General features: G+C 37.7%; 1 protein-coding gene and 1 long non-coding RNA gene across 3 annotated transcripts; both read right to left on the minus strand.

Moving 5' to 3' along the window:
• Positions 1-30335: 30335 nt before the first annotated feature.
• On the minus strand, positions 30336-42838 carry LOC110131879 (uncharacterized). 2 transcript variants are annotated; one of them, XR_011484528.1, is made up of 4 exons: positions 42681-42838; positions 35961-36083; positions 32047-32103; positions 30336-30475 (listed from the first exon to the last, which is right to left on the minus strand). It is a non-coding gene; the product is annotated as an uncharacterized lncRNA (long non-coding RNA). The 2 variants fall into 2 exon arrangements; XR_002312294.2 differs by lacking the exon at positions 35961-36083.
• Positions 42839-67223: 24385 nt separating this feature from the next.
• Positions 67224-70680, minus strand: CXCL8 (C-X-C motif chemokine ligand 8). Its single transcript, XM_020884851.2, has 4 exons — positions 70522-70680; positions 69132-69267; positions 68762-68845; positions 67224-68353 (listed from the first exon to the last, which is right to left on the minus strand). The coding sequence occupies exons 1-4, from the start codon at positions 70583-70585 to the stop codon at positions 68332-68334; spliced, it is 306 nt and encodes a 101-aa protein (XP_020740510.1). The 5' UTR covers positions 70586-70680; the 3' UTR covers positions 67224-68331.
• Between the last annotated feature and the right edge of the window lie 1409 nt (positions 70681-72089).

Genomic DNA, 72089 nt, shown 5'->3' on the forward strand with positions numbered 1-72089 from the left:
ATATACAGCAGCTTTATTTGTGATTGCCAAAACTTGGAACCAACCAAGATGTCCTTCAATAGGCAAATGGATATATAAAGTATGATATATAAAGACAATGGAATATTATTCAGTGCTTAAAGGAAATTATCTATCAACCTACAAAAATAAGGAAACTTAAATGCCTATTACATGAAAGAAGCTAATCTGAAAAACCATACATACTGTATATTCCAACTATAAGACATTCTCACTGGAGAAGAAGAAGGCAAACCATCACTTCATGGCAAATTGCTGTTGTTCAGTTGCTCAGTTGTGTCTGACTCTTTGTGACCCCATGGACTGAAGCACACCAGGTTTCCCTGTCCTTCACCATCTCCCAGAATTTGCTCAAACTCATGTCCATTAAGTTGGTGGTTCCACCCAACCATCTCATCTTCTTTCACCCCCTTCTCCTCCTTTCCTCAATCTTTCTCAGTGTAAGGGTCTTTTCCAATGAGTTGGCTCTTTGCATCAGGTGGCCAAAGTAGTGGAGCTTCAGCTTCAGCATCATCCCCTCTAAGGGGTTGATTTCCTTGAGGATTGACTTGTTTGATCTCCTTGCAGTCCAAGGGACTCTCAAGAGTCTTCTCCAGCACCACAGTTCAAAGGCATTGATTCTTCTGCACTCAGCTCAGTCTTTTTTGTTGTCCAGATCTCATATCCATACATGACTACTGGAGAAACCATAGCTTTGACTATATGGACCTTTGTTAGCAATGCTTTTTAGTAATGTCTCTGCTTTTTAATATGTTGTCTAGGTTTGTCATAGCTGTTCTTCCAAGGAGCAAGCATCTTTTAATTTCATGGCTGCAGTCACCATCTGCAGTGATTTTGGAGCCAAAGAAAATTAAGTCTATCACTATTTCCATTGTTTCCCCATTTATTTGCCATGAAGTGTTGGGACTGGATGCCAGATCTTCATTTTTTGGATGTTGAGTTTTAAGCCAGCTTTTTCACTCTCCACTTTCACCTTCATCAAGAGGCTCTTTGCCTTGCAATAAGGGTGGTGTCATCTGCATATCTGAGGTTATTGATATTTCTCCTGGAAATCTTGATTTCAGCTTGTGATTCATCCAGCCCAGCATTTCTCATGATCTACTCTGCATATAAGTTAAATAAGCAGGGTGACAACACACAGTCTTGATGCATTCCTTTCCCAGTTTGGAACCAGTCTGTTGTTCCATGTCCGGTTCTAACTGTTGCTTCTTGACTTGCATACAGGTTCGCAGGAGGCAGGTAAGATGGTCTGGTATTCCCATCTCTAAGAATTTTCCACAATATTTTCATGGCAAATTGATGGAGGAAGTGGAAATAGTGACAGATTTTATTTTCTTGGGCTCTGCAGCTTTTAAATCACTGTGAATGATGACTGCAGCAATGAAATTAAAAGACATTTGCTTCTTGGAAGGAAAGGTATGACAAACCTAAACAGCATATTAAAAATCAGAGACATCACTTTGCCAGCAAAGGTTCATAATAGTCAAAACTATTGTTTTTCCAGTAGTCACGTATGGCTGTGAGAGCTGGACCATAAAGCAGGCTGAGGCTGAAGAACTGATGCTTTCAAATTGTGGTGCTGGAGAAGACTCTTGAGAGTCCCTTGGACTGCAAGGAGATCAAACCAGTCAAACCTAAAGAAAATTAACCCTGAATGTTCATTGGAAAGACTGATGCTGAATCTGAAACTCCATTATTTTGGCCATCTGATGCGAAGAGCCAATTCATTGGAAAAGACCCTGATGCTTGAAAAGATTGAGGGCAGGAAGAGCAGGGGCAACAGAAGATGAGATGGTCAGATGGCATCACCAACTCAATGGATGTGGGTTTGAGAAAACTCTGGGAGATGGTAATGGACAGGGAAGCCTGGCATGCTGCAGTCCATGGGGTTGCAAAGAATCAGACATGACTTAGCAACTGAATAACAACAATATTACATTCTGGAAAAGACATAACTATGGAGACAGTAAAAAGACCAGTGGTTGGCAGAGGTTGAGGGGCTGGATAGGGATAAATAGGTATAGCATAGAGGATTTTCAGGGCAATACTTTGCATGACATTGTAGTGATGGATACTTGTCATTATGCATTAGTCTGTACCATAAAATGTATAATACCAAGAGTGAATTTTATTGTAGATCAAGGATTCTGAGTGATAATGATGTGCCAATGTAGGTTCATCAGTTGTAAAAAATGCACCACTCTGGTGGGAGAATTTGTTAATGGGGAAAGCTATGCTTTTGTAGAAGGGGAAATTTCTATACTTTTCTCTCAATTTTCTGTGAACCTGAAACTATTAAAAAAATAAGCTTTTTTTAAATTAGAAAAAAATTTTGAACAGGAAAAAAAGTGTTTTTTAACCATGACTGTTGCCCTATGTAGATTCTACTTATATATCAATGCCACTAATTTTCTGTGATATCTTATTACTTCTTTAAGTGAAAATACCAAGACCATCTTCTTCTTCATATGACTGTTGAGAAGAAGAAAGAGGATAGCTATGAACTTTTTATTTTTTATGTTGCAAATTGAGATAAAATTTACATGTGAAATGCATACATCTTAAGTGTGCAGTTCAATGAGTTTTGAAATATGCAGACAAGTAATCAAGATATAGAACATTTCATCACCTCAGAAAATCTGTGCTCTTTTTCATTCAGTCTCTCTTCTCCAGAGGAAACCATTACTCTTATTTTTAGTCTGGCTGTACTTGAAGTTCATATGAATAAAATCACTCAATATGTAATCTTTTGTGCCTTGTTTCTTTTGCTCAACTTAATGTTTGCGATATACATCTGTGTTATTGTCAATATTAGTAGTTTATTCCTTTTCATTCAGTTGAATATTCCTTAAATAATTCAAATGAGATTAAGGTGTACAAATATACCAACATTTGTTCACCCATTCATCTGTGAATGGACAACTGGGTCATTTTCAGTTTGGAGTTAACAATTTGGCTTTATGAGTAAAGTGTCCATAAGCATTGTATAAATATTTTTGTGTGTTCTCAGAATAAAGATGGCCATAAATTATTGCTGCTTCTCTCATTTTAATATGGCACCTATTTTTCATACCCTTGAATCTGAACTGTTTATGTGAATGCTTTGGATCAATATAATTTGGCAGAAGTGCTCCTGTGTAACTTGTGTTTATCTGCTGTGTCCACTATTGTCTTCTGGAATGTTCCCTCTAGGAGCACAACCACCCTGCTGTGAGAGGCTCAAACTATGTGCAGAAACCACAGGGAAAAGAATCTAGGCACTCCAGCTGAGTTTCCAGCTAAAACAAGCACCAGTTGACATCCATGTAAATGATTATCTTGAGCATTTCACCACAATCAAGTTTCAAAAGACTGCAACTCCAGCTATATGGAGCAAAGAACCACCTGAATGAGTTCAATCAGCTCAGATAATCCTGAGACAAAAAGCAGTTATTGTTTGAAGTCATTAGATTTTGAGATTTTTTTTTTAAAACACAGGAACAGATGAATAAAATAAATATTTTTATTTTTTGGATTAGTATCTAGGAGTGGATTGCTAAGTCATAGGATATGTATATAGTCAGTTTCATAAAAAACTTCTAAATTGTTTTTATATTCCTACCCGTAAAGTAAGAATGTTCTGGTTATTCCACATCCATATATATATTTCTTAATATTAGCTTCTGGTGGAGACATTAATTAATTGATTTTTATTTTTTAGTAAAAAATTATTTTGATGGTGCCACAAGGCTTGTAAGATCCTAATTTCCCAATCAGGGATTAAACCTGTGCCCTTGAAAGTGAAAGCACTAAATCCCAACGGCTGGACTGCCAGGGAATTTCCTGGGAGAGACATTTAATGGAAAATCATTGTACTGTTAATTACTATTTCATGATTATTAGTGATGCCAAACACTTTTCCAGGTGTCTTGCTGCTTGTAAGTTTTCATTTGTGCAATATATTTTCAAATATTTTGACTATTTTGTTTTAAATTAGTGTCTTTTTATTATTGATTTGTAAAAGTTAATTATATATTCTAGTACAAGTCCTTTGATTGATAGGTCAATATAATGTGACAATTTCACCCAGTCTACAGTTTAAGTTTTTATTTTCTTAAGAATGTCTTTGAGGGACAGAAATTTTAAATTCTGATGAAATTCAATTTAACCACATTTTTCTTTGTGTTTGCCTGCTCAGTCACGTCTGACTCTTTGCGACCCCATGGACTATAGTCCACCAGAGTCCTCTGTCCATGGATTTTCCAGGCCAAAGTACTGGAGTGGGTTGCCATGCCCTTCCCCAGGGAATTTTCAATTCCCAATAATTGAACCCATGTTTCCTGCATCTCAGTTGCAGATGGATTCTTTACCACTGTGCCACCATTTTTCTTCAATGATTAATAATTCTTTGTATGACCTCTCTAAGAAATCATTGTCACTCCAAGGTTGAAATATATTCTCCTGTGTTTTCTTCTAGAAGCTTTACCCTTCTAGCATTTTTTTGAGGATAACTGATTTATAATGTTGTGTTACTTTCTGCTGTACAAAGTGAATCCATTATACATATGCATATATCCACTCTTTCTTAAGATTCTTTTCCAGTATAGGTAATTACAGAGTACTGAGTAGAGTCCCCTATGCTCTACAATAGGTCCTTCTTAGTTATCTGTTCTATATATATTCATGTGCATATGTCAATCCCAATCTCCCAGTTTTCCCTCCCTCCTTTCCATCTTGGTAACCATAAGATTGTTTCCTATGTCTGGTACTCTATTTCTATTTTGTAAATCAGTTCATTGTACTATTTTTTAAACATTCCACCTATCAGTTCAGTTCAGTTGCTCAATTGTGTCCGACTCTTTGTGACACCATGAACCACAGCACGCCAGGCCTCCCTGTCCATCACCAACTCCCGGAGTCCACCCAAACTCATGTCCATTGAGTTGGTGGTGTCATCCAACCACTTCATCCTCTGTCGTCCCCTTCTCCTCCTGCCTTCAATCTTTCCCAGCATCAGGGTCTTTTCAAATGAATCAGCTCTTTGCATCAGGTGGCCAAAGTATTGGAGTTTCAGCTTCAGCATCAGTCCTTCCAATGAACACCCAGGACTGATGTCCTTAGGATGGACTGGTTGGATTTCCTTGCAGTCCAAGGGACTCTCAAGAGTCTTCTCCAACACCACAGTTCAGAAGCATCAATTCTTCAGCACTCAGCTTTCTTTATAGTCCAACTCTGACTTCCACACATGACTACTGGAAAAACCGTAGCCTTGACTAGATGGACCTTTGTTGATAAAGTCATGTCTCTGCTTTTTAACATGCTGTCTAATTTGGTCATAACTTTCCTTCCAAGGAGTAAGCATCTTTTAATTCCACCTGTAAATGATATCATAAGATATTTGTCCTTTTCTGTCTGATTTACTTCACTCAGTATGACCATCTCATTGCCCATCCATATTGCTGAAAATGGCATTTTCTCATTCTTTCTTGTGAGTTTTTATGTTTACGTATATAGACCAAGTCAAATTAAATTTTTATGAATTGTTCAAAGTAGTGGTTGAAATTTATTGCTTCAGTTTTGCTCCCATGTAGATATCCAGTTATTTCAGCAAAAGTTTTTAAATTTTTTCCCATTGAATTTCCTAGGAACCTTTATAAAAATTCAGTTAGTGGTATGTATTTGTGTCTATTTTTATATTTATTTGATTTCATGGACCTACTCTTCTTTCCTTATACCAAAGTGTCCTCATTAATGTACCTTTGTAAGTCTTGAAATCAAATAGTGTGATTCCTTCAACTCTGTTCTTTTTCATAATTGTATGGACAGTGATAATTCCTTTACTTACCTACATAAATATTATAAAGGATATGTCATTTTTTCAATAAAGAGCTTGTCAAAATTCTTGTTTGATATTACATTGAATATATGTGTCAATTTTGGGATAATTTTTATGTCCACAACATTTAGTCTCCAGATCTGTGAACATAATATTGACATCTTTTCACTTTTTAGATCTTTCCTTCTATGTTTTATAATTTACAGTACAGAATTCTTACATATATATATTGGTAAATTTATTAAATATTTTATTGTAAATCATATTTAAATTTTAAATTTATAATTATCTGCTACTGGAATACAGGAAAATAGATTTAAATACATTGACTTTGTATCCTGAAATCTTACTGAATTCACTCATTAGCTCTGGTAAATTTTGTAGTTTTCTATTTCTCTTTTTTTTTTCTTTTTTCTGTATATTAGATCTCTCATATTTATCTTGTAACTGGAAATTTGTACCCTTTACCAGCATCTCCCCACTTCCTCCACCCACCCACTGAAACCGTGAAAACCACCATTCTCCTCTCCGTTTCTGTGAGTTTGGCTTTTTGTAGATTCCGTAGAATAAGTGATATTATACAGTATTTGCCTTTTTTTGGCTGACTTATTCCACTTAGCATAATGTTCTCAAGTCCTATGTCACAAATGGCAGAATTTCCTTCCTTTCTTATGGCTGTGTAATACTGCAGTGTCTGTGTATATGTACATATGTATCACATTATATATCACATTTTTTTATCCATTCTTCTGTCAGTGAACACAAACTTAGGCTGTTTCTGTATCTTGGCTATTATGAATAATGCTGCAATATACAGGGGTTACACAGATATTTCTTTGAGATAGTGATTCCACCTCCTTTGGCAGAACTAGGATAGCTGGATCATATGGTAGTTGTATTTTTAACTTTTTGAGGAGGCTTCAAACAGTTTTACATAGTGGTTGCATCAATTTACATTCCCACTAATAGTACAAAAGAGTTCCATTTTCCCAGATCCTCACTAATACCTGTTATCTTTTGTCTTTTTGTAATAACCATTATAGCAGGTGTGAAGTGATAGCTCCTTGTAGTTCTGATTTGCATTTCCTTGATGATAAGTGTTGTTGACCATCTTTTCATGCATATTTTGGCTATTTGTATCTCTTCTTTGAAAAAAAAAATATTTATTCAAGTTCCCTGCCCATTTTAACATCAAATTATTTGGTTTTTTGCTATTAAGTTGTATGAGTTCCCTGGATATTTTAAACATAATAAATTGTGTTTCATTTTTAACTGTTTTTGGCAGAAGAGTCACTCCATCATGGCTAGGAAAGGAAAACCTGGAAAGCTTTTTATAAAGAGCTAAGCAGTGTAAACTATTATCTCTAAGATTACTTTGTGTTAGTAAAGTTACATAAGATAATATTTAAGGAAGAGTCTTCCAGGGTAACTTCATGGGTTCAGAAAGTTAATATGTTCATTCATCTGGGAGTGTACCTATTAACTATTTTTTTCTCTCTGTCCTTTTCAGCCTTTTTAGCTCTCAAATCTGTTTGCCAGATTCTAGGTGGACTGTCTCATTTCCTTAACTTAAAGCTTGTTAACTTTATTTCTGTCAGTGGCAAGAGATTTTCATTATATGTATAATTATGCTCATTTCATTTTTTTCTTCTTGTACATTGTATATTGATAATATGCCACACTATGTCATGACTAAGGGTGAAGTTTTTCCATAGTCAGCTCTTTTATGCCCTGAACTCTATAACTGTCCAGAGTACAAATATTGAGTTTTACTGAGGAAAGAAAAATTACTGTTCATTTTGTAACAGTGTTGGATTCTGTTGGAATCATCTTTAGATCTTCAGAAACAAAACCACAGTGGATGGCCTTGTAAATGTGTGGATGTAGAAAAGCAGACAGTTACAAGAAAAGGAAAAAACACATTTCTGAAAGGAAGTTGGAAAGAGATAATCTCTAAGTTTAAAGGCAATCTCTAAGTGAAAAGGCAATAATAAAAATTTGAGAATTCAGAGATTCAAAAGCTTGCTTATTCAGTAAAGTTTTTCGAAGACATCTCCATCTAACCTGAACATCCGCTTGGAGAGTGATTTTTTTTTTTGGTCTATGGTGATAATAGAATAAAAAATGTCTAGATTTCTTAAGCTGTCCTTAACACTCTCTGTGATCCAAGACTAGCTGTAGGGCAAGTTTATACATAAAAATGAAAGTCTTCTTTGTGGAAGAGTATCCTATGGAAAAGAATTGAGGGCCAAGTTGTAACTTTTTCTTCTGTATTGCATCTCTGAGTATGTTATATCATTTGTTGTTATGTTAGCCTCATAAATAATCAGAGAAGCTGTTTGGGATATAAAACTTTGATATAGCATATTTGAATATAAATGAATGTACTATAGAATTTTCTATTGATTCAAATCTTATCCGATTTTAATAAAACATTGTAAACAAAGTTTTTTTTTTAAACCTTTCAAGTAATTTGCCTAGAAAACAAATATTTTGTGCCTTGTCAAAATAATTTTCTGTGTTTATATTTTTAAAGGTAAGAAATGGATTCCTTTAGAGACACATCCATTTTATACACAGAGTGTGGTCCATTTCAAAAGGTGAGACTGGCCCTGGGAAAAACACACTCCACAGATAGATACCGGTCATCTCAGAAGGTGAGAGGCCTAATTTCCTATGTTTCATATTAAGTCTTTGATTACTTAAACAGGCTCGGTCTTACAATTATGTAACTGTCCATATTTGCCTACAAAGTCTTCATTGTCATTTTGGTTAAATGAATGACAAGGTGTTATTTGTACAGTGACTTATGATCCTATATGACCAGATGTCTTAATATTTTTGACAAAATTCATAAAATCAATTTTTCCTTATACAAATGGAGATATTAAACCAATTAGACTGATTCAAGAAATTACCTGAGAAGTATTGTCAAATAAGAAGTCATACTAAGCATTCTGATGTCTTGTATGGGTTTATAAGTGCTCCAGAAATTATGTAAAATTCCTGGAGAATCTGATGTGTCTTAATATAATGTTAACTTTGACAAGTACAGTTTCCCTGATAACTTTAAGATCATAAAACTGAACTGGGTGAGGATTTTGTGAACTGATAGAAAAATTGAATTCAAGCAGAACAACAATAATACAGGACTGAATAAACTAAGGACCTAAAGATAAGTGCTAAGACTGTATAATTCTAGAAGAAAACTGAGATTCCCAAGGTGTTAGTCTTTATGTTCTTGGATTAGGCATTGGCTCCTTAGATAAGACACCAAAAGGACTAACAGCCAAAGAAAACAGACAAACTGAACTTCATTAAAATGAAAGCCTTTCGTGTTTCAAGGGATATATTAATAGATAAAATGAAAAGGCAATCTACATAATGGGAGAAAATATTTGCAAATTGTATATATGATAAGCATCTAGTATACAGAATATTCAAATAGCTCTTACAACTTAATGATAAAGAGACAAATAATCCATTTAAAAATGGACAAAGTATTCAAAAACACATTTCTTTAAAGATATACAAATGGCCAATAAGCACATGAAAAAATGTTCAACATTATTATTGTTTTAAGGAAATGCACACTAAAAACTACAATCAGTCAGTTCAGTTGCTCAGTCGGGTCTGACTTTTTGTGACCCCACAGACTGTGGCATTCCAGGCTTCCCTGTCCATCACCAACTCCTGGAGTTTGCTCATACTCAAGTCCATTGAGTCGGTGATGCCATCCAATCATCTCATCCTCTCGCCCACTTCTTCTGCCTTCAATCTTTCCCAGCATCAGAATCTTTTCCAATGAGTCAGTTCTTCACATCATGTGCCAAAGGACCTTCAACTTCAGCATCAGCCTTTCCAATGAATATTCAGGACTGATTTCCTTTAGGACTGACTGGTTTGATCTCCTCGAAGTCCAAGGGACTCTCAAGAGTCTTCTCCAATATCACAGTTCAAAAGCATCAATTCTTCGGCACTCAGCTTTCTTTATGGTCCAGCTCTCACATCCATACATGACTACTGGAAAAACCATAGCTTGACTAGACAGACCTTTGTCGGCAAAGTAGTCCCTGCCTTTTAATATATTGTCTAGATTGGTCATAACTTTTCTTCCAAGGAGCAAGCGTCTTTTAATTTCATGACTGCAGTCACCATCTGCAGTGATTTTGGAACCCCCCAAGATAAAGTCTCTCACTGTTTCCATTCTTTCCCCATCTATTTGCCATGAAGTGATGGGACCAGATTCCATGGTCTTCGTTTTTTTAATGTTGAGAGTTTTAAGCCAGCTTTTTCACTCTGCTCTCTCACTTTCATCAAGAGGCTTTTCAGTTCCTCTTCACTTTCTGCCATAAGAGTGGTGTCATCTGCATATCTGAGGTTATTGATATTTCCCCCGGTAATCTTGATTCCAGCTTGTGCTTCATCCAGTCCAGCATTTTTCATGATGTACTCTGCATATAAGTTAAATAAGCAGGGTGGCAATATATAGCCTTGACATACTCCTTCCCCGATTTGGAACCAGTCTGTTGTTCCATGTACAGTTCTAACTGTTGCTTCTTGACCTGCATATAAGATTTCTCAGGAGGCAGGTCAGGTGGTCTGGTATTCCCATCTATTTAAGAATTTTCCACAGTTTGTTGTGATCCACACAGTCAAAACCTTTGGCATAGTCAATGGAGCAGAAGTAGACGCTTTTCTGGAATTCTCTTGCTTTTTTGATACCACAGATGTTGGCAATTTGATCTCTGGTTCCTCTGCCTTTTCTAAATCCAGAATAGGCAAATCCAAAAGACAGAAATACTAGTGGTTTCCAGGGACTAGGCAAACGGAGAAAGGAAGAGTGACTTCAAGTGTGGATGGAGTTTCTTTTGGAGGTAATGAAAATATTTTGGAATTAGTGATTATGGTTGCACAACTTTGTGAACATATTAAAAACCACCAAAGTGTACACTTTAAATGGATGAATTTTACAGCACAAGAATTTTCTGAAGTATATCCCAATGAAACAGTAAAATTCTCAGGCCCTGCCCTAGAACTATTAAATCAAAATGGGGCACGTGATGGGAGAAGGAGTTGCTACGAATCTGTATTTAACAAACTCTCCAGAAGATTTCTGTGCACACTGTTTAAAAAGTATTTTTTAAAAATACCAGATAACAAAAAGAGACTCTAGCTGACTCGTGTTTGGAATGGCCTTTCTAGCTTCTTTCACCAAGGATACAGAGAATAGAGCTCTTTATAGAGTTTCATAATAATAAAGTATCAGTCAAGAACAATAATAAAAGTAATGGCTACTATATGTGCTGATGGTTTTCTTGATGGCTCAGTGGGTAAAGAATCATCTGCAGTGCAGGAGACGTAGGAGACAAAGGTTCAATTCTCAAGAAGATCCCCCAGAGGAGGAAATGGCAACCCACTGCAGTTTTCTTGCCTGGAGAATTCCATGGACAGAGGAGCATGGTGAGCTACAGTGCAAAGGGTCACAAAGAGTTGGACATGACTGACTAAGCACACACACACACCATATGTGCTATGCAGATAAAAAAAAATCATATAGCCATTCAGATGGCAGCACCCCACATTCTCCAAGTTCTTTCTGCTGACTAAATGCCATGTAAAAGCTTTTATTTGTTTATTTATTTATTTATTTATTTATTTATTTATTTTTGGTCAGTTCTTTCTCCTGCTCCCTTCAACAATAGTTTGAAATTTCCTTGGTTTGGTCTCTTTGAGTGTTCTTTCTCTCTTTTTCTCCCTGGTAGAAATTCTCTCAATTCAGAGCTCCCTGTTTTCAGATACTTAACATTTGTGGCTGACTTTGTTTACTTCCAATTCGTCCATCCATATACTGAATTTGTATTTGTTGCAAACCTTCACTGGACTAGGAATTTAACATATAGTGATGAATAGGGCTGGTCAGTTTATAATCTAGGAAGAGAGGTTAAAATAAAACAGGCAAAAAAAACAAGATAGAGTTTGTGATAGATGCTGTGAAGAAGGTAGAGTAAATTTCATAACTTGATAAAAAAAGTGTAGACTGGGAATACTTCCATTAGAATAGTGTGCATCAAAGTGTTAACATTCAAGTTGACACCAAAAGCATAAGAGTGACACAGTCCTGCAACCAATCAAGAGACGAGGACTCCAAGCAGAAAGAGCAATAAGGTCAGAGGTAAGAAAGACCTTGCTGTTTTTTTTTAAAAAGGGGACGCTTGTATGTCTATGGCTGACTCATGTTGATGTATGGCAAAAACCATCACAATACTATAAAGGAATTATCCTTCAATTAAAATAAATAAATAAAAATTTTAAAAAAGGTTGGTGATGGCTGGAGTTTAGTGATAAAGGGGAAGATCACTATGAGTGAGGTCAGATAGATAAGCAAGAGTCAGGTCATGCAGGAATTTCTAGGCCAAGGTAAAGAGTTTATATTTTATTTCACTTGCACTGAAAGGTCTTTCAAGGATTTTATGTGGCAAGAAGATATGATCTGCTTTATGTTTTTACAAACTTTTGGTTCCTGCATGGAACCATAGTAGCCTAAAATTTGGACACAGAACACAATTTGAAGGCAATTATAACAGTTTATGCAAAAGGTAGGCAAATTATCATCCATGGGCCTGCCTCCTATTTTTTTAAAGAAAGTTTTATTGAAACACAGTCAACAGTGACTTTTTGCATATTATCTACATCTATTTTTCAACTACGATGGCAATATTTGAATAATTATGACCTGCAAAGCAAAAACATGTACTACTTTGTCCTTTATAGAAAAAGTTTGTCAATGCCTGGTCTAGGTGAGCAATCTTGATGGGTGGACTAGGACGTTATCAGTGGAAATGTAGACACGTCAGAAGATAATGAATATATGCTTCATGTATATACTTCATGAGTTGGATACAGCCAACTAAAGTGAAGAAGAACTAAAGAACCTCTTGATAAAGGTGAAAGAGGAGAGTGAAGAAACTGTCCTAAAACTCAACATTCAGAAAACAAAGATCATAGCATCTGGTCCTATCACTTCATGGCAAATAAATGGGGAAAACATGAAAACAGAATTAGATTTTATTCTCTTGGGCTTTAAAATCAATGCAGATCGTGACTTCAGTCATGAGATTAAAAGATGCTTGCTCCTTGGAAGAATAGCTATGACAAACCTAGACAGTGTATTAAAAAACAGAGACATCACTTTGCCTACAAAGGTCTTAGTCGAAGCTATGGTTTTTCCACAACTCATGTATGAATGTGAGAATTGGGTCATAAAGAAGGCTGAGAGCTGAAGAATCGATGCTTATAAATTGTGGCAATGGAGGAGACTCTTGAGGGTCCCTTGGACTGCAAGGAGATCCAACCAGTCCATCCCAAAGGAGATCAGTCCTGGATGTTCATTGGAAGGACTGATGCTGAAGCTGAAGCTCCAATACTTTGGCCACCTGATGCGAAGAGATGACTCATTGGAAAAGCCCCTGATGCTGGGAAACGAGAAGAGGACAAGAGAAGATGAGACGATTGGGTGGCACCACTGAGTCAATGAACATGAGTTTGAGCAAACTCAGGGAGATAGTGAAGGACAGGGAAGCTTGGCATTCTGCAGTCCATGGGGTCACAAAGAGTTAAACATGACTTAGTGAAAGAACAAACAAAAATTCAAGAATTATTCCTAGTTATTTAATGAAAATAATTGAGTGTATGGAGATGCCATTTATTGTTATGTAAAAGACTGGGGAAAGAACATGTTTAGATGGTTGTAGAATTAAGAATTCTCTCTTAAGCAGAAAAAAATTGAAATACCTGTGAAATATCCAAGTGGAATTGTCAAGGAGGTAGTTGTATATCAGTGTGGAACTTGGGGAAGTTGTCTTGGCTGTAACTATTGTGTGGGAGACATCAGCACAGAGAACTACATATGGAATCTACCTGGTGAGAGATCTGGAAGGAAATCATGGACTAGAACAGTGCCTTGAGGACCCCAATATACAGTGGTCTCTGGTGTCAAAGTACTGGATTTATCCTCATGTTTTTTGTCTTGTTTTTTAACTTTAAACACTTTTTATTTATTTATTTTTTGCTGCACCACCTGGTTTGTGGGATTTTTAGTCCCCTGACCAGGGATCGAACCTGGGCCCCTCGGCAGTGAAAGCATGGTGTCCTAAATGCTGGACCCTTATCCTGGGAATTCCCTTATCCTCATGTTTAAGTCATTTCCTTCTTTCTGCATTACCCAACCTTTCTCATCTTCTCTAGGATCTGGCACATTAGTTCATATCACTTTTAAAGTGATTTTTATGATATCCTGCAAAACAAATGCTACTATTCTCTGTACACATAGAAGGCAAAAAAAAAAAAAAAAAAAAAAATCCCAGAGTGATCCTAACATCTTGCTGAAGATAATAATGTCATTAGTTACAAAGAACAAATCACAATATAAGCAAAAAATAAATGTGTTAAAAAGATACTGGGAGGTAACAAAATTTCTAGCAGGATCAGAAGATGTTCGTCAAGAAGAATATCTGAAACACACAGCAGCATGGGGCTGGTGAAGGCAACCCAAGCTTCCTCTCTGGTCACAGACACCGTGGCTTTCATCGCTGCCACCCACTTGCCATGCTGAGCAGTGAATGCTTTTGTGAAAACTGCTGCAGCTGAAGCAAGATATGTCTGCTTTCACTGCCCCTACATGTTACTTGGGTTACAGTGCCTCCTCTAGCTGGATTTCACCACAAAGCACCTAGTTCATGAGGTGCTGAAACCTACTGAGGACTTCTGATAACATTTCCTGAAGCGTTTATTTAAATGCCAAAGAAATTCCATTGAAAAGACAAAGTGGGTTTCCCCTGTTTCTTAACCACCTGTTGACACATGCATGGTAATAGTATTAGTATGAACGTTAATTTTGCAGCAAGCCAAAAAACTCGTCTTGCTTGACATGGGGGACAGCTTTTTACTCAGCCTTAGATAGACAATTAAGAGAGTCAGACTCAAACTTCCCTAGTGGTCCAATGGCTAAGACCCCACTCTCCCAATGTAGGGGGCCCATGTTTGAAATCTACTCAGGGAACTAGTTTCCACATGCCACAACTAACAGTTCCCACAGAACACCTGAAAAAAAAAATCCTACATGCCATGAGCTTCCCAGGTGGTGCTAGTGGCAAAGAATCTTCCTGTCAATGCAAGAGACATAAGATACACGAGTTTGAGTTTGATCCCTGGGTTGGGAAGATCCCCTGGAAGAGGGCATGGAAACCCACTCCAGTATTCTTGCCTGGAGAATCCCATGGACAGAGGAGCCTGGTGCGTTACAGCGCATAGGGTCACAAAGAGTCAGGCACGACGGAAGCAACTGAGCATGCATACACCCACATACCCACAACAAAGATTGAAGATTACCTGTGTCACAACTAAGGCCTGGGGCAGTTAAATAAATAAACATTTTTAAGAGGATCATACTTAACAGACACCCATGTGACTTTTTCCAGACTTCTTTTTCAGTTAGTGAGGCATTGGGATCATGGGATCTTATAACTCTTCTAGCTGCCTGATGGGCTACAGTCCATAGGGTCACAAAGAGTCAGGCATGACTTAGAAACTCAATAGCCACAGCAGCCAGGCAACTGTTAGCCAGCAACTTTAGACCAGATGTTTTAAATCATTCATCTCTAACTAAGCAGCTATCCAAGATTTCTATTAACACTTCCATGAGTCATTTAACATTTTGATGTCTTATTTGCCTTGTGAATAGCCAACATTTATTTCATGTCCTGAAAGTACAGTAACCTTTGTCATGAATTTCCCTTCAATATACCCTACTATCCACAGGTAATGAAGCTTCCTTAATTAAAAATTATTTAGACTCAATTTGAGGGGCCTTCTATAAAGATACTCAAAATAAAATGGAATTATTAATACTTTTCCCTTCTCCTCACCTCTAACTTCTAGCAGCCAATGTGATTAATTTTTCCTTAGACTACTCTGGTGATATGGTATCAGGATCTTAGAGAAGATAAAAATAGTCTTGTCAATGTCATTACAGTTCAGGTTGAATGCCCTTGCAATGAGGTACCCATAGCCATCTCTTTCTTTAATGTTACAATTTTACAATTTCTTCAAAGAATTACAGTCTCTCTATAATGCACCCTCCATTGAAAAACACCAGAACTCAAACCACAAAGGTCTATTGTTGCTAATTCATTAATACATTTATTATACAAACATTTTTTATCACTATCTTTGTATGAAAAGCAAGACTGTTCCCTCATAATTTTAATGATAGGAGGGGAAAAAATCAGGAAAGGTCCTTCTATCCTCTGTTTTGTTTTTTAACTGATAGAGGCATATCAGTTACAGAAAAGACTTTAGTAGTTCAGAATCTAGTTTGTCATTAGGAGACTAAACCTTTTCTATCCCTAAGGCATCTTTCTAACCGTTTCTGAGAGGCCATGTTCTTAGGTCTAAACAGTGGTTCCTCAGATAGATAACCAAGTTGCTTTGTGGAGTTAGCAGAGACACAAGTATGTCACTGAATTTTTGTCTTTCAAGGACTGAGTATATGTAGACTCCACTTGGGCAAGGAACCCTGGCTACCCACAACCCTCAAAGCTTTTAATGTGGAAGGCATGCCTTCAACATGCTGTCATGACATCAGAACCTATAACCAAGGTATGAGCTGAGATCCAGGACTGACTTCGTGGTCTTCTTTAGTCCCTATTTTAAGGGTCTACTACTACTTCCCTCTCTTGCTTCTCCCAAATTCTAATTACTCCGACCGATGAACAGAGTGATGGGATTGTCACTCACATTCTCAATTCATGTTTGTCTCCACAGAAGCACTTAGCTGCTGCTAACATCTGATCTCATATTTTCTTAGTGAACTTTATCTACCAGAATCTGCTTTGTTGCGCCTATCTCCACTATCCTCAGAAATAGCTTTTCAGTATCCACTCCTAAGAGGTTTCTATTTCTTCTCCCTGCCATTTGGTGGGTATTTTAAGAATTAAGTATCCATATCCCTTCTTTTGTTCACTTTCTTTCCCTTCCATTTTCTTTCCTTCTCTTCTCCAAATTCTAAATATCCATTCAATAATCTTTAATACACAGGCCAGAGTCTCAGAGATAATCTTTGATCACTGAAAAACTTCTGTCAGTTGAGTCACTCAGTCGTGTCCAACTCTTTGCAACCCCATGGACAGCAGCCAGCCAGAAAATCTTCGGTCACTGAACGACTTCTATAGGAGGGCATTTTCAACAGAATTGCGTCAGTGTCCTTCTTGTTTTATTAGTCTGCCTGTATTTCTCTAGGATGACTGAACCAGTGAAGTTGCTCAGTCATGTCTGTCTCTTTGCGACCCCATGGTCTATAGCCTACCAGGCTTCTCCATCCATAGAATTTTCCAGGCAAGAGTACTGGACTGGATTGCCATTTCCTTCTCCAGGGGATCTTCCCGACCCAGGGATCGACCACAGGTCTCCCACATTACAGTCAGACGCTTTACCATCTAAGATACCAGGGAAGATTGAGCCCCTACCAGAAAGATATAATTCTGTAACTACAAGCACCATTTTTGATACTTCAGCAATTCTTCCATGAATGTTAAGACTTATCCAATCACCGAGCCTGAACTATGGCCCAAACTTCATAGAAGCCTACCTAAAAGCTAAGAAAAACTGAGGCTTCTAGCTAGAGAAAAATTTCCTCTTTTGGGTTTGTTTTAAAATTTGGTGATAGCTAGTCCTGACTTATAGGTTAGCCTAGGGATCTTCCTCCTGTGACATGTTGGACAGTTCCCACAAAGCCTAGTCTCCTCTTTCAAATATATATATATATTCCTCTAAGGGCTCTGATGCAGGAAGAAAGGTGGTTTAAGAGCTGCCCCATCATCTCTAGGTGGTACAGTCAAGACCAGCAGATACAGGATGGGTCTATATGACCTTTTTGCTTCTCTCAGTTCGTAGAACCTCTTATGTCATAGTGTGGCAGCCATGGGAAGGATGCTCCCACTAATGCTACCAACATAGTAATATCTGAAATGGGGAAAAGCAACTCCTCTCTTATGCCTGAGACATCATGTGAGCCCCTGTAATACACAATGTTGAAAACCCTAAACATAAGCATCAAGGCTATACTAAGTTACGTAGACATTTGGTGTGTTAGTTGCTATTAAGTTACAAAATCTGCTATTCCCTAGAAATGACTGATGAATTTATATCATCCTTCACCCCTAAACCGTTTTCAGGTGTGTTTGTCTCCAGGCAGTTGAGAAGCTGCCCTGGTTCTATTTGATTTAAAAGAATTCAGAACAGCACTGTATAAAGATAATGTGCGGTGGCAGTGTGTTTCATGTTCGCCTTTTGTCTTGTTTTTCCTCAATGTCTAGGCCAACAGTTTGCCTTGTGCAAGGAGTCAAAAAGCACCAGAAGATGTCCTCCTTATTTATCATTAAGACAGCCTCATTCACTTCTTTCTTTGTCCCTTCTTATTGAAAGGTTGTTGCTGAACGATTAGACGCGGGATTCTTGGCCTCCGGAGGAGACGAATTCAATCCGGGGCCAGAGACGAGGCTGGATCGCTCAGAGCTTTTGTGTAATAAAGTTTTATTAAAGTATAAAGGAGATAGGGAAAGCTTCTGACATAGGCATCAGAAGGGGGCAAAAGAATACCCTTTTGCTAGTGTTAGCAATGGAGTTATATACTCTCCAATGAATCCAAAGAATGTCTGGATGTTGCAAAGACCTCACCAGACCCACTCCCATATTTACATTTTAAGATAACAGAGTTGGCTAGAAGGTTTAATCCAAAGATTGTCCTCAGGCAGGATACATCCTTGTAAAGACCAGACCTACTCCCATAATTTATGTTTTAAGATAACAGAATTAGCCAGAGACTGTCCTCAGGCAGGATACATTATTGTTATATAATCCTAAGGAATGTAGAGTAAAAAAAGTTTGTCCTTTCTTCCTCCTTGAATATTCCATACTTCTCTCTCCTTGGGGACCCCTAGACTTCTTATCAACCTGCCTAGGAACTGACTCTCTCATTATCACAGAAAGACCTTCCTGAGGTTCTGGTCCACTTAGCTCTAAGGCTGGTACCAGACTTCATCCTGGCCCAGCGTCTGTTGGTTGATGGCTCTTTCCTGTAAACTACAGTGGCCCATCTCAAGAGGGGTTGTAAAAGCCCTCTTCCTCTATGATGGACATGCTTAGAGGGAGGCTTTCCATGAACTTCATTCCAGCCATCTTCAGAGGGGAGACATTTCCCTGGAGTCTCATAGCTGATGTGATTTAAATGTTGAATTTTACAATGAAAAAATTGTTTCATGTCCAACAATGAGTATTTTTGGCTTCAATGTCTGACTTAAGCATTCACTTGTTACTCATCAACATATCCAGTATTGGGGTTTGTAGAAAACCCCTGACACTTAATGACAGACGTAAGAATGACCTGTCTGTTGACTTTGTAGTCTGAGATGTTGCAGTGCCAAATCATAGAGCCCCAACTAAAAATAACACTAATGCCCAACTGCACATTTCCATGTCTCTGATCAGTCATTTCTGAGAGAGTTTTCACCAGTCTGATTGCCTTGATGATTTTGATACCTGTGATATATATTTTAGCATTTAATGTTTTGGTACATATTAAAATTGTGAATTGACTCCAAATCTATTCAAGCATTCTTTTGAATCATGAAACCTTAAATGATACCACTGGATATGAGCTAATAGGAGTTTTGCATGTTTAGTCTCTCAGACTCTTTGTGACCCCATGGAGTGTAACCTGTCAGGTTCCTCCATTCATATAATTTCCAAGGCAAGAACACTGGAGTGGGTTGCCATTTCCTACTCCAAATATAGGAGTTTTACAAATCTATTAAAGGTGCATAGTATATTGGGGAAATGAGAAAAGATAGACATAGCAGAGTTAGTATATAAAAACATCTTACAGAATTTTTGATCTTTTTATTATTGTGATTGAATGTAGAAATAAAGTTCTATCTCTACATGATGCTATAATTTATCTATCATTAACCCTATATGCAAAACAGAAAAAGAGACTCAGATGTATAGAACAGACTTGTGGACTCTGGGAGAAGGCGAGGGTGGGATGTTTCAAGAGAACAGCATCGAAACATGTATATTATCTAGGGTGAAACAGATCACCAGCCCAGGTTGGGGGCATGAGACAAGTGCTCGGGCCTGGTGCACTGGGAAGACCCAGAGGGATCGGGTGGAGAGGGAGGTGGGAGGGGGGACCGGGATGGGGAATACATGTAAATCCATGGCTAATTCATTTCAATGTATGACAAAAACTACTGTAATGATGTAAAGTAATTAGCCTCCAACTAATAAAAATAAATGGAAAAAAAATCATTGTAAGTAAAAAAAAAAAAAATTTATCTATCATTTCTCTGAATGCTGGTTATAAAGAGATTCCTTGCTTGTATTTTTATAGTTCTTTTGATGGCCATATCAACTAAAGCAGAAGGTGTTTGTCCCTGGCAATGGTTGCTGATGTCGAGTAAAATTAGTCTTTGCTGCTGGGATACATGACACTGGTTAACAGCCTACAAAAATAACAGGATGTGGTGTAACATGACACACTAAATCCTCTGCTAAATCAGTTTTTTTGTTTTTCTCAACTACCTTCCTCTTTTCATCTGACCTTTGACCTGATTATGCCTTCCTTACCTCTATTCATGAAATCTAAAGTTCTTACTAGGTCAATACTAGAAAGATTGTGACAACTGGTGTTCTATTCAAAACCTCTTGCTCTAAATAAGCATTTTAACAGGTGAGGAAGACCTTTGTTATCTAAATATCTGCTGCAGAGTAAGCCCAACGTCTTGGATCTTCTGATCCTCTTTGCTCTTTTTCATTCTCCCGCCACTAACTAGTCCCGTTCTACCCTTTTACTATATGATAATGAACAACAGTTAATATTTGATGATAACTTCTTTGTGCCAATACAATGTATGAATTATCTTCATTTAATCCTCTCCTCAAGAATTCATTTAGTTCCTTTAGGGGTAAGTGGCTACAAGTTTGGAGAGGTTGGGTGACTTGGCTAAAGTCACAGAGGAATGTGGTAGAACTGGAGTTCAAAATCAGACTGTCTAAGAGCAGAGTGAATACAGGTAACACTGCCTGACAATCTTCCTTGTCTCTCCTAAGGCTCAGTTTGCATATACACAACCTTGCCTGCCAAGGAGGATGGGAGTTGGCCATTTCCAATGGCAGAGAGGTGTGCCAGAGATGCCACTGTGAACATTTCATGCTCTCGAAACCAATCCCCATCCACTTCTCCATGTCTGTCTCACCATCTCTTCTTTTTCTATGCCATTCATTCATTCCTCAAATGTTTATTGAGATTCTACCAAGAAATTCTCCTATTACTGAAGATACAGCAATAGGCCAAAGTTTCTCTCTCAAGGAACAGTCACTATTCAGAGTGACAGTTGACAAATTAAATATATGTATATATACATATATATTAATATATTAACATACACATATATATACATAAGTGACAAGTTTATATATATACACACACAATATACATAATGTGTACATATACAAATTATATAGAGTGATCTAAGAAGGACTCTATCATAACTATATTTCAGCAAAACACTGAAGGAAGTGACAGATAAATTTTGCTAGTTCTAGGAGAAATAGTTCTCCAGGCAGAGAGACCATCAGGTGTGAAGATCCTAACACAGGAGTTCTATGACATATTTACGGATCAGTATGGCTGTAATTACTAGTAAAAGCAGTTTGAGATGGTGAGGTTGAAAGGTTTGTGCCTTGTAGGGTATGAGAACTTTGAATTTCCTCTAGCTGAATTATAAAACCATTTGGAAGATTCTTCAACAGAAGAGTTAAATTACCTGTCTTTTTCAGGGTATACATGCACAGTGTGAAATAGAACAAACAAGGATGAAAGGAGACCAGTGCACAGGATTTTACAACAGTTCAGGCACTAGATAAAGATGCTTCCATTTGTAGTGGAAGCCTTGAAGCTGGTGAGAAGTCATTAGGTAAAGGCGTCTTTGAAAGGTGGAGCTGACAGGACTTGCTAGTGAATTGACTGTGTGGCAAGAAATACATGATGTCCTAAGGATGGCTCTGAGATTAGCTTGAGCAAATGGAAGTATGGAGTTACCATCATGGAGACAGGGAAACTCAGGGAGAAGATTGAATGGGAAGTGGCTTGGGATTTAAAGTTTTATGTTATTTCTAAGGTTAGAAATTCCAATTTGATCACCCAAGTAAAGATGTAAAGTATTGAACAGCTGCATATTGTCATATGTAGTTCAATAGAGAAGTTTGGCTTAAATTACATAAATTTGGGAGTGATTATCACAGGATAGCATTTACAGTTAAAGAACTGGGTTGGGTCACCCATGGAAATGAATATAGAATAAAGAAGAGAGGCACCCCCTTAATAGTTCTATTAATATGTCGTCACTGCACATCAGAATTTCCATGGGACTTTAAAATATATACACATACCAGAGTCCTAACATAAACTCATCAAATCAAGATTTTTGCAAGTAGAACCCAGGAATCTACATTATCAATAAACTTCCCTAGGTATTTTGGGATTAGAACTATAAGCATCTGTTTATGTTACATTAGGAATTACTTTTTAATGCTAAAAAAATACTTCCCTCCATATTAACTGCCATCTACTCAAATGTAAGCTATGGTTTTCCCTCACCCTAAGTGTTCTACCCATTTTTTTTGCACAGTTAGCTAACACAATCTTTTCAAAGAATAAGTCTTCAATGCCATCATATTATTCTCGAAGGCAACAGTCCATAGCATGACTTGAAAGATCCTTTCTGGTGTTGGCCATCTCTCTTTCCACATCATAAGGCATCACTTCCCCACCTTCCATCCCCTTTCACAAGGCACTGCAACCAAACACTGGCTCTCCTCAGTCCCAAGTACACATCCACTTCCTCTTGCCCCTTGGTTTTACACTTGCTGAATCCTCTGATGACTCTTTTCTCCCTTCTTTAACCTAACTAATGCTTACTCATCTGTTGACCTCAGCTCAATCATCATTTCCTTGGGTAAGGCTTCTCTGACTTTTGTGACCAAGCCAAATCTCCTCTGATAGTAGGTTATGAAGTCAACATAGAAAATTACAATCAGCATTTTTTAAAAAAAGGAAATAGAATGGGAACAAAAATGTCAGAGTGGGTTGCACATGGTAAGGATCAGTATTGTCTTATAAACTTTTGTTTCTGTGCACACCCAGAAGAAGATGCATTTTCCTTACAATACAGTAACAGTTGCAATATGTTGTGTGTGCTATTACTAGCCTCAGTTCAGTTCAGTCGCTCAGTCGTGTCCGACTCTTTGTGACGCCATGAACCACAGCATGCCAGGCCTCCCTGTCTATCACCGACTCCTGGAGTTTACCCAAACTCATGTCCATTGAGTCAGTAATGCCATCCAATCATCTCATCCTCTGTCATCCCCTTCTCCTCCTGCCCTCAATCTTTCCCAGCATCAGGGCCTTTTCAAATGAGTCAGCCCTTTGCATCACGTGGCCAAAGCATTGGAATTTCAGCTTCAACATTAGTCCTTCCAATGAACATCCAGGACTGACCTCCTTTAGGATGGACTGGTTGGATCTCCTTGCAGTCCAAGAGACTCTCAAGAGTCTTCTCCAACACCACAGTTGTAAAGCATCAATTCTTCGACTCTCAGCTTTCCTCATAGTCCAACTCTCACATCCATACATGACCACTGGAAAAACCATAGCCTTGACTAGGTGGACCTTTGTGGACAAAGTAGTATCTCTGCTTTTTAATATACTGTCTAGGTTGGTCATAACTTCCCTTCCAAGGAGTAAGCATCTTTTAATTTCATGGCTGCAATCTCTTTTGGGGGGCTTTATTACTAGTTTACTGACTGACAAAATGTAAGTCTCATGACTGTGTTCCAAGTCCCAAAGTGTCTTGGAACACTGTGTCGGCTTGCATTTCATTTTATCCATTGTCTTTGATCAAATGGCTAGCCCCTATGTAAGCAATCAAAGCACATTTGTGGGAAGGAGGGAGAAAAGAAGACAGATGTGGGAATTGATTTTAGGAGTGGGGTAAGTTGCAACCTGGCTTGGCTTCAGCAATACATGAACTGTGAACTTTCAGATGTTCAAGCTGATTTTAGAAAAGGCAGAGGAACCAGAGATCAAATTGCCAACATCGGCTGGATCATCGAAAAAGCAAGAGAGTTCCAGAAAAACATCTATTTCTGCTTTATTGACTATGCCAAAGCCTTTGACTGTGGGATCACAATAAACTGTGGAAAATTCTTAAAGAGATGGGAATACCAGACCACCTGACCTGGGCCTCTTGAGAAACCTATATGCAGGTCAGGAAGCAACAGTTAGAACTGGACATGAAACAACAGACTGGTTCCAAATAGGAAAAAGAGTATGTCAAGGCTGCATATTGTCACCCTGCTTGTTTAGCTTATATGCAGAGTACATCATGAGAAATGCTGTGCTGGAAGAAGTACAAGCTGGGATCAAGATTTCAGGGATAAATATCAATAACCTCAGATATGCAGATGATACCACGCTTATGGCAGAAAGTGAAGAGGAACTAAAAAGCCTCTTGATGAAAGTGAAAGAGGAGAGTGAAAAAGTTGGCTTAAAGCTCAACATTCAGAAAACAGAGATCATGGCATCTGGTCCCATCACTTCATGGGAAATGGATGGGGAAACAGTGTCAGACTTTAGTTTTTTGGGCTCCAAAATCACTGCAGATGGTGATTGCAGCCATGAAATTAAAAGACGCTTACTCCTTGGAAGGAAAGTTATGACCAACCTAGATAGCATATTAAAAAGCAGAGACATTACTTTGCCAACAAAGGCCCGTCTGGTCAAGGCTATGGTTTTTCCAGTGGTCATGTATGGATGTGAGAGTTGGACTGTGAAGAAAGCTGAGCACCAAAGAATTGATGCTTTCAAACTGTGGTGTTGGAGAAGACTCTTGAGAGTCCTTGGACTGCAAGGAGATCCAGCCAGTCCATCCTAAAGGAGGTCAGTCCTGGGTGTTCATTGGAAGGACTGAAGCTGAAACTAAACTCCAATATTTTGGTCACCTCATGTGAAGAGTTGACTCTTTGGAAAAGACCCTGATGCTGGGAGGGATTGGGAGCAGGAGGAGAAGGGGACGACAGAGGGTGAGATGGCTGGATAGCATCACCAACTCGATGGACATGAGTTTGGGTAGATCCCGGGAGTTGATGATGGACAGGGAGGCCTGGCATGCTGCCATTCATGGGGTCGCAAAGGGTCAGACACGACTGAGCAACTGAACTGAACTGAACTGCAGCTGGAACCATCACACTTTATAGTATGACCATAACTAACTGCCAAGGCAAATTCTGTGGGCTTGTTGATCTCATACATGAAAATCATAATGCATCCTATAATGTTTATTTATTTTTTAAATGTTTAAATAAACAATGAAACACCTTCATTTACAAGTATAAAGTGAAATGGGAAGCTCAGAAAATCTGATATTGTTGATTACATTGTTTCTTAAGAGGAGATTTAGAAACCCAAGTCTTCCTGAGAACTGCAGTTAAGATTTTTGTTTGTTTGTTTTACTTTGGGAATTTATGGAAAATTTAAAGATAACATCAGGCATAATGAATGGGTGCCTTATTTCCGCCTGAGAATACTTTCTTTCCCCTTGGCATCTCTTTTGCTCACCCCTATAATCACTGTTTCCAGCCTTCCTAATCAGTTATAATTTATCTGTTTTATGTATCAGAAAATTCAACCAAACTAGCTTCCTGAGAAAAGGGAATTTATTTGCTGTTTAACTAAATATTTCAGTTAAGATTTAGTGTCAAGTCTAGAAGAACCCAGGACCCAACCACTGTCAGTCACCAAGCCTGGTTTCTTGGCTCCACCTTCCTGGTGCTGGCTCCATTCTTGGGTTCCACATACTTACAAGTTGATGGCCAGGTGATTTCAGTTCCTCTATCTTCCTAATCTCATCCAGTGTATTTCCCAGCAAAATTTCCCTTTTTACTCCATCAAGGTTCAGATCTGTCCCTGAGTCAATCATTCTGTGCAGAAGAACGTGAATTCTGATTGATCAGACCTGAGTCACGTGCTTAGAGTAGATTCAGCTTTCATAAAGTACATGGACTGAGAATGGGAGTTGGAGGGGGATTAAAGTGGTTTCTTGGAGGGAAATCAAGGTCTGGGTACCAGAAGGAAAGTGAATAAAGGCAATAGCAACCATTTAGCACCCCACCTACCATGACTCCTCCCTCTCATTTTCAGCAAATGATCTTCATTTTTACCGCAAGAGACCATACAGTTAACTGCCCTTTCCTCATCTCTCCATCTAGCTATACTAGCCCCCACCTTTACTTCATTTCCTGTCATAGCAGGGCTTTAGCATCTGAGACACCATCCATGTGGGTAATTATCAACTTGAATCCTGTTCTTTAATTTCTCTGGGACTTTACTTCATCAGTTATCTTATTTCTCCAATTTATTTACTCCTTGATTTTCTCACATAAATCTATTCAAAGTTCTATCTTTACCAAAGCTCCTCTTGACCTTACAACTCCTTTAGGTCCTCAGCCAGTCTTGCTCCTTCCCTCATAACCAGATTTATAAATGATTTTTTTCTCTATTAATTTCTCTTTCATTTGCTCCTAATTTTATGACAATATGACTTCTGTCTTTATTAAAATTGCTATGGTTAACATTACCAATAACCTTAAAAGGGAACCAAAACATTTCCTTTTAGTCTCTCTCATTTAGTTTTTATTGACCTCTCAGAAGAAACAGACACCAACGTATGCTTTTAACATCTCCTCTCCTGCAAATTTCCACTTCCACTGCCATTCAAGATTCTATCATCCCTCCCCAAATATTTCTAGTTTTCTACACATGATTTTCTTGCAATCAACTCTCCTCCCTTGAGTACAGCTGACTACCATCACCAGTTAAAATTAAAGAACTAAATGTGATCATCTTACTTCCTTTTTAAAACCTTTTATTGAAACCCACAAGATTAAACAGCTTTCTACCCTACCATTAGATCAAGATATCAATTGTGATCAGTGGTGAGATGAGGCAAAGTAATTTGTTACCAATAAAATATCTAATACTGATAAAATATTTAGTTTTCTCTCTTTTTGCCCTTTTACTTTTCAATTAAAAATATATATCAAAAAATAGATGTCAAGATGATAATTTTATTTAAAAAAAATAACTCCCTTATTTGCATTTTAATATACTACCATAAAGAAGTCTGAGTGCAGAAGAACTAATGCTTTTGACGTGGTGCTGGAAAAGACTCTTGAGAGTCCCTTGGACAGCAAGGAGATCAAACTAGTCAATCCTAAAGGAAATTAATCCTGAATATTCATTGGAAGGTTGATGCTGAAGCTGAAACTGATACTTGGGCCACCTGATGTGAAGAGCCAACTCATTGAAGAAGACCCTGATGCTATGAAAAATAGAAGGTAAAAGGAGAAGAGGCCAGCAGAAGATGAGATGGTTAGATAGCATCACCAACTCAATGGACATGAATTTGAGCAAACTCCAGGAGATAGTGAAGGACAAGGGAGCTTGGTGTGCTGCATTCCATGGGCTGCAAAGAGTCAAACACAACTTAGCGACTGAACAACAATAAAATACTACCTTAACTGGAATTGAACTAGAAGAATGTATAATCAAAGTACTAGAGCTCATAGATAGCTTTCCTTATATGCATGAGTGTATCCTATACATATGAGCATCATCTATTAATTGAGGCAGGAAAAAAAAAGTTTGAAAACCTACAGCTTAGCATACAAAGTCCTTCAAAATCTGAAACTTCTTCTCTTAGTTTTGTCCACTGTCCCTGCTAATACCCTAGCCACAGCAATTTTTTGTTTAACAGTTCCTAAGATGTTTGAACTGTGGTGTTGGAGAAGACTCTGGAGAGTCCCGTGGACTGCAAGGAGATTCAACCAGTCCATCCTAAAGGGGATCAGTCCTGGGTGTTCATTGGAAGGACTGATGCTGAAGCTGAAACTCCAATACTTTGGCCACCTCATGCGAAGAGTTGACTCATTGGAAAAGTCCCTGATGATGGGAGGGATTGGGGGCAGGAGGAGAAGGGGATGACAGAAGATGAGATGGCTGAATGGCATCACTGACTTGACGGACATGAGTTTGGGTGAACTCTGGGAGTTGGTGATAGACAGGGAGGCCTGGCGTGCTGTGGTTCATGGGGTCGCAAAGAGTCAGACACGACTGAGCGACTGAAATGAACTGAAATGAGCTGAAGATGTTGTATGTTCTCCCATGACACTGTTGATCCCTTCTATCATCAATGCACTCACATCACAAACTCCTACTTACCCCTTGAGATTCAGTTTAAATGTCACTTCTTCCATGATGCTTTCTTAGCCTCTCATGAGGTGTAGGAAATGGCAACACACTCCAGTACTCTTGCCTGGAAAATCCCATGGACCGAGGAGCCTACTAGACTACAGTCCATGGGGTCGCAAAGAGTTGGACATGACTGAGCGACTTCACTTCATTTCACTTCACTCACGTCATGAGGTGTATCCCTTCTGCTAGGAAGGCAAGAATCTGTGAGCCACAGGACAAAAGAAACTGAAGAATTAGTAGTACATTCTCAGTTTCCATGTATTTGGCCTCACCAAGTTGAAAACACAACTTAGTGGTGGACCAGTTGATATGGGAAAGACTAGAAACTGAACCATCTTAGAAAGTGAAGGTGAAAGTCATTCAGTCATGTCCAGTTCTTTGCGAACTCATGGACTATACAGTCCATGGAATTCTCCCGGACAGAGTACTGGAGTGGGTAGCCGTTACATTCTCCAGGGGATCTTCCCAACCCAGGGATCAAACTCAGGTCTCCCTCACTGCAGGCAGATTCTTTATGGGATGAGCCGCCAGGGAAGCCTGAACCATCTTAGAAGGTTGACTCAAACTGTAAACCGAGCCCACTTTATTGACCTGTTCCTGGGGGCCACTAAAGGCTTTCAACCCATAATGCATAATGTAAGAAGATGGCTCAGGGACACTTTGGGGGCTACCTGACAAGCCAATTTATGCTGAGTTATGCCCCTTGAATTGGTCATCTGCATCGCAGACTCTTCCAAAATTAAAGTCGAGTGAATCAATACAAGGTGAATGGTAGAAAAAAATCCAAAGTCAGAGAGAGGGGTGGAAGCCTCAGTCATTTATAAGCTGCATAAACAGGATAACTCACTACTGCATCTGTAGATAACAAGCCCTTTGTGGGCTTTATTCAATGGCTTTGAAGCTTTGGAAGCTGGTTCTTTCTAGTCGAAAAATGAGTTTTCTAACTTCTATTGGTGTATGCTAAAGTGTATTCTGTCCTTTCTATTCTTCCTGAAACCGCTTTCTTTTGAGGTTGAGAATTCCCTGAAGGATACCTAAGTATTCAGCAGCAGAAATGTAACCCTATGTGTTATTGTTGGTCATTATGGCAACCATCAGCATAAACAAAACCACCCCCACAATCTCCGTTCTCAACCCATTCTCAAAATACAAAAGATACATCAGGGGCATAGCCATACCTAATGTGAGATTAGACATACTGGGGGCTGGGAGTACTGATAAAGATCTTTACTGTCTCTTTCAGATATGGCAAATGCAACTGACTCTTCTGAATAATCAGATGGATAGTCTTACCATCAGAATGCACAGAATTGTACAGATGTACATGTATCTGTTTTAAAAAATAATTCTGTATTTTTTTTAAACAATAGAAAACTGTAAAGTGGAAAATAAATAAAGGAACACACAAAAATGGGAGTTCCTATAGCAAGTCTGGCATCCTGGTACACAATGATCTTTTCCTACTGTCTGGCTCACATCTCACGATTTTCTTCAGTTTTTCATAATCATTTTGCCATCTTGATCATGCAACAAAATTGTCTTAACATCAAAGAAAATATGCTATTTGGAGTTCTCTTTAAAAACACAGATGAATAAGCAGTATATAAAAATGTTTAGGTATTTCCATAGAAGGTTTCCACTTCCTTCTAAGGTCCTATAAAAATGAGATTCTCTACCTTAATAACAATAGAATGTATGGAAAAGAGAGACAGCCAAAAGCACCAGAAATGAACTTTTAGGGATATCAATTCTTTGCCCCTGTTTTAGGATCATAGAGAAAATTAAGTGACTTCTACAAGAGGAATATTTCCCAGAACTCTATACTGGGAATTACCCTAAAGGAAGACATCATTACTAAAACCTATTTCCTGTAAGTTTAGTCGGTATAAAATATAATGTAAAGCCACACCTATGTATTCTGCTTACCTCTTGTTTTACACAGGATAATTAATGGGTGAAGTATGTTTGTCTTTTGAAATTCTGATGACTTTGTCTGATACTATATAGGTCTATAGATAACTAGCCATATGTTCTTAAGTAAAAACATGAAGCATTACAATGAAACCAAAGCAGTGGGTGGCCACAGAAGTTTATAGCCAAGGATATTTAAGATCAAACTGTAAGGAGGCGACTTTGTCTTCCTCTTCAAACCGTCTTCTCCAGATCGCTCAGTTTTCCTTCTAGCACGTTCCTTTTATCAAAATACTTTTCCTCTGAAAAAAAGAGGCCTGATCTCAGTCACACACATCTTTCTCTAAAAGTTTATGTCTGGTTTGGTGACAGAAATACTGTTTTTGGCATTTTAATCCAGTTGTCTAATGGAGTAAAGGGCAGTTACCCCACTAAAGAATTTCAGGCATAAGGGAGTAGATGGGGAATTTGAGGGAGGAAAAAGGTACTTTCCAGTCACAGTCTAAAATTGCAACAATCCTGCTCATAGAAAATTCTCAGTGCCTGTGCTAGAGGAAACCTAGCCCAGTTTGGGTTGAATGCTTTGAAACTTCAACTATACTGCTTTGTGTCTTAGTAAGTTTTCTGTTCTACTGTTAGGCATACCAGTATCATTATACTTAATTAAATTCAACTGCATAATTTTTTTATGATTAATGTGTGTTTTTACTTTCCAAATGACATTTATTTGTCATTTGTACAGAAAAACAGGAAACCATTCAGATGGTAAAGTCCCAGTTTTCCTCTGATCACAGCACATTTCCTCTTCTCTCAGCTCTGAAGTAGGATCATTTAACCATTATTTTTTCCCTATTTCTGCCACCTTCAAAATAGTTGTTTTTTTATTCCTCTGTCTTAGCTTCTCTTCAATTGATACTAGATATCAAACTCCCTTTAGCCTTCTTGTTTTCCTGTGAACTCTAGTATAATTTTTTGGCTACTTTATCACATAGTAGTAGTATATTCTCCCTTAAAGAGCTATTTCTATTTTTTCTTATTCCCCTTATGTGGTCTTTATTATAAGACCCTTATGAAAAAAGAGCTCTGTTTCATCTTTGTATTCTAAAAAACTTGCACCATGAATTCTTAAATTGTAGTTGCCCACTATATCTAGATTTGAATTAATTAAAGATTAATTATGAGGCTTTTTAGGGCTTCCCTTGTGGTTCAGCTGGTAAAAAATCATCCTGTAATACGGAAGACCTAGGATCAATCCCTCAGTTAGGATGATCCCCTGGAGAAGGGAAAAACTACCCACTCCAATATTCTGACTGGAGAATTCCATGGAGTGTATAGTCCTTGGGGTCACAAAGAGTTGGACACAACTGAGTGACTTTCATGAGGCTTTTATGACTTATATTCCGAATATACTAAGAACCCTTAAAACTCATCAATAGAAAACAAGTAACCCAATTCAAAAAATGGGCAAAAAAAATCTGAACAGACATTCTAATATAGAAGGTATAAAGATGACAAATAACCATAAGAAAAGATGCTCCACACGATATATCATTGTTATTACTGCTGTTGTTCAGTCGCTAAGTCATGTCTGACTCTTTGTGACCTCATGGACTGCAGCACACCAGCCTTCCTTGTCCTTCACCATCTCCCAGAGACTGCTCAAACTCATGTCCATTGAGTCAGTGATGCCATCCATTGCAAATTAAAACAATGAATACCACTATACACCTATTAGAATGGCTAAAACCCAAAACATTGGCAAAGATACAGAACAAGAGGAATTCTCATTCATTGCTGGTGGGAATGCAAAAAAATGATACAGCACTTTGGATTGTAGTTTGGTAGTTCCTTACAAGGCTAAACATAGTCTTACCATTTTATCCAGCCATCACACTCTGAGGTATTCACCCAACTGATTGAAAACCTATGTCTACAAAAAAAAAAAAAAAAGACTTGAGCAAGAATGTTTATAACAGTTTTATTTATACTTGCCAGAAATGGAAACAAACAAGAAACCTTTAATAGGCAAGTGCATAAATAAACTGATGAATCCGTTTGATAGAATACTGTTCAGTGATAGAAAGAATGAGCCACACAAGGACATGGATGCATTTTACATCCATGTTGCAAAGTGAAAGAAGTCAATCTGAAATAATACTGTATTATTTCTATTTTCGTGACATTCTGGAAGAGGGAAAATAAACACAAAGTAAAAAGATCAGTGTTTGCCAGGGGCTTTCTGTGGGGAAGGTGAGTGGTTTCAATAGGTGAAATACAGGGGATGTTTTCGGGTGGTGAAACATGCTCCATGGTGCTGTAGCATGCTGACACATGTCATAACGTGGGTAAAACTTAAAGACACTATGCTCAGTGAAATCAGGCAGTCACAAAAGGACAAAAATAATATAATTCCACTTATACTAGGTATCTAGATTAATCAAGTTCATAGAGACAGAAAGTGAAATGACATCTCCAGGACTGGATGAAATGGTGAGCTGCAGTTTAATTGGTACAAAGCTTCAGTTTGCGACGATAAAAGCATTCTGGAGATGGATAGAGGTGATAGTTTCACCACAGTGTGAATATACTAATGCCACTGAACTTTACACTTAAAAATGGTTACATTGGTAAATTTTATGTTATGTACACTGTGCACACACAAAAAATTTCTCTAACTTTTTGTTCTAAAAAAATGAGTGAAAACTCTTTGCAGGTAAAATTAGACCCTCTTACTATAATAAATATTTAAGAACTAATACTTCATATATCATGTAGTTCTTGCCTTAAGTAGAATAGCAGGTAAAGCACCTAACATACTGCCTGGTATAAGGCGGAGTTTAGTAAATGATTAAGCTACATGATTATGGCTATCTATCATATGAAGTTTTGACATATGTTTTTGCTGTAAGTGATCATATGGAGTTTAGTGGCTGTATGGGGTAGGTCTATATAAAGCTCTAATCTCTTTTGGTGCCCGTTGGGTCCACCCATTTCTCAAACAGAGAACTCTAAATGAGAGGGAAATCATTTTGTGGACTACTGACTGGGAGTCTGTCTCTTCGGTTTGACAATGCAAGGTCAGAGTGCCTCAGAAGGAGGCTAGGTCACAGGTGACCTGGAGGTTAGGTCACAGGTGATACCCAGCCTTCATCTAGAGACAGACCTAGCATCGGAAGTAAGAAGTTGAAGCAAGGTGTCTATGGAGTTAAATAAAACTTTGTGAACTAATGTGTTTCTGGAACATTATTTCCTATGTGTATTTTTTCTCTTTGTTCTATTTGATAACTTTTTTAAATGTGTCAGTAGATCTCAATTATATTACAGAAAACACAAAGCAAGGGGTTTTCCATGTAGAGATCTAACATAAAAGGAAGTTCCATGAACTGAGAAAGCCAGCTTGACAGCACTGGTGGGAGTCAGCATGAGAAGGACCCAGTGAGGGAAACTCAGGAAGACAGGGTCAGGCACTTAGAATCAGATAAACACCTCCTTAAACATTGATTCCTAACATCTGGCCAAAGAGGTTCTGTGCTTTAAGAGAGGCAATAGGGCTTCCTATGTGGCTCAGTGGTAAAAGAATCTGCCTACCAATGCAGGAGATGCAAGTTTCATCCCTGGGTTGGGAAGATCCCACACAGTAGAAAATGACAACTCAGTCCAGTATTCTTGCCTGAAAATGTCAATGGGCAGAGGAGCCTGGCCAGCTATAGTCCATGGAGTTGCAAAGAGTCAAGCACAGCTATGCATGCTCACCATGTTTCCTTGTTGTTCGATCACTCAGTCATGTCCAGCTCTTTGTGACCCCATGGACTGCAGCACATCAGGATTCCCTGTCCTTCACTATCTCCTAGAGCTCGCTCAAACTCATGTCCACTGAGTTGGTGATGCCATCCAACCATCTCATCTTCTGTGGTCCCCTTCTCTTCCTGCCTTCAATCCTTCCCTGCGTCAAAGTCTTTTCCAATAAGGTGGCTCCTCCCATCAAGTGGCCAAAGTATTGGAGCTTCAGTTTCATCATCAGTCCTTCCAATGAATATTCAGGTTTGATTTCCCTTAGGAGTGACTGGTTTGATCTCCGTGCAGTCCAAGGGACTCTCAAGAGTCTTCTCCAGCACCACAGTTTGAAAGCATCAATTCTTTGGTTCTCAGCCTTTTTTATTATCCATTTCTCACATATGTACATGACTACTAGAAAAACCATAGTTTTGACTATACGTACCTTCCTGGACAAAGTAGTGTTGCTGCTTTTTAATACACTGCCTAGGTTTGTCATTGCTTTTCTTCCAATGTTTCCTTATATAACACTTTATCTTTGAAAGAGGAAAGTTTTCAAAATGCTCTGGCCTGATGTTTAAACTTCTTTTAAAAAATTTATTTATTTATTTGGCTGCATTGGGTCTTAGTTGTGGCACTCAGGATCTTTGTTGCATCATGTGGGCCTTTCTTTGTAGTGTGTGGACTTGACTGTGCCTGCTTCAGTAGTGGTGGTGTCCAGCCTTACTTGTCTTGGAGCATGTGAGATCTTAATTGACCGACCAAGGATCAAACCTGCATGCCCTGAATTGCAAAGCCAGTTCTTAAGCACTGGACCAGCAGGGAAGTCCCCTGATGTTTACATTTTTGGATTCATATATTTCAAAGAGAAGTAGAAACTCAAATGAAACAAACTCTGTGCTGTGCCTCTTACAGGCTTTGCCAAGTCAAATGTGCTTGTAGTACAATTTCATTCCACACCATACACACACAACAAAAACTTCTTGAAAATTATTATCAAAGGGAGTGTGGCAACTCAGTATCTTGATTTCATAGAAGGAAGTCAAACTGAAAATTCAAGAATTAAAGAAATCTCAGTAAGAAAGGATCTCTCACTTTCTTCTCTTTTTGTGAAATTCTCTGAAACAGCTTCTGATATTCCAACTCCTCTGCTTTGATTTAGAAGTTTGCAATCCTAGAGTCAGAGAGGGACCAGCTTATTCAAAGCATTTGAAAGGCCATACTACTTCTAGAACACCAATTTCATTTATTTGTTCTGAATGTTTAATCATCTATTTTGAGCTGATTATCTTAAGCTATTAGATAAATATAACACAAAACAGAAGAGATAAACTAAAATGAACATTTTTAAAGTGAGCAATCTATTCTGGAAATTCTGAAGTGAATGTTTTTGGCTAGAAGTTTTCTTATAGGAATTACGAAGAGTAGATTTATTCTCAAAAAATGGTAGATCGTTTGGTAGGCTTCTTGCTTTCCTTTGACTTAAAAAAAAAAAATCAATGTAGAAGTTATATCACCAAAAAGGCAGCCTAGGACACCCCTGCCTCCCTCCCACAAAATTAAAAATTCAGCAACTAGTCACAAATAAAAACAGCTCTGGGGAGCTCTGGAGTCTGTTTAAGAAACTTCTGCAAACACAGTGGAACAAAAAAGGAAGACAGTTGTGTTTTGCCTGCTTTTCCCCATCTCAAGCTGGCATTGCTCAGGACCAAGAGGGACCTCCCCAGTTAAAAAGTTTCCGCTCACCAGGAAAGCACAGTGAGCAACCAGCCTCCCCAGCCTTTGGGGCTCGGCACAAAGGTCCCGCTTTCATCTTACGCCACCCAGACCATTAATGCTGAGACATACAGAGACGGCTAGGAACAGGAAGAAAAGCAGAGGCTGCCACTAGCAGCCCACAGAGGGAGCAATCATAGTTCACAGCGACCTGCTTTGCAGACAAACCCAGCATCATTTACCATTGAAAAAAACCAATGGCCAGAAGAACTGCTGTAGACCTCCTGTAGATCTTACCAGCATTTGCAGCACGGGTATTTGTGTCCACTGGTGCCAATCACATAAGGCCCTTCCTGCTCTCTCCCGACTGCCCCTACTGGAGCCCAGAAACCGCATTGGCAGCCAACCCAGTCCTCTGATCTGTGAGAATGGAAGACACCAGCTTAGAACCCCGTAACTGACTTCTTCATGGTGCATGTACCCCAGCCTGACATCTGTGTTCTTGTACACCACTGGCCCGACACCTGTCATCAGATTCCACGGCCATGTGCCTGCCTGGGGAGAGATTGTAGAGCAAGGAGAGACCATGTCAACAGCCAGGGTCCCCGAACTGTTTTGGGGCCTGGATCAAGCCCTATCTTCTGTCTCTGGTCAGCGTCACTGTGCTCATCATCAGCTAGCAACTTCACCTGAGCACTTGCATGCCCTTAGCTTGACCTTCATCATTGGTCTTCATGCCATAAACCCATGGTGAAACCCACTAGCCATGGTACTGCTTACTGACAGCCAGAGTCCCTACATCTGTCAGTCTACCCAGAGTGGGCCCAAGCCCTTTCTGCACACTCTGGTTCCCACCACTGAATGTGTGTTTGAAACCACTCCCTATCACTACACAGGCATCTGAAGCACACCACTGGCTTCAGCCACTACTGCTGCCTACTCTGGTCCCTGTGTGTGATTAAAGTTCAGTTGCTATCAGCATAAAATAGACTACTATTTATAAGACGCTTTATGTAATACTTGTGATAAAATAAGAATTTACTGTATGTAAAAGAAGATTTTAAAATGGATTAAAAAAAGAGATAAACCACTACAATATTCTAAAGTAATTACCCTTCAATTAAAATAAATTAAAATAAAATAAATAAAATAAATTAATTTTTTTAAAAAGATAAAGAGAAGGGAATCAAAGCACATGCCACTATGGAAATCACCAATCCAGAAAGGAACACAGCAAGAGTGAAATAAAGGAACAAGGAACCTATAAAACAATCAGAAAGAAATTAATATGGTGAGGTTAGTAAGTTTTGAGCTATCAATAATTACTTTAAATGTAAACAAATTAAATTCTTTAATCAAAAGACATAAGTGTGGCTAGATGGATCAAAACAAAGACAATTGCATGCTGCCTACAGGTAATTTACTTCAGTTTTAAGGGCACACACAGACTTAAAGTAAGGAGATAGAAAAAGATATTTCATTCAAGTGGAACCCTAAAGAGAGCAGGAATAGCCATACTTATATCAGACAAAATAAGCCTAAAATAATAATAAGAGACAAAGAAGCTCATTGTATTGATATGACAAAGCACTCAGTTTATCAAGAAAGTATAACAATTGTAAATATATATGCCCCAGCATCAGAACACCTAAATATATTAAACAAATTCCAAGAAATCTGAAGGGGGAAATAGACAACAATATAGTAATATTGTGAACTTTAATACCACACTTTTACCAATGGATAAGTCATCCAGACAGAAAATCAACAGTGAAACATTGGACTTGGACTATACTTTAGGCCAAATGAGCCAAACAGATATAAATATAGCACATATAACCAACAGAACATACGTTCTTTTCAAAGTCATGCAGAGCATCCACCAAAAGAGATCATATTGATAAGTCACAAGTCTTAGAAATTATAAGAAGGTTGAAATCATACTAAGTATATTTTCCTACCGCAATGGTATGAATCTAGAAATCAATAACAGGAAGTTATTGATTCCCAATAACAGGGAAATATACAATTATGGGGAAGTTAAAAAACACACTCGAGTAAACAATGGATCAAAGAAGAAATAAAAGGAAAAATCTAAATACATCTTGAATCAAATGAAAATGAAACACAACATATCAAAATAAAGGGGAAAAAATCCCTTGACGTTTGTCTTGACACTGATTATTTTTAATATGATACCAAAAGCACAAGAAAAAGAAAAAGCAAAAACAAATAAGCGGGACTACATCAAATTTAAAAGTTCCTGTGTAGCAAAAAAAAAAAAGTAGCCTACAAAATGAGAGAACATATTTGCAAATCACATGTCTGATAAGAAGCTAATATCCAAAATATAGAAAGAACTCAACAACAGCAACAAAATAATCATTTTTTTTTTAATGGCAAAGGACCTGAATAGACATTTTTTCCAAAGAAGACATACAAATGGCCAACAGGTACATGAAAAGGTTCTCAACACCGTTAATCATCAGGGAAATGCAAATCAAAATGAGAATGAAATACCACCTTATGCCGATTAATGTGGTTATCATAAAAAACACAAGAGATAACAAGTATTGGCAAGAATCTGGAGAAAAGGAAGCTCTTTTTGCCCTGTTGGTAGAGATGTAAATTGGAGGCTCTTTAAAAACTTAAAAATAAAGCTACTATATTTATCCAACAATCCTATTTCTGAGTATATATCCAGAGGAAATAAAAACAGGATCTTTAAGAGGTACCTGAACTTCCATGTTCATTTCAGGATTATCCACAATAGCCAAAATATGGTAACATTCTAAAGTTGTTTCATTCATTCAAGACGAATGAATAAAGAAGATGTGGCACATATATAATGGAATATTATTTAGCCATGAGAAAGAAAGTAATTGCCATTTACAACAACATGGATAAAACTTGAGAGCATTATGGTAAGTGAAATAAATCAGGTAGAGAAATACAAACACTGTGTAATATCATTTCTATGTGAAACCTTAAAAAGCCAAAGAAACAGAGAATAGAGTGGTAATTATCAAGACCTGGGATGGGGAAAATGGGAAGATGTTGATTAAAGGTACAAATTTCTAGTTGTTGGCAAATAATTTCCGGGGATCTGTCATACCGTATGGTGACTATAGTTAATAACACTGTATCATACACTGAGGGGGCTTCCCAGGTGGCTCAGTGGTAAAGAATCTGCTTGCTAGTGCAGGAGATGCAGGTTCCACCCCTGGGCTGGGAAGATCCTCTGGAGAAGGAAATGGCAATCAAGAAGGAAATCGTTTTCTTGCCTGGGAAATCCTAGACAAAGGAACCTGGCTGGCTACATTCCATGGGGTCACAAAAGAGTCAGAAATGACTTAGAGACTAAACAATAAGAACATTATACACTTGAAAATTGCTGAAAGTGTAGATCTTAAATATTCTCATCACAAGAAATGGTCATTATGCTGCAGGATGGCTGTGTTAGCCAATGCTATGGTGATGATCATTTTGTAATATATAAGTATATCAAGCAACACATTTTACACCTTAAATGTTTTATGTCAATTATGTCTCAATAAAGCTGGAAAAAAAATAAAAGTCAATGTATTAGAGTTCAATGAGTTATGGACAAAAGATCAAATGATTTGGGTTCGAGTTTCTGCTCTGCCACTAACGTTTAATCTTGGGTAAGTCACATTACTAAGACCTCTGACCTTATCAGCTTTTATGCTTGGAATAAAAACAATAAGTACACTCAAGATCACCGTGATATAGGACTGAGACAGAATTTAAACTCAAAAAGTCTAATTCCTAGGAATGAGTTCTTAACCTTTAGACCACACATATATGGCCAACTGATTTTCTGGAAAGATAACTCCATCAATTACCTTTTTTTTCAATAAATGGTGCTGGAACAACTGAATGTCCACATGGAATAAAATGAATATTGGTTTTTGCTTCACACCAAACACAAAAATTAGCATAAAATATGTTGTATACCTAAACATAAAAACTAAAATTATCCAATTTCTAGAAGAAAACACAAAAGAAAATTTTCAGATCTTGGATTAGGCAAAGATTTTTTAGGCAAGATTATATAAGTACTAATACGAACTTTTGAAAAAATTGTTCAATTTGATCCTTTGAAATTCGAATCTGCTGCTTTTCAAACACTTCTAAGAAAATGAAAATTTAAGACATGAACAGGGAGAAAGGATTTGTGTTGCATATATCTGATAAGATTCATAACTAAAATCTTTAAAAACTCATACAGCTCAACAATAAGATCATTTAATAACAAAAAGGGACAATTTTTGAAAAAGTACTTCATAGAAGAAAGTATATAATTGGTCAAGAAGCACGTGAAAAACACACTCAAGATCATTAGTGGCTAGATGGGTTGATAGCTTTATCAAAACTCATCAAAAACTATACTTTACAAGGTTGCTTTTTACTGTGTGCAAGATAATTTGGATTCGTCTGCTTTTTCATATGCTTATTCAAATGGAACACTAGTATGACAACTTCCAGGATTAGTTAAAAATGGGAAATAGTGTCATCTTCACTTCAAAATGAGAGATCTTAAGTATGGGGAAGAAGTCAGCACCCTTTTGGAGCCATGAGTATTCCTCAGACTCCATCTGTTGCTCTGATTGGAATTTCAACAGATTAACAGACAGACTCCTCCAGGCGATGCTGTAGCCCCCTCAGTTGATTCATTCGCTAGGTCATCCATAAATGGTGGGGCAATTTCTAACACTTTGCTTCATCATCTGAGGCCCAGATGACTGCAAGTCTATCTGAAATTTTCATTTCAGCAAGGGAGGCTCAACAAATGGTATGAAAATTTCAAATATGACTAATACAGAGCCCTCTCTTCTGAAAACCATAATTTGAGTGAAATAATTTTATAAGTTCTTAAACTTGTCATGGTTTAAAGATAAATACCATGGTTTATAAGCAAGAAGCTAAAAAAAAATAAAGACTAATTTTAAAGTACTTACTGACTGTACATTATTATTTTTTAAGTTTTCATAGCAACTTTATTCTTTTTATAAATAAATTTGTTTTTAATTGGAAGATAATTGTTTTACAATATTACATAGGTTTCTACCATACATCAACATGAATCAGCTATAGGTATACATATGTCTCCTCCCTCTGAACCTCCCTCCCACCCCATCCCACCCCTCTATGTTACCACAAAGCACAGATTAAATAATTATGCATTATTAAAAATAAAATTTTATAAATTTAAAATATAGAAAAATTAAAACATCATCATTTATGATGTTTTACCCCTTAAAGTTAAATACTATTCAGAAGCGAAAGTTTTATTTGTTTTGGCTCAACATGTATCATTTTTAGTGTTTAGTCACTAGGCCATGTCTGACTCTTTTGTGAACCCATGGACTATAGCCTGCCAGACTCCTCCATGGGATTTCCCAGACAAGAGTACTGGAGTGGGTTGCCATTTCCTTCTCCAGGGCATCTTCCTGACCCAGGGATCGAACCTGTACCTCCTGCTTAGCAGGAGGATTTTTACCACTGAGCTACCTGTGAAGCTGATATTCAACAAGCAAAAGTAGTATACTTTTAATGTTGCTCTAGTGATTTAAAACAAATTGCTAAGCACTCCCATATTTCTAATTTTTTTTTATTTTTCAATGATTTACTAGAGTAGTTAACAAAATCAACTACATCCAATTTCTAAAGGCTTTGTGAAAAAAACATATGAAAGTGAAAAATAATTTTCAAGAGCATTTCTTCGATCACAAGTACTTCAAGTAATACAAATTAGATGTCATTTTTATGTCTGCAAAATCATACTTCCCATGTTTGTTTAATGTAACTATCATGATAAATATGGAGGAAATTTTATTCAATCTCATAAAAGTATGAGACTGTACAGATCATAGGATTTTACAGATCGAAAAAAAGCCTTGGTTTTCCATTCCAAGTGCACACTCTGACACACTTATACCTTAAAGAAAATTTTCATTTTCTAAAATATAAATTTATTGTATAAGGCAAAAAACTTGTTAGCATGTACTGTGCCATCAGAAATAGCAACTTAACTGACTTCCTTTGTCTTATAAACAATGAGATAGCCACTCAGAGTAAAAGTTTAAAAGCAACTTTGAAAAATTTGGTAACAAGTAAAATCAGTATGTGAAAATAACTATTAATCGCAAGAGAGCATCACACATGTTCTCAGAACGTTTCCATTCTGGTCCAAGCGATGGGTGGGACAGAGCTAGTTTCAAGGCCGACTCTGACCTAAGCAATGGGTGGGACAGGGCTAGTTTCAAGGCCGACATGAAGGATCACAGACTTGGTGACCTGTATGGCATTTCACCAGAAGCTGTGTTAGCATAAAAATGTTTTGGCTTTTCCCTTCTGCTCTGCCAGAGAAAATAATTTTTTATTTTCTCTAAGCTGAGAATCTTTAGCTTAGAATCTAGGTTAATGGAAGGTTTTTTCTAAACCAGCCAAATTTTCTTTTTCAGAATGAAACCACAGAAGTAAATATGGTTTGAGGTTAACTAAATCCCATAACAAGGAAGAAGGAAGTTCAGCAAATAAAAACTCAAAGGGATTTTTGATGAAAGAATTACTTAAATTCCCTTCTTTTCCCCACTAAGAGAAAGAAATTCCACAAGCATATTAAGCCTTCACACATTCAATTATAAAACCTTTAAAAATGAAAGTAAAAAATATACGTGTAACAATTAACTAACCACTTCTGAAATTAAGCAATATTAACAGATTAGCTTTAGACCTTTTTTAATGTAAAAAATGATACATATACTAAAACCCCACTGGGTAATCCTTTTTTCCCTTTCATTGCCAAACTCCTATAATAGTGTCATTCTCATTAATGTTGTGAACTAATGAAATAAAATTCCTATGTTAAGGCAAGACAAAAAAAACAACATAATTTTTTTTTCTCTGCCCATTTCAGTCTCCTCCCTCCTCTCTAGTGTGCATTATTCATCTGGCTTATGCATTAACTAGACCTCCCCAATGCAAAAATACCTGCTCAGCCACAAATTTCCATTTTTCTTCTTCTGGCACCAGCCATGTAACTCCTTTAGAAGATAACATTTCTTTCTCAGTCCTACAAAGGGTCACAATGACCCACCACTCGCCTTCTATGCTCAAATCTCTTTGGTGAACTTAGGTGAACAATGCCAATATATCATCTCCTTTAAAGATAGTGGTTGGTGCTGAGCAGACTGGTCAGACAGGAAGTTCTTAGTGTAAATACTTATGACCTTGTTAATATTACTAGCTATACTGTTAGTATTCTGCCTATTTTATAAGATTATTGCTTCTTGCATTATCAAAATTTGTGACTAAGCCTCATATAAAATTAGTGTTGATTTGTTGTTATTTAGATGCTAAGTCATGTCTGACTCTTGTGACCCCATGGACTGTAGCCCACCAGGCTCCTCCTGCCCATGGGATTTTCCCAGGCAAGAATACTGGAGTGGGTTGCCATTTCATTCTCCATAATGTTGATTAGGTGACTTGAAATGATTGATCAAATATATAGTCCTGTAAAGGTCTTTTCTGGTAGCTCATCTGGCAAAGAACCCGCCTGCAATGCAGGAGACCCCAGTTAGATTCCTGGGTTGGGAAGTTTCTCCTGGAGAAGGGATAGGCTACTCACTCAGTATTTTTGGCTTCCCTGGTGGCTCAGAGGGTAAAGAATCCACCTGCAATGCAGGAGACTGGGGTTGGGAATATCCCCTGGAGGAGGGCATGGTAGCCCACACTAGTTATTCTTGCTTGGAGAATCCCCATGGACAAAGGAACCTGATGGGCTACAGTTTATGGGGTCACAAAAAGTCAGACACAACTGAGCAACTAAACACAGCACAAGACAGCACTGAGATCGATGATAGTAAGAGTGAAATTCTAGATATGGGAAGAAGCAACAAGAGGGGACCGTTTCCTGGACCATAACAGACTAGGAAGGGAGGCAGTCCAGAGAATTTTGGCTATAGTTAACAGGGCTTAGTGCAATAATAGCACCCTGAGTCGCTATTAAAGAAATCTTTGCCTGACCTGGGAATGAGCATTCCAGCACTGTGGGACAAATTGGGCACAAAATGCCTCCCAAACCTCGGTTGAAATTAAAACCAGAAAAGAGGGGTTGTAAAATAAAGAATATTGCCCACCATCCAATTCTCCAAGAATCAAGTCACTGACCACTGGGGTCACTGACCTACAGTAATCCTGAAAGCAATTCATGGTGAAGATCATTATGAGGCACTGTGAGTTCTAGGAAAACTGGCAGAACAGGCCCTTAGACAGATATTTTCAGCAACAAGTATCCTGCATCTTTCCATACTAAAAACACTAAAACTATTAGCTAAGATATTCCTTGCAAATGGCAGTAGCTTAAAACTATTAGCTAAGATATTCCTTGCAAATGGCAGTAGCTTTCTAGCAAGATATGAGCTTGATTGCACATACACCTTCCTCAAAATCACATAAACAATAGCCACCCCTCTTATCTTTTCAGAACAGTCATCAGAGTTTTCTGAAAGATTGTCTCTGGATTAAAATCCTAAGGTTGGCTTCAATAAAATTTTCCATTTCTATTTTAGATTGACTATTAAATTTTCATCAACAGAACCTTTCCTGTAATGCATGTTTCTAGATAATAGATGCAATACCATTATTTGGGGGCTTAACATTTACATGAAAGGCATTGTACTGAACATATCAGTTTTTGAATTCAAAAGTATGTTTTAATCCAAGTTAATCCAAGTATTTAATAGATGGAGTAGTTACTCTGTATCATGGCACTGTTTATTAAGTTAACTATCGAGGGACAGTAGCTGTCTCCACGTTTTACTATTATGAGCATTGTTTTATGAGCATTCTCATACATCATTTCTTCTGTACATGGTTGAGAATTTCCCTAAGACAGAAAGAAATGGTAATACATATCTTCAATTTCAACCCAATATTGCCAAAGTGATTTCCAAGATGATTCTGTGCATTTACACTCCCTTCAGTGAGGAGTTCAGTAATGTCTGACTCTTTGTGACCCCGTGAACTATATATAGCCTGCCAGGCTCCTCTGTTCTTGGAATTCTCCAGGCAGGAGTACTGGAGTGGGTAGCCGTTCTCTTCTCCAGAGGACCTTCCCAATAGAGGTCTCCCACACTGCAGGCGGATTCTTTTACCATCTGAGCCAGCAGGGAAGTCCACACTGCCTTCAGCCATGTCCAAGTTCTCATTTCCCCACATCCTCACCAAAAGTCAGGGCTACCAGATTTACCAATTTTGGACCACCTAATGTATATGAAATACTATCTCATTGTAGTTTAAATTTGTTTTTCTTTGACAACTAATGAAACTAAATATTTGTTAAGTTTCTGTGAGTTACCTATTCACATTCTTTTTTATTTTTCTATTGAATTTCTTGTCTTTGTCTTATTGATATATAGCATTTGTTCTACATTCCAGATATCAATTGCAGAAGAATGAAACTTTTATTGAGACCATTTGCAAGCACCAGTTTCATTTTAACATCAAATGAATCTTAGTATGAAAATTTTACAATTTGTTTCACTTTTGATTCTCAAGACTTACTCCTCTATATTATACACATGTTTACTTACCTATTCTAAATCTATTCTATAGGTTTACTTACCTATACCTTGAAACATAGATGGCAAAAATGCTAAGTTAGACCCTTTCCTAGGAGAGGCAGATCTCTGGCAGATGACTTTGACACTCGGATTCTGCAAAGACCTTACCAAACTTCCTTTGCCTGACACTACAGTCCAAAATGCCTCCATCCAACATACCTCCATTCCCCACATCACCCTGGATCAGACCTGCACGTGGTCTAATGACCCTCCCTGTCTCCTCCAGCTTATTCCATTTTCTCTCAAATGCATTTAGCCTAACATACTTCTTGCATATCTAACCATGTCTACATCTGCTTCTCAGAGGATCTGAACTAACGCACACATTTATGAGCACATCTTCAACTGCAGCCCCCCTTGGTATCTCTGAGTTAAGACAGTGTCACGGATTTCATCATCCCTTCCACATACAGTAACCCTCGATTCTATCGCCTCGGTCCACATTCCACAGTGAACTCTTCCCTTTTCATCCACATTCTTTTATTCTATACTTTCTCACAGAATGTTTACTCATTATTGTTTCAAGATTTCTTTTTATTGAGGTATAACATACATACCAAAAAGTACACATATTACTAAGTTTAAACTGAACTAGCTCTCAGATCAAGACACAGAACATTACCAGTACAGTCTTCTTTCATCAATTGTTTAGTATATAGGTCACTGTGTCTTGTGTTTTGAACTCAACAAAAAATATAGTTGTAAGAGTCATCTATATTTTTGTGTATAATTGTAGATAGTTTATTTTCAATGTACTAACACTGTAGAATATGTGAAAATATCATAACTGACATGTATTTTATGGCTATAGATGTTTCCATAATTTCCAATTTAGCACCATTACAAGTAGTATTGCTGTGAACATTCTACTACATCTTTTTTTAGGAATAAATGTGCAAAGTACTATTGAGGTTACCTAAGGAAACATTTATTGGGTTATAAATCATGTGTATGTCAGCTTTAGCAGATGCTGTCAAACAGATTTTCAAACTGTGCTATTTACACTTCCATCAACAGGGTTTGAGCATTCTAGCTGCTCCAAATCTTTATCAAGACTTGGACTTGTCTGTCTCTTTATTTTTGCCATTTTCATGGCTGTGTTCATTGCTTGTTTGTACTTAGATGGATCTCCTATTGCTTTGTTTCTGAATAGTTATATCACAGAGAGTGATTGCTATTGATTCTTATTCTGCTCTTCTACTATGTTCTACTTGACCTGTGGATGAGAAATGTTGCTAATTTTGTGTCTTTCTGGTGAATAGAATGAATAGAGTTATCTTCCATTCCTCCTCCAGTTCTTTGCAGTCATTGATGAATAAGATGACTATTTCCTAAAGTAGTGCTTAAGTGATAGATCAGTGATACAAATTTTAGCAACTTACAGTAACCTGGATGTGTTCTTTGGAAATGATCTGCTAAGGTAATTCCTTGCACACATTGTCATAGCTACCACACCCAAAGTGCCAGAAGTGCTATATTCTCCTACTCTTTTGCCCCGAGGTTTGCCAAGATAAGAGCCTCATCCAGGTGGTTTCCAGTTCTACTGGCTTTGCAAGGATGAGTGACTTCTCTCTCATCTTCTTTCTACCTTTCTAATTTTTTTGCTATCCCAGAATGTAGAAAATGGCAACCCACTCCAGTATTCCTGCCTGGAGAATCCTGTGGACAGAGAAGCCTGGTTGACTACAGTCCAGGGGGTTACAAAGAGTCGGACACGACTGAGCAACTAACAGACACAATAAATGGACCCAGCTTTGTTTCCAAGTAGACCCAAATTCATTTTATGTTTTCAAAAACATCAAGTAGCAATAGAACCTTTATTTAGAATGTATTATGATCCCCAGCATTTGAGTTTTATCTCCAGAACTGAAAGACTTCCAGAAATCTCTTAAGTGAACTAGTTCTGCTTTTTCTTATCATTCAACTGATCTCTAATTCTATATGCCTTGATTTCAGACCAACAAATGCAAACTCTGCCTTTTGACTAGAGTTAACAAAAAAGAATACCAAAAAAAAAAAAAAAAAAGAGGAAGTGTAGGTGTTCGTCTTGGTTGCATAACTTGTTTTCATGATCCCAAAGCCATAACATATGCTAATAATCAAATCATTGCAGACTAAATTCTGCTCTTGTCTCAATACTTTTTTACCACAATCACCCTTACTACTGCTGTAAACGTAGGTTATGTGTTTAGAGAGGATTTACGCAAACACACAGGAAGAATTATCTTAGCAGGCTGACACAAGTCACACTTCTCAAGCAAGAGACCAATGATTTGCAATTTTTAGAGTTTCATTTCTTTGGATTGTTTTTCCAAGAACAAGTGACTAGATGATTATTAACAACCCTCTCAACTCTGCATCTCCATGATTCAATGCTTGGCAAAATCCCTAAAGGATGTAAATATATGTTTTGTTTGTTTTGCATGTTTTATAGCCCTCACAACATTTGGCACATGTCATGGGCTCTTAATATATTTCATTCTAGTTTCTGTTTTTAAGAAAATAGTTATTACTACTTAAGAACTGAACTAGAGACTGAAAATTCTCTTTAAAAATAACACCTGAAGTCCTTACAAAAGGAGTCCACACTTTCAAAAGTGATTTAGTAAGATGGAATATCAATAGATAATAACGACCACAATCACTGCCACAATAGCAGTAAAATATGATCTTGATCTGTCTACCATATATCTAATAGTTACACCAATTCCTAATGACATTCCATCATAATTAATACCAGTACTTTTCCATAGATACTAGTTATAGACTGCTGAGTATGATTATGCTACAGTTCAATGAAATATTAATTTTCTCATTTGATATAGATACACTGTCCTCAGAGAGTGAGGATGAGGGAAAGAGAGGGAAAGAAAGGAAAATATAGTGAAAACAAAATATTTTGCTTACCAGGGTTCCCTATAAAATTAAAATTGTAATTTTCAACATAAACAAAAATAGAAGATGAGCAAACGGAGGCATAGCTGAGTTTTCCAAATGGTACTAAATGTGAGTGAAATTATTGCATGTGAGAAAGCAGAAGAGTTTGAAAACAGAGGGAAAGAGAGTGGAAGAAACGAAGCAGTGAGATGTAGATTACTACATGATCTTCATTGGGGCCCTTCTCCCCCAAGTATTACTATGTATGATAGGTTTCTAAGTATAGAGACAGTATGGAACTTGGGGGTGTATGTTTGGGGATGTAACCTGGGGAGGACTGGAGTTTTCACCCCAATGAACACAACAGAATGAGTAAGTTCTGGAATCTCACAAAATTAGTGCAATAGATTCTGGATTCTAACAAAGTCTTGAACATTGTGCTTAGGTCAAGTTTAACCAGATGCCCAAGGACAGGAGGGCTCTAGCTGACATCTGGTTATAAAGATAATGGCTACAGTCAATTCAGTCAGTTCAGTTGCTCAGTCATGTCCAACTCTTGGCAACCCCATGGACTGCAGCACGCCAGGCCTCACTGTCCATCACCAACTCCTGGAGTTCACCCAAACCCATGTCCATTGAGTCGGTGATGCCATCCAACCATTTCATCCTCTGTCATCCCCTTCTCCTCCTGCCCTCAATCTTTCCCAGCATCAGGGTCTTTTCAAGTGAGTCAGCTCTTCTCATCAGGTAGCCAAAGTATTGGATGGAGTTTCAGCTTCAACATCAGTCCTTCTAAGGAACACCCAGGATTGATCTCCTTTAGGATGGACTGGTTGGATCTCCTTGCAGTCCAAGGGACTCTCAAGAGTCTTCTCCAACACCACAGTTCAAAAGCATCAATTCTTCGGCACTCAGCTTTCTTTATAGTCCAACTCTCACATACATACATGACTACTGGAAAAACTATAGCCTTGACTAGACGAAACTTTGTTGGCAAAATAATGTCTCTGCTTTTTAATACGCTATCTAGGTTGGTCATAACTTTCCTTCCAAGGAGTAAGCATCTTTTAATTTCATGATTGCAGTCACCATGTGCAGTGATTTTGGAGTCCCCAAAAATAAAGTCTGACACTGTTTCCATTTTTTCCCCGTCTATTTCCCTTGAAGTGATGGGACCAGATGCCATGATCTCTGTTTTCTGAATGTTGAGCTTTAAGCCAACTTTTTCACTCTCCTCATTCACTTTCATCCAGAGCTTCTTTAGTTCTTCGCTTTCTGCCATAATGGTGGTGTCATCTGCATATCTGAGGTTATTGATACTTCTTCCAGCAATCTTGATTCCAGCTTGTGCTTCTTCCAGCCCAGCATTTCTCATGATGTACTCTGCATATAAGTTAAATAAGCAGAGTGACAATATAAAGCCTTGACGTACTCTTTTCCCGATTTGGAACCAGTATGTTTTTCCATGTCCAGTTTTAACTGTTGCTTCCTGACCTGCATACAGATTTCTCAAGAGGCAGTCAGGTGGTCTTGTGTTCCCATCTCTTTAAGAATTTTCTACAGTTTGCTGTGATCCACACAGTTGAAGGCTTTGGTGTAGTCAATAAGGCAGAAATAGATGTTTTTCTGGAACTTTCTTGCTTTTTTGACAATCCAGCAGATGTTGACAATTTGATCTCTGGTTCCTCTGCCTTTTCTAAAACCAGCTTGAATATCTGGAAGTTCATGGTTCACGTACTGTTGAAGTCTGGCTTACAGAATTTTGAGCATTACTTTACTAGCATGTGAGATGAGTGCAATTGTGCAGTAGTTTGAGAATTCCTTGGCATTGCCTTTCTTTGGGATTGGAATGAAAACTGACCTTTTCCAGTCTTGTGGCCACTGCTGAGTTTTCCAAATTTGCTGGCATATTGAGTGCAGCACTTTCACAGCATCATCTTTCAGGATTTGAAATAGCTCAACTGGAATTCCATCACCTCCACTAGCTTTGTTCATAGTGATGCTTCCTAAGGCCCACTTGACTTCACATTCCAGGATGTCTGGCTCTAGGTGAGTGATCATACCATCATAATTATTTAGGTCATGAAGGTCTTTTTTGTATAGTTCTTCTGTGTATTCTTGCCACCTCTTCTTAATATCTTCTGCTTCTGTTAGGTCCATACCATTTCTGTCCTTTATTGAGGACATTTGACTGTACTAATGTCAAATAACAGTACCTATAGCTACTTTCTACCCAATACTTTCTAAGAAATGAATTGCATCTTACTCACTCATATATAAGATTACCTGAAGTTTCCAGCACAGAGATTAATAATACATGTTTGATAATTAATTCTTGTGAAAATGATTTGAGTGAGTTTAATAAGATCTTGTGATGTAATGAAGAGAGAGGATTGACTTAGGGACCAAAAGACCTAAATTCAAATCTTGGTTTGAGGTAAACTTCAGCAAGTTTCTTAGACTTTCTGAATTTTAGCCTTTTCAATTGCAAAATGGTATCTTATTACCTTTTTCAAAGTGTTGTATTAGAATGAGATCATAAATTTACCAATTAGATAAGAGGTCTATGAATGCAACACGTGCTTAGTTTACATTTTATTGTTAAGACTTCAAAGATTGTAAGTCTGTTACACTATAAATCCGTAGGGTAAGGACTATCTTTCTTATATTTTGAACAATCCTTTTGCTTAATGCTGTATGGACCCTGGGCCCCTATGAAAAGAGGTTCCATGAAAACTTAATGTGAAGTTTTCATTATAGTTTTTAGTATATCTATATACAACTTTTAGTGGCCATACTTTTATCTCTGAGTAGTGAAGTAACTAATAAATACACATGGTTCTTTTACAGTGTAAAATGAAACACAATGATTATTATCTTTAGAAGAATAAGTAGCTATTTATACTGAAATTAAAGAAATATTTTATTAAAAACAATTTTATCACTAGCTTTTGCAATAATACAGTGCTTGCATAAAATATCTGACATTATTTGCTCACTATTTTCATAGAAATTCAGAATTCAGAAATAACTTTACTGTTGCCATTAGCAGTACACCCTCTCAGTAGCTATGACCTTTTTTAAGCTTCTAGAGGAAAAGCTCAGCACTGCAGAATCCTGGGAAATTTTAAAGGCCTCATGATGACTATTGCCACGTGGACTTAGGAATATGTTCATTCTAAGCCCAACTCAAAACTGTAAATGCTTTTCAAATCTTTATATAGAATAATACCCATTTTTCTGTGGCTTTTTAAAAATAGTCTCTTCACAACTGGGCTTCCCTTGTGGTTCAGGTGGTAAAGAATCCACCTGCAATGCAGGAGACCTGAGTTCGATCCCTCGGTAGGGAAGATCCCCTGGAGAAGGGAAAGGCTACCCACTCCAGTATTCTGGCCTGGAGAATTCCATGGACTGTATAGTCCTTGGGGTTGCAAAGAGTCAGACATGACTGAGCGACTTTAATCTCGTGTTTGTGGTGCTTGCCATCTTTTTTGTTTATTTCTTCACAGCCAGTGATTCTTGGGAGGGGAATTTCAGGAGAGATTGAGCCACCTCAGAGAGCTCATTTAGTAATTCAACATTTTTCGTATGAGTCCTTGGACCTTGTATCATATAACAACCACTCATGAGTAAGAAAATAATCCCCACATGGATCCAGGTATTCCTTGCATTTTGACTCTCAAAATTTTGCTTCTTCATAAAAGTATATTTCCCTTAAAGTCAAGAACATCAAATAATACGAATCCTTCAAATAAATTGGGGAAAGATCTAACATCACAAAAGGTATAACACATGTGATACCAAAGTCCCAAACAACAAAATGAAAAAAGAGGTAATTGGACTTCATCAAAATTAAACATTTGAGCAATAAGAACACTCTTTACAGAGTGAAAAGGAAGCCCATGGAACTGAAAGAAAATATTTGCAAATCATATATCTGATAAGGAGTTAACATCTAGGTTATACACAGAACTCCAACCTGTCAACAACAATTAAAAAAAAAAACTCAATTTAAAAATGAGCAAAGGACTTAGACATTTCTCCAAAGAGGATATATAGATAGCCAATAAGCACAGGTAAAGCTGCTCAATATCATTAATTGTTAGTGAAATTGGAATGAAAATCAGCCTGAGATATCCTTTCATACTGATGAAGCTGGCTATAGAAAGAAGGAGAGGAAGAAAGAAAAGAGAAAGAAAGAAAAAAAGAAAGGCAAGAAGGGAGGGTGGAGGAAAGAAAAGGAGAGAGAGAAAGAGGAGAAAGGAAAAGAGGGAGAAAGGGATAAAGTAAGGAAGGAAAGGAGGGGTAGAAGAAAAGAAATTATGGATTGGTGAGAATTTGGAGAAATTGGAATCCTATGCATTGCTGTTGGAAAGGTAAAATGGTGCCACATGGGGAAAAGCTCTTGGGTGTTTCCTCAAAAGACAGAATTATCATTTGATCCATAAATTCCACTTCTAGGTATATTCTGCAAAGAATTGAAGGCAGGAACTCAGACAGGTATTTGTACACCAACACGCAGAGCATTATTCACAATTCACATTCATAGCATTATTCACAATAGCCAAAAGGAGGATGTGACCCAATGTCTATCTATAGATAAATGTTTGAATAAAATGTATGTACATACAATGGAATATTACTCAGTCTTAAAAAGATAAGAAATTTTGACACACGGTACAACAGAGATGAACCTGTGGACATAGTGCTAAGTTACATAAGCCAGTCACAAAGGGCAGATATTGTAGGATTCCACTACTGGTAAGCACCCAAAGTAGTCCAATTCATAGCAGTGGAAAAATTGAATGATGGCTACCAGAGGCTGGAGGAGAAGGGCAAATGGAGAGCTACTGTCAAATAAATGGGTACAGAGTTTCAATCTGAGAAGATGAAATTGTTAGTGATCATAATGGTGATGGTTTCACAATAACATGAACACACTTAATGCCACTGAACTGTAAACCTGAAAATCATTGATGGTATGTCGTGTTATATTTTATCATAATAAAAAAGTACGTTTTAACACAATAGGTAATACAGGTGAACCTTGATGGATTAATGACAGATAAATAACAGAGTAGATAGATAGGGGACTTTTAGAATTATTTAGAGATGTCCTAACTTGAATAAAAAGGGTAGTAAACACATATAGGGCAGCTCTGAATCTGAATTTCTGTTTTGTAAATTGTGGAATCCAGTACAGCTTATCCAAATTCCATTAACTATTTCTCACCTATGTCTACTAAAGATAGAATCAGACTGTCTTAGACGGTCTCTGCCATGGGCTGTCATGTTCTTTGTTTTTAGGATCCAATTAAAAAAAAATTCAAACGTATGTTAGAATTAAGCTGGAGGATGTTCTGAACAGTCAGAGGTAGACACAATACAAGGGGAAAGTTAAGGAAGTACCTAGAAATTCAATCTCAGTTAATACATCTAAAGAACAAGTGGGGGAATGTACTTAAAAGGAAAAAGAAATGACCAGAAGCTGAGGTTCTGTCAACAGAATGCAAGGCGAGAGAATACGTGGTTCAAGAAAAGTGGTTTGTTGGTTTGTTGCTTGTATTTTTATTCATCCTTCCAGGATTAACTTAAAAGCTTGGAGAAATTGAAGCTCAGACTTAGGGCACTTTTTGAGCCACTTACATGTAGCTGGGGAAAATAGAGTAGAAAGGAGGCAGTCACTAATACTTTATTCTCTTAATTTCTTTAGTCCTTGCCTTGGGCTTCCCAAGGGGTGCAGTGGTAAAGAACCTGCTTGCCAGTGGAGGAGACTCAAGGGACATGGGTTCAATCCCTGGGTCAGGAAGATCCCCTGGAGAAGGAAATGGCAACCCACTCCAGTATTCTTGCCTGGGGAATCCCATGGACGGAGGAGCCTGGAGGGCTCCAGTCCATGGGGTCACAAGGAGTCAGACATAACTGAGTAACTGAGCATGTGCTTTGCCTCTATTTTGTTACATTTCTTTTTATTAATAATTGGTCTTAGTGTAGAAGTAAAGAATAATTTGACTTTTAAATCATGTTTATTGAAAGCACTTTATTTTTGTTTTTCAACTTTCTCCACCCTTCCAGGTACAAAGAAACAAAAGCACTGTTAACTGATCCAGCATTAATTATCCAATCTGAATCTAAGGCAAGTAGTCTTGAATGGAACGATGGAATTAATTAAAGAAGGAAAGCCTGCCATGGAATTGATTAAAGAAGAAATGCCTGTAGTGCCAGCTTTAACTATCAGATAAAAAAAATTCCTTTGAGCAATTAGTTTTTATCAGTCAATTCTGCAGTTCAAACTGCCAGCCAAAAATGTTTCACTTGACAAGTTCTGTGTTTAAAGATGATTTTAATTGTTATGACTCCAGGCAGACCATGTGTTATGACTCCAGGCAGACCAGTTCACTATAATTCCTATAACCTCTTACTGATGGTTCTGAGCTATTACATACATTTTTCTAACATATTTCAGATATGGCAGGTTCTCAAAGCATGGCATTCTTCAGTAACAGATTTCAAGGAAGGGAAGACAAAACTATATAGATCTGGTTAATGGTCAATTGAGCTCCATCATTGCATAAGGGACATGGTTCCCACACACCACCTTCAAAGCCCAAGTTCCAGATTCATTTTTTACTGGTCAGTCAGTCAATTCAGTAACTCAGTCGTGTCCGACTCTTTGCGACCCCATGAATTACAGCACGCCAGGCCTCCCTGTCTATCACCAACTCCTGGAGTTTACTCAAACTCATGTCAATCGAGTCGGTGATGCCATCCAGCCATCTCATCCTCTGTCGTCCCCTTCTCCTCCTGCCCCAATCCCTCCCAGCATCAGGATCTTTTCCAAAGAGTCAACTCTTCTCATGAGCTTGCCAAAGTATTGGAGTTTCAGCTTCAGCATCAGTCCTTCCAATGAACACCCAAGACTGATCTCCTTTAGGATGGACTGGTTGGATCTCCTTGCAGTCCAAGGGGCTCTCAGGAGTCTTCTCCAACACCACAGTTCAAAAGCATCAATTTTTCAGCGTTCAACTTTCTTCACAGTCCAACTCTCACATCCATACATGACTACTGGAAAAACCATAGCCTTGATTAGACAGATCTTTGTTGACAAAGTAATGTCTCTGCTTTTTAATATGCTGTCTAGGTTGGTCATAACTTTCCTTCCAAGGAGTAAGCATCTTCTAATTTCATGGCTGCAATCACCATCTGCAGTGATTCTGGAGCTCCCCCCAAATAAAGTCTGACACTGTTTCCACTGTTTCCCCATCTATCTTCCATGAAGTGATGGGACCGGATGCCATGATCTTAGTTTTCTGAATGTTGAGCTTTAAACCAACTTTTTCACCCTCCTCTTTCACTTTCAGCAAGAGGCTTTTTAGTTCCTCTTCACTTTCTGCCATAAGCGTGGTGTCATCTGCATATCTGAGGTTATTGATATTTCTCCCGGCAATCTTGATTCCAGCTTGTGCTTCTCCCAGCCCAGTGATGTACTCTGCATGTACTCTGTACATGTACTCATGATGTACTCTGCATATAAGTTAAATAATCAGAGTGACAATATACAGCCTTGATGTCCTTCTTTTCCTATTTGGAACCAGTCTGTTGTTCCATGTCCAGTTCTAACTGTTGCTTCCTGACCTGCATACAGATTTCTCAAGAGGCAGGTCAGGTGGTCTGGTATTCCCATCTCTTTCAGAATTTTCCACAGTTTATTGTGATCCACACAGTCAAAGGCTTTGGCATAGTCAATAAAGCAGAAATAGATGTTTTTCTGGAACTCTCTTGCTTTTTTGATGATCCAGAGGATGTTGGCAATTTTTGCTGGTAGAGAACTACAATTTACTACATGCTGTAGGTTTTTCATTTCTTTATTTTTGGTTCCCTTCTCCCCACTTATTTTGTTTAAATAAGCATTTTTAAAGAACAGTTTTAGATTTACAGAAAAATTAAAAATATGTTACAGAGAGTTTTTCACTTTTCATATATCCCATACTCTGTTTCCACTATTATTAACACCTTTACTTTTGTAGGGTACATTTGTTACAATTAATGAGCCAATATTGATACATTATTGTTGTGAACTGAATGGACTTCCCAAAATTCATATGCTGAAATCTTAATCCCCCAGTGAAACATTATTAAGAGGTGGTGCTTTAGGGAGAAAAATAGGTATCAGAGTGGAAGCCTCTAGAATGGGGGTTAAGATTACCCTCATGAAAAGAGCTTGCTCAGGCTCTTTGCTTCTCGCCATGTGAGAATACAAACAAAAGTAGTCAGACTGCAATGAGAAGGAAGGTCTTCACTAGAACTCCATCACGCTGCACAGATTTCTAGCCCCTGGAACTGTCAGAAATAAACCACCAAATCCATAGTACTTTCTTATAGCAGCCTGAACTAAGACAATTAATATTAACCAAAGTCTATACTTTACTCATACTGAATGTCCTTTTTATGTTCTAGGACTGAGAGAGTCAGTTCCTAGGCAGGTTGATAAGAAGTTTAGGGGTCCCCAAGGAGAGAGAGGTATGGAATATTCAAGGAGGAAGAAAGGACAAACTTTTTTACTTTTTTTCCTCTACATTCCTTAGGATTAGATAACAATAATGTATCCTGCCTGAGGACAGTCTCTGGCTAATTCTGTTATCTTAAAATATAAATTATGGGAGTAGGTCTGGTCTTTACAAGGATGTATCCTGCCTGAGGACAATCTTTGGATTAAACCTTCTAGCCAACTCTGTTATCTTAAAATGTAAATATGGGAGTGGGTCTGGTGAGGTCTTTGCAACCTCCAGACATTCTTTGGATTCATTGGAGACTATATAACTCCATTGCTAACACTAGCAAAAGGGGGTACTCTTTTGCCCCCTTCTGATGCCTATGTCAGAAGCTCTCTCTATCTCCTTTATACTTTAATACAACTTTATTACACAAAAGCTCTGAGCGATCCAGCCTCGTCTCTGGCCCCAGATTGAATTCGTCTCCTCCGGAGGCCAAGAATCCCGCGTCTAATCGTTCAGCAACAACCTTTCAGGACCAATCCAAGAAACACTACATTTAGTTGTCTTGTCTTCCTAAGCTCCCCTTAGATGTAACAGTTTCTCAGAATTTCCTTTATGATGACCTTGATAGCTTTGAGGAGCACTAATCAAGTATTTTGTGGAATGCTTCTCTGTCAGAATTGTCTGTTTTTCTCATAATTAGACAGGGTTCAGGGGTTTTTAGGAGAAAGACCACAGAAGTAAAGTGCCATTTTCACTACACCATCGCATTTTATCAATATGTGTTATCACAGTTGCTGTTGGCTTTGGTTGACATGGTGTTTTTCAGATTACTCTACTATAAAGTTATTCTTCTTCCCTGCCTTTCATGTTGTATTTTTGAAACCAAGTCACTATGTGCTGATAACCCTTCAGGAAACCATACTTATTTAACACCTGCTTGGGTAAGAAATATCTATATAAATTCTTTGGAATTCATCATGAGAGGTTTGTCTCCTCCATTTTTTATTTACTCAACCATTTATAACAGTATGGACTCATGAATAGTTGCTTTATGCTTGGGGTTATAATACACTACTTAATTTTGTTCTCAGCTTGCTCTAGTTCGAGCATCGTTCCAGCTGTCAGTTGGCTCCTGTTACCTTTTGACATAGCTTTATCAGATTTTCCTTTTTTTTTTTTTTGAGAAAGGCACTGCCTTATTCTCTGATGCTAGAAGATGCTCAAGGCTCATCTTGTACACTTTCTTTCCAGTCCTATGAACAAGGAACTTTGGTCCATTGTATTGGGAAATGGTTTTAGTAACCAGGATCTCAGTTCTCAGTTGCTGTTACTAGAGCATCAGTGCTTCTAGATCCTTTCGGCTAACAAAGGAAGGAAACGTGTTTACTAACCCATCTGTATACACATAACTGTAAGTTCTTCTATATGTAGCCACGTGTATCTATAATATATTAAGCTAAACATGAATTCATACTGATTTCTCCAACTTAATTCATTACTACATGGATGATGTTATTCTCTTCCTTTCAGCTTATCTGAAAATTTCCCCTGTAACAGGGAGGAAACTGGCTCCCATTATCAGCCATTCGTTAACTTAATCGTTCAGGTAAATTGTTCAGGCACTGATGTAACAGTATCAGAATTGTCAATCCATACCCTCTCTGACCATGGATATTTTCAGATGTCAAAATTTCAAAAGCTAAATCTAGAGAAACTAATGTATTGTATTCTGTATAAAGGATTAGTTCCTCGGTCATGTTCAGGTCTTTGCAACCCCTCGTACTGTCGCCTGCCAGGCTCCTCTGTCCATGGGATTCTTCAGGCAAGAATACTGGAGTGGGTTGCCATGCCCTCCTCCAGGGGATCTTCCCGACTCAGGGATCGAACCTGGGTCTCCCATATTGCAGGCATATTCCTTACCATCTGAGCCAGCAGAGAAGCCCATATGATGTGTAAAGCAAGTATAAAAATGGCATTTACTCTATTCCCAATAAATCCACACAGAGCATACCATATTTTAAATATTATATTATAAAATACAGCCAAATTATTAAGTAATTGGAAAAGGTATGAATTTTAAAAGTACACATAACATATAAAATCTATAGAACATTACATGTGTAAGGTATCATTTGAATTTCAGTAAGTAGATATTATTAACTTTTATCTCTCTAAAGAAAGCTGAGTGCTGAAGAATTGATGCTTTTGAACTGTGGTGTTGGAGAAGACTCTTGAGAGTCCCTTGGACTGCAAGGAGATCCAACCAGTCCATCCTAAAGGAGATCAGTCCTGGGTGTTCATTGGAAGGACTGATGCTGAAGCTGAAACTCCAATACTTTGGCCACCTGATGAGAAGAGCTGACTCACTTGAAAAGACCCTGATGCTGGGAAAGATTGAGGGCAGGAGGAGAAGGGGATGACAGAGGATGAAATGGTTGGATGGCATCACCGACTCAATGGACATGGGTTTGGGTAAACTCTGGCAGTTGGTCATGGACAGGGAGGCCTGGCATGCTGCAGTTCATGGGATCACAAAGAGTTGGACACGACTGAGTGACAAACTGAACTGAACTGAATCTCTATGTTAGATCAGTTCAGTCTAACATAGAGATTCAGTTCAGTTCAGCCACTCAGTCGTGTCCAACTCTGTGATCCCATGAACTGTAGCACACCAGGCTTCCTTGTCCATCATCAGCTCTCAGAGCTTGCTTAAACTCATGTCCATCAAATCAGTGATGCCATCCAACCATCTCATCCTCTGTCATCCACTTCTCCTCTCACCTTCAATCTTTCCCAAGCATCAGGTACTTTTCCAATGAGTCTGTTCTTCTCATTGATGGCCAAAGTATTGGAACTTCAGCTTAAGCATCAGTCCTTCCAATAAATATTCAGGACTGATCTCCTTTAGGATGGACTGGTTGGATCTCCTTGCAGTCCAAGGGACTGTTAAAAGCCTTTCCAACACCACAGTTCAAAACCACCAATTCTTGGGCACCCAGCTTTCTTTATGATCCATCTCTCACATCCATACATGACTACTGAAAATACCATAACTTTAACTGTACAGACCTTTGTTGCAAAGTAATGTCTCTGCTTTTTAATATGCAGTCTAGGTTTGTCATAGCTTTTGAGATAAAACAAAACAGAATTGTATTCAGCTGGGAGAGTGAAAAAATTCCTTCATAAATAAAATATAGTGTTAGACAAGGAACAAGGAGAAGTCTTTTCATATTAGCACAGGGGCCTCACTCAAGCTTTACAGGAGAATTTTGTAACCATGAGATTTTTTAAAAAATCTCTAAGTATGTAATTGGAAGGAAAGATATGACAAACCTAGACAGAGTATTAAAAAGCAGAGACATCATTGTTGACAAAGGTGCATCTAGTCAAAGCTACGGTTTCTCCAGTAGCTATTTATGGTCAATTCTAAAGGAAATCAATATTCATTGGAAGGACTGATGCTGAAGTTTGGATACTTCAGTCACCTGATGCGAAGAACTAACTCACTGGAAAAGACCCTGATGTTGGGAAAGATTGAAGGCAGGAGAAGAAGGGAATGACAGAGGAGAGATTGTTGGATGGCATCACCGACTCAGTGGACTTGGGTTTGAGCAAGCTCCAGGAGATGGTGAAGGACAGGGAAGCCAGGCGTGCTGCAGTCCATGGGGTCGCAAAGAGCCAGACATGACTGAGCAACTGAACAATAAGAAATGTACAACCATAAGAGTTGGACCATAAAGAAGGCTGAGTGCTGAAGAAGTGATGCTTTAGAATTATGGTACTGGAGAAGACTCTTGAGAGTCCCTTGACAGCAATGAGATCAAACCAGTCAATCATAAAGGTAATAAACCCTAAATATTCATTGGAAGGACTGTTGCTAAAGCTCTAATACTTTGGCACCAAAAACCCAACTCATCGGGAAAGACTGATGCTGGGAAATATTGAAGGCAAAAGGAGAAGTGGGTAGCAGAGAATGAGATGACTAAAGAGCATCACTGACTCAATGGATATGAATTTGAGCAAACTTTGGGAGATAGTGGAGGACAGAGGAGCCTGGTATGCTGTAGTCATGACATCACAAAGAGTTGGACAAGACTTAGCAACTGAATAACAAAAATATAATTGTAAATAGAAGGAATAATAACATTTCACTTAAAAACATTTTGTAACAAACTGTTTACTGACATGGCTGGCATACACTAGAGAGGAACGAAACAAGTGTGGATAGTTGATGGGGGGATGATTCACATGTCATGATGAGGTTGTTAGAGACCTCTAAGGTCAGAGAAGAAAACATGGGCTTCCCTGGTGGCTCAGATGGCAAAGAATCTGCCTGCAATGCAGGAGACCCGGGTTTGATCCCTGGGTCAGGAAGATCCACTAAAGAAGGGCATGGCAACGCACTCCAGTATTCTTGCCTAGAGAATCCCATGGACAGAGGAGCCTGGCAGGCTATAGTCCATAGGGCTGCAAAGAGTCAGACATGACTGAGTGACTAACACACAAAGGATTCCTGTATGGGGGGCATGGTGAATACCTGTGGAAGCATAAGGAAATAAATCTAGAAAGTAAGTAAATCTAAATCTACATTTAGAATGTTTTCCCATAAACATGTTATTTAGGGAAACACTGAAAATATAAATGTGAGGGTATTTTGAAAAGCATGGGATGAATACCAGACAATTAATTTAGGATGCAGACAGTGGAAACAATCAAATCAAAACATGTTGAAAATGTTAGCTAAACCCTGCCCTATGAAATAGAATCACTAGACACATTAAAAGCTTATCTTTAGCACTAGTACCAAGATCTTTTACAAACCTATTAGAATATTCCTCTAGATAAAATCTGAAGGAAACTTTGAGTGGAAGTATCTATGAATGCTTCCCCATTTTCCAACATGTTGTGATTTTAAGTCCATCTATCATTTTAACCATGTAATGTTTAAAAGTCTTGAAACAATAATATTTCTCCAACATGATTTTTATCTATGGGAATGCAAAGAGTATAGAAAACCATCTTTCTCTACTCATCAAGAGTTGGGTTCTTTGACTCTTAAGTAATCTTCTGGAGAATTTCTGGTTGCTCCATCTGTAACTCTTGCGGGAAGTAATAAGCCTGCTATTTACTCTGTTACATGGAAAAAAATCCCCATTTGTTGTCTGATCTCTGCTCTGCAAATTCAGCAGATGGTTACCAAACTTGGGGCAGTTGCTGTCTGACCGATTTTTGAAGTGGGTAACGGAGAAATCACTATCTAAGCTTTTTTTTGTTATTGTAAGGTTAATACAGTCTTAGGCAATTTTTGAAGTTTTATTCCTACCACAGCAACAATCAACACATTAAGTTTTGCATCCTTTTTTCTGAAGCTTTCAAACATAGCCTGGATGCAAAATAGGCATTTTACAGTATCTAATAGTTATCTAATTACTTACTAAAACCTTGAATGAACAATTTTGCTTAGGTGGCTTCAACCTATGAATCTATTTTCTAATGCAAAAAAAAAAAAAAGGCAATTATTAAAATTACTTTATTTGCAGGTTGGATGTACAATATATGTGTTACAGTATTTTGCACTTAATTCAGTGTGAAGGTGAACACTTTATCTCTCCATACTTTTTAAATTCTGTGTACCTCTATATTTACATTTATATTTCTATTTGGAAAATCTTGATTTATAATTTCTAATCCACAAAAGTGGATTAAATGCATGGAGTATTTTTTTCCTAACTTTGCAAAATATTTTATTGTGAGTATACCGTACAGAGTAAAGGTGTATAACTGTGTAAAATAACAAAAATAAAAGGAACTACCTTGTGCTTATCAACCAGGTTAACAAACAGAACATTACTAATATTTTTGAAGGCTACTATATGTTTATGGGGCAATTGATTGTTTGCTGAACTTTAGTTTAAATCTGTGTCTATACATATAAAACGTGTCTATATATATGTTACTAATATAATTGAAACAAAGCAAAACAAAATTTTCAGTTCTGCAAATTTACTGGCTTTTCCTTCTCTTGTTCTCACATCCTCTCTTACTCTTTCTCATTTTTCTTTTTTGACTTGTTTACATGATGCCTAACCTTCAGTTTGATCCACTTAACTGCCTTTGCAATGGAATACTTTGTTGTCTTACAGATAGTGACAATATAGATGAAAGAGTGAGGAAAATCATTTGGCATATTTTAAAAGAGATTAACAATGAAAATAAAGAAATAGATTTTTAAAGTATTCATTATTAAGATTCATCAAATTGGTTAGATGTCTGCACTTTGCCTTCAGGGTTGTATATTTGTCATACTAAGGATGTGTACATAACACATTAAGAGGTTTTGTATAATGTTGAGAGTATTTTTGATAATTCAGCCCCTAAATGACATTAAAAAGGCCCCAAGAACAGACTTTGGGTTGCTTTGTATGGCTTCCCATTTCTTTTTTGGAAGGAGGCCCAGGAAATAGAATAGTTTATAATGCTCACCATTTAAAATGAAGGTAATGAAAAATAAATAAATAAATAAATAAATAAAATGAAGGTAATGGAATCCATTAGAATCTTTCAATTCCGTATTTAGCCCTTTAGACCTTTCCATTGTCCATTTAGCGCAATTTTATCTGTTAACATTTGTTCCATTCCAGGCCAAAATCCACTCACCCCCAAGTTCTTTCACTTCTCAAATCACACAAATTACTTCCCTCTTGTCTTCTAGACCAGTCTTCCCACATAGTCTTCTTCCCTTTGTGTGGCTAACCCCTACTCATCTTTCAGATTTTAGATTTTCTCCGGACAGACTACCTAGGTTAGATAACTCCTTGCTACCTGCTTCTGAAGAACCCTATATTTCTCCCATCATCATTTTATTAAAATAATTTGTTATCTGTTATATTCACTATGTATGAGATCCGCAAGATGACTACAAAGGTGGATAAGACAAGGGGATTATAAAAATCCAATTGGGGTCTGCAGAGAACACTGGACATGGAATTTAAGCAGAACTCTGAGGAAGAGGGGGCCCCACAGCAGGGCTGGTAAAGATCAATAGGCAGAGAGAGTTTACCTCCAGAGGGAAACAAAGTTTCGAAGAACAGAAACTACTGGCATTGAATTTTCAGTTGGTTCCTGTTTGTGCATCACTCTCAAAAATTCTATATATATGGAATCTAGAAAAATGGTACAGAAGAATTTATTTCAAGGCCGCAGTGGAGAAACAGACATAGATAATAAACTTGTGGACTTGGGGAGAGGGCAGGAGAGGGTGAGATGTGTGGAAACATGGAAACTTACTATACCATATGTAAAATAGACAGCCAAGGAGAATTTGCCATATGGTTCAAGAAACTCAAACAGGGACTCTGTACCAACATATAGGGGTGAGATGGGGAGGGAGATGGGAGGGAAGTTCAAAAGGGAGGGGATATGTGTATACCTATGACTGATTCATTGGAAGGACTGATACTGAAGCTGAAACTCCAATACTTTGGCCACCTCATGCGAAGAGTTGACTCATTGGAAAAGACTCTGATGCTGGGAGGGATTGGGGGCAGGAGGAGAAGGGAACGACAGAGGATGAGATGGCTGGATGGCATCACTGACTCAACTGATGTGAATTTGAGTCAATTCCGGGAATTGGTGATGGACAGGGAGGCCTGATGTGCTGCGATTCATGGGGTCACAAAGAGACAGACATGACTGAGCGACTGAACTGAACTGAACTGAACTGATGGCTGATTCATCTTGAGGCTTGACAGAAAACAGAAAAATTCTGTAAATCAATTATCCTTCAATTAAAAAATTAATTAATTAAAAAACATTCTATTATGCTGCACACTTTTGTGTTAACGTGGATTGGGAATTAGAAAAGAGAATGGGCTTTGCTCCACACTGTTGATAATGTTGACTCAGAGAGAAAATGGCAGTTGCATGTATCTAGGGTGGTTGAAAAGAGCTAAACAACATAGGAAAATTGGACTGCAACATGAACTAACAAATGAAAAAATAATAGAGGACTTTTCCTCATCCCAAAATGTGTAGCTTTTTTATAATTTAAAAAAACAAGGGGACTTAACCACATCAATAGTAAGTGTGTGCAGTTCAGTTCAGTTCAGTCGTTCAGTTGTGTCCAACTCTTTGCAACCCCAGGGACTGCAACACCCCAGGCCTCCCTGTCCATTACCAACTCCTGGAGTTTACTCAAACTCATGCTCATTGAGTTGGTGATGCCATCCAACCATGCCATCCTCTGCTATATTCTTCTCCTTCTGCCTTAATTCTTTCCCAGCATCAGGGTCTTTTCCAATGAGTCAGCTCTTCACATCAGGTGGCCAAAGTATTGGAGTTTCAGCTTCAGCATCAGTCCCTCCAATGAACACCCAGGACTGATCTCCTTTAGGATGGACTGGTTGGATCTCCTTGCAGTCCAAGGGACTCTCAAGAGTCTTCTCCAACACCACAGTTCAAAAGCATCAATTCTTCAGCGCTCAGCTTTCTTTAGAGAGATAAAAGTTAGTAATATCTACTTACTGAAATTCAAATGATACCTTTGGTGCTCAGCTTTCTTTATAGTCCAACTCGCATCCATACATGACTACTGAAAAAAACCATAGCCTTGACTAGACAGAACTTTGTTGACAAAGTAATGTCTCTGCTTTTTAACATGCTGTCTAGGTTGGTCATAACTTTTCTTTCAAGGAGTAAGCATCTTTTAATTTCATGGCTGCAGTCACAATCTGCAGTGATTTTGGAGCCCAGAAAAATAAAGTCAGGCACTGTTTCTACTGTTTCCCCATCTATTTGCCATGAAGCGATGGGACCAGATACCATGAATGTTGAGCTTTAAGCCAACTGTTTCACTCTCCGCTTTAACTGTCATCAAGAGGCTCTTTAGTTCTTCTTCACTTTCTGCCATAAGTGTGGTGTCATCTGCATATCTGAGGTTATTGATATTTCTCCTGGCAATCTTGATTCCAGCTTGTACTTCCTCCAGCCCAGCATTTCTCATGATGTACCCTGCATATAAATTAAATAAGCAGGGGAACAATATACAGCCTTGACGTACTCCTTTTCCTATTTGGATCCAGTCTGTTGTTCCAAGTCCAATTCTAACTGTTGCTTCCTGACCTGCATACAGATTTCTCAAGAGGCAGGTCAGGTGGTCTGGTATTCCCATCTCTTTAAGAATTTTCCGCAGTGTATTGTGATCCACACAATCAAAGGCTTTGGCATAGTCAATAAAGCAGAAATAGATGTTTTTCTGGAACTCTGTTGCTTTTTTGATGATCCAACAGATGTTGGCAATTAGATCTCTGGTTCCTCTGCCTTTTCTAAAACCATTTTGAACATCTGGAATTTCACGGTTCACGTACTGTTGAAGCCTGGCTTGGAGAATTTTGAGCATTACTTTACTAGCATGTGAGATGAGTGCATATTGTGTGGTAGTTTGAGCATTATTTGGGATTGCCTTTCTTTGGGATTGGAATGAAAACTGACCTTTTCCAGTCTTGTGGCCACTGCTGAGTTTTCCAAATTTTCTGGCATATTGAGTGCAGCACTTTCACAGCATCATTTTTTAGGATTTGTAATAGCTCCACTGGAATTCCATCACCTCCACTAGCTTTGTTCCTAGTGATGCTTCCTAAGGCCTACTTAGCTTCACTTTCCAGGATGTCTGGCTCTAGTAAATGTGATGGGAGTTGGATAAACATTAAAGTTCTAAGATCCTTGTTTTTTGACTAGAAATGTAGAGTTAAGAATTGCCAAGTTGGATTTCTTAAAACTGATTGTTGTTTTTATTGTATAATTTCTGGGAAGTTTTCAACCATTCACTTTAAATGTTGACACTTTGCTCTCTCAACTGCTTGTAAAAATCCAATTAGACACCAATAAATCTTTATCCCTGATTCTTCTATGTCTTTCTTTCTCCTTTTCTAATTTACTACCTTTTTATATCTCTTTATTTCTCTTTAAATTCGAGATAAAATCTTTTGGATTTATTTCTGATCTCTAATTTTCTTTATAGCTGTGTTTAATCTGTTACAAAACTCATCTACTGAGTGGTTTTTTTTGTTGTTGTTAGACCGTGGTTTTATTTTTAAGAGTTTTGTTTGATTTGTTTTCCAATATGCTCGGTCTTTAATTATATTTTAAACTTCTTTGTCTCATGTGTATCAGTTTTCCTCAGTTAGCTGAGAAGTGCTTTATAATGAGTGCCCTCTTTCCTTTTTTCTTTGAGTGTCCAGTTGGGTTAAGCTGCACAGACACCTAGGTTATCTGTTGAATATCTGAAGTCACCTTCATTTAGTAAAATGGTATACAGTGGGAAGCTGAGAAAATTTCCATCATTCTATGGAAAAGACCACTGATTGTAATCTACCTCTGGAAAGGAGTTATGTTTATCTGCAAATATATTTCCCACATAATACATAAAATATTAAGGGTAAGTATTATGTTTTTTAAATTGAAACATGAATTTTAATATAAATGAATACAGCAACAAATCTTAAAACTACCAAAGAAAAACGAAGACAAACTCCTGATGACTCTGACAATGAATTTTATTTTAAATGTCTTATAGTTATATTCATATTTTTGTACTATCGAAAACAGTAGAAAGAACTGTGAACACATAAAAGCATCTTAAAGTCAAAAATAAAGTTGATGTTGGAATACACAATAATTTAAAGTATGAGATTCTAATTGTTCAGAATAAATAAATAAATAATACAAAAAATTACATAATTCCTATTGCCTGGTAAATTTTTACAGATTTAAGAAAGATAGTCTCAGGATTCACATGATTGAACACATCATTGCATCATAAAGGCAAGACCAGGCCAGACATCTCAAAAGTAGGACTTCCAGTTCAATTAAAATTTCAGATAAATAATTATGTATTTGTATACTAAAAGTTACCCATTGTTTATCTGAAAGAAAAATTGACTGAGAGTCCTTTCTGTTTGTGTCTTTTAATTTGCTAATCTGGTAACTATGATTACAATATAACAATCTTGATCAAAACATCACTTACTATATAAAATAAGTATAAATTTACTAGCATCATTATACCATCTTATCAACAATGCTTCTTTCCTATTTCTCCAAATTCATGCACAAATATTATTGTATTTGAGACAAATAAATATATAAATAGCTAAATAAGTTACACTTGAAAATAATTTACATGACCGAATAAAAGTTAAAGTGCTTCCACATGTCCTCACATCTCTGTGAGGTAGAAAGGTGGCTGAGATTTTTTTCTCCAATTTAGAAATAAAGAAACGGAGGCACAGTTGAACAGGCACTCGTGAATCCTGGCCAGCAGTCTAGGGTTGCAAGATTAACAAAAACCAAAAACAAAAAAGCAGGATTTCCAGATTGATTGGAATTTACAGTATACAATGAATAATTTCTAAAATATAAGCGTGTCCTACATGGAACAATGTACATGTGACACTGAAAAAATATTCATTGTTTTACTCAATATTCAAATGTAATTGGACATCCTGTATTTTATCTGACAACCGTACCCCAGACCCACACAGTATACGAGGCACTGAAGTAGATTTGCTTTGAAGTTTCATTGGCATCTTTACTGAGGAATTCTTGGAAGCAATGGAAACAGGATTTTTGGTTGTTTTTTCTTTTTCATGGATCTTGCTTCTCAGCTCTGAAAATATATAAAATAAAACAAAAAGTTTAAAAATTAGCAATGTTCTAATAAGGAGAAAGGTATGGTTCTTAAAAATATACTTAATACAGAAATTAAGAGAGTCTTAGATATTCATGTGTTAGAAAAGCTCTATATTTTCAACTACAGATAGAGAGATCAGATAAGTTATCTAAACCAGAATATTTCTGAGATTTATAGTGAGCTCTACTAACGACTTCTCTGGACAAACTGAGATATATGATCTCCCAGTCATGAGTACAACAAATTCACTATTGCTGCTACTTTTTTTTAATCAAAGAAACAGCTACTTAAAATAATTTTCAGCAGCAGCATAGAATTTAAAGGCTGATCTTTGGAGTAAATGTCACAGGATAAATGAAGGATATAAATTCAAGAAAAACTTACCTCTTCACAAATACCTCCACAACCTTCTGCACCCACTTTTCCTTGGGGTTTAAGCAGACCTCTTTTCCGTTGGTAAGCTTAACACTGAAATGAGAGAGATATGATTAAATTCAATATTTAACAGGCTTCAAACACCACCTTGCCATTCAAGTCATGGTTCTTTGAGTACAGGCATAAAATGGAAGTCCAAACTAATTTTTAGCTGTGAGTCATGGAGAGTCTCATATTTAAATGCCATGAAGACAAAGAGTTTTTCCTTTCTATTTTTCTCACTATGTACTCCTAGTACCTAGAACTTTGTTGGATTCTTCCACATCTCAATTCTAGGCTGACTAAAGTAAAATATCTAATCACTTTTGAAATTACTTACATGATTTCTGAAATTTCACAGTGTGGCCCCTTCTCAATCACTCTCAATTCTTTGATAAATTTGGGGTGGAAAGGCGTGGAATGTGTTTTTATGCATTGGCATCGAAGTTCAGTACTTATTCTTGACAGAACTGCAGCTGTGGGAAAAAATGAAGCATTTATTTCATCCATAAGAACAACTTGGCCAGCTTCCTGCTTATTAATTCCAGTGTGATCATTTGGTGAGGATCTGTTTGGTAAACATCACATCTTTAGCAAACTTATCCCTGAAACTGATGGCTGGATATTCTCCCAGCCTCTGACTTCAATTTTTCTCTTTGTTTTAAAAAGAATCATTCCTGACAACATTGAATGGTATAAAGACTTAGAATTGTCTTTGGAGAATGTTACCATCTTCATGGTACGTTTTCTCATCCTCAACACTGTATAATCCTCTGTGATACCACAATGTTATTAACGGCAGGCAAACTAAGATACACCAAAAGGGAAACTGCCTTCAGGAGGAATTAATAGAAATATATGTGCATTACCCAGAGATTGTACTCTATCTTAATAAAATCCCTAATGTTTAAGAACATATATACGTATGCCATATACCATATATAATGTTTATGGTATATGCCATAAACATTATAAACTGTATTTCATAAGAGTGCCTAAAGACAGATTATAAACTTTATTGGGATCCCTGTTATGAAATATGGAATTCTCCAGGCCAGAATACTGGAGTGGGTAACCTTTTCCTTCTCCAGGGGATCTTCCCAAACCAGGGATCGAAGCCAGGTCTCCCACATTGCACGCAGATTCTTTACCAGCTGAGCCACAAGGGAAAAGCAAGAATACTGGAATGGGTAGCCTATCCCTTCTCCAGCGGATCTTCCCGACCCAGGAATCTAACCAAATTCTTTACCAACTGAGCTATCAGGGAAGCCCAAACATTCTTAACTCTATTTCATAAGAGGATCCCAATAAGGTTTATAATCTGTCTTTAGGCCAAAGCGCATGATAGTTGCCTGAAGCTACTCAATTGAGTAGTACATGGAGTAAAATAACCTGAGTTACCTTACTCAATATTAATAGATAATATGGGTAAATGTGGCCTTCAATAAAATATACTCTAAATTATAGATTTATGTTAATTATTTGTATACTACAGAGTATGAATGATGATAGGAACAGAATGTTTATATAAATCAAACTTTATAACTTTCTAAATATATTGATACAACCTAAAAGATTAAAACTTCAATTTAACAGTAAATGACTGCAAAGATGGTTTTCTCTTGCTGAATAAAAAGGATGCTTGTTATCCAGGCATGAAGGATAATCTTGCTATCTGAGCATCACATTCAGACACAGGAAACTTCTATAGAGCAGAAGGGTATGCTCACCTTCACACAGAGCTGCAGAAAGCAGGAAAGCCGCCAAGAGAGCGACAGCCAGCTTGGAAGTCATATTTGAACAAGATGCTTTTGGTTGGGTTTCTTCTGGCTCGTGTTCTAGATGCTTGTGAGCTCTGCTGTCCCAGAGGACCTCTGTTGGGCAGGGAACTCCTGTGGCTTTTTATATCATTATAAGAGTAGGGAACAAGTGCACCATCATGCTTGCATCATGTCAGAGGAAATTCCACAATATGCAACCATCCGCCCTTTGAGAGCACATCTGAGTCATCTGACTCCTCTAGTGATTGGTTCCTTATCAAATTTTCTGTGTGACCCAAGTTTTATTTGATCTTTCAAATAATTTTATTGATTTTGTTTAAAAAACATGTTTCTTTTAAAACAGTTTTAAAACTTTTTTTTTAATAGTCAAGTTTCTCAGTTTGATACATTAATGTCAATGGTAGTCTTTTTTATTTGAGAACTTTATCATGGTCCCATCTGGCAGCTGTTAGAATAAGCTCATTTGTGATTGTTCTTTTATGGCACTGTCATTTCTTCAGGTAAATTATATGTGCTGTAATGACAGAGAAGGCAACCTAGTCAACCACTTTTAATGGGGACACGATTTACAAGAAGTCCATTTCTAAGCATTTTGGAAAGTTTCCAGGACCAATTATCGCTCTTAAGGAGCATGTTACAACTTTCCCAAAGATTTGGTTCTCTAATATGTGTTTAACAGAACAAAAGGGAATATCTTTCACAAATATTTATCAGTTCCACAAATATTTATTGAGTAACTTCTGAGTAATGTGAGAATCTGGAGACAGATAAGACTAAGTACTTGTTTTTAAAGAATATGGTCTATCAGAGGAAGAAAGCAATATAAGAACCAGGATATATTACAGAACAAACAAGTGGTACCAAGATATTTATTCCAACAAGAGCACAAGGGCAGAATTTTCCATAAGTATATAGAGCAGGGTATTGAAATATGGAGGACTCTAACAGAGAAGGATGAAAGAGAACAACTTCTAGATAAGGAGAATGTTGAAAGATTCTCAGGTGGCAAAATAAAGAATTGTTTATGTTCCAGGATGTGGTTCAAAAGGAGTTACTTGGTTGGGGTGGGATGAGGTAATGTGTAATGGAAAGGTAAGCAGTATATGCTTAGTGGAAAGAGCATTCGGGTTTAAACCAGGGATCAGCCACCTATTTTTGTGTAGCTTTTAAGCTTTCTGAGTTTCAGTTTCTGTATTTATCAGTTCAATTCAGTTCTGTCGCTCAGTCATGTCCAACTCTTTGTGACCCCATGAACCGCAGCACGCCAGGCCTCCCTGTCCATCACCAACTCCCGGAGTCCACCCAAACCCATGTCCATCAAGTCGGTGATGCCATCCAACCATCTCATCCTCTGTTGTCCCCTTCTCCCTCCTTCAAACTTTCCCAGCATCAGGGTCTTTTCAACTGAGTCAGCTCTTCGCATCAGGTGGCCAAAGTATTGGAGTTTCTGCTTTAGCATCAGTCCTTCCAATGAACTGATCTCCTTTAGGATGGACTGGTTGGATCTCCTTGCTGTC

The sequence above is a fragment of the Odocoileus virginianus genome, chromosome 29 (genome assembly GCF_023699985.2).
Source record: "Odocoileus virginianus isolate 20LAN1187 ecotype Illinois chromosome 29, Ovbor_1.2, whole genome shotgun sequence".
Classification (NCBI taxonomy): Eukaryota; Metazoa; Chordata; class Mammalia; order Artiodactyla; family Cervidae; genus Odocoileus; species Odocoileus virginianus.

Coding starts and splice junctions, on each gene's coding strand:
- CXCL8 (XM_020884851.2), bottom strand. CDS start 70,585: ATGACTTCCAAGCTGGCTGTCGCTCTCTTGGCGGCTTTCCTGCTTTCT. Junction 69,268..70,521: donor TTCTGCAGCTCTGTGTGAAG/GTGAGCATACCC, acceptor TTTTTCCCACAG/CTGCAGTTCTGTCAAGAATA. Junction 68,354..68,761: donor GTGGAGGTATTTGTGAAGAG/GTAAGTTTTTCT, acceptor ATATATTTTCAG/AGCTGAGAAGCAAGATCCAT.